At 37.8% G+C, this 72,089-nt stretch overlaps 3 protein-coding genes and 1 long non-coding RNA gene across 7 annotated transcripts in view; 1 reads left to right on the top strand and 3 right to left on the bottom strand.

The window, feature by feature from the left end:
* Positions 1-21,005: 21,005 nt before the first annotated feature.
* Positions 21,006-33,235, bottom strand: CRELD2 (cysteine rich with EGF like domains 2). Of its 2 annotated transcripts, XM_035333770.1 has the most exons (10): positions 32,913-33,233; positions 31,528-31,610; positions 30,618-30,728; positions 28,507-28,598; positions 27,328-27,504; positions 26,045-26,143; positions 24,650-24,727; positions 24,301-24,396; positions 23,290-23,430; positions 21,006-22,584 (listed from the first exon to the last, which is right to left on the bottom strand). In XM_035333770.1, exons 1-10 carry the CDS (start codon positions 33,057-33,059, stop codon positions 22,526-22,528), a joined length of 1,083 nt encoding a protein of 360 aa, XP_035189661.1. In that variant the 5' UTR covers positions 33,060-33,233; the 3' UTR covers positions 21,006-22,525. The 2 variants fall into 2 exon arrangements, with proteins under 2 accessions (XP_035189661.1, XP_035189671.1); XM_035333780.1 differs by lacking the exons at positions 24,650-24,727; positions 26,045-26,143 and having other exon boundaries at positions 32,913-33,235.
* A 925-nt stretch (positions 33,236-34,160) lies between these two features.
* Positions 34,161-50,012, top strand: ALG12 (ALG12 alpha-1,6-mannosyltransferase). 2 transcript variants are annotated; one of them, XR_004753013.1, is made up of 11 exons: positions 34,161-34,179; positions 37,701-37,890; positions 38,024-38,156; positions 38,682-38,855; positions 40,392-40,586; positions 41,866-41,969; positions 42,467-42,690; positions 43,422-43,591; positions 43,776-43,851; positions 47,744-48,077; positions 49,140-50,010. XR_004753013.1 is itself a non-coding variant. In XM_035333756.1 (10 exons), the coding sequence occupies exons 2-10, from the start codon at positions 37,726-37,728 to the stop codon at positions 47,973-47,975; spliced, it is 1,473 nt and encodes a 490-aa protein (XP_035189647.1). In that variant the 5' UTR covers positions 34,161-34,179; positions 37,701-37,725; the 3' UTR covers positions 47,976-50,012. The 2 variants fall into 2 exon arrangements, 1 of the variants encoding a protein (XP_035189647.1); XM_035333756.1 differs by having other exon boundaries at positions 47,744-50,012.
* LOC118171045 lies at positions 35,715-36,021 on the bottom strand. The gene is made up of 2 exons (XR_004753020.1): positions 35,885-36,021; positions 35,715-35,842 (listed from the first exon to the last, which is right to left on the bottom strand). It is a non-coding gene; the product is annotated as an uncharacterized LOC118171045 (long non-coding RNA).
* A 5,255-nt stretch (positions 50,013-55,267) lies between the features above and the next one.
* The window catches only part of ZBED4 (zinc finger BED-type containing 4), a 24,375-nt gene continuing 7,553 nt past the window's right edge, over positions 55,268-72,089 (bottom strand). For both annotated transcript variants that reach the window (XM_035333735.1, XM_035333743.1), the window contains one exon: positions 55,268-60,028. In XM_035333735.1, the coding sequence (XP_035189626.1) occupies positions 56,105-59,623 (3,519 nt within the window). In that variant the 5' untranslated portion in view covers positions 59,624-60,028 and the 3' untranslated portion in view covers positions 55,268-56,104. The remainder of the gene's footprint in view (positions 60,029-72,089) is intronic.

Here is a 72,089-nt window from a genome sequence, read left to right as displayed (position 1 = left end):
AAAATAACAAGTTTTAGAAGGTGGATGTCACCCATCAAGGAGAAAAATGTGTCAGTGTTTCCCATTTCTGTTTGCTTGCACTTAAACAAGTTTCATGCCTTGTTGTGTACAACCTAGGAAGTTGCTGCATTTCACATTATTTGTGAGTTATATACTTTTAATATCACCAAATGAAATATGTTCTGCAGAATTCCTCTCTGACTCTGTAATGGGATCCATTGCTCACATCTATTGCATTATACAACAGAAATAAGGCTCACAGCTACAACCCATACTCTGAGTATATCACACAAAAGAGGCACAATAGAGAAGACAGACAGAAAAAGAAATCATGGGTAATGTCTTAGGATATTAAGTAGAAATGCTTCCATCTAGTCATGGAAAAGTGTGTTTTAGAAGAGCACATTAGGGGTGATTTGCAATGTCAAAATGAACTCCTATAAAGGATTATTCTGATTCAGACATCTGTAAAAGCATCAGCATTGTCTTTCCTTACATGATTTAATCCTTTTTTTAGTAAGATCCATATCTCATGTAGTGCTTTCAGGTCAAATGGGTGAGAAAAAGTGTTTTGTTTTGTTTTGTTTATTCCAAAATGGTTGTAATATTTCAAAGAAAAAATTATCTTTCTGGACTGAATTGAACCCTAAAATTTTATTAAGGCTATTTCTTTTTTTCATAGTGGTTCGTTTGTTTTTTTGGTTTTAAATATATAACTTAACCAGTTAATTTCACAGAAAAGAGAGAGAGGCCTCCACGATCTTAGAAAGGAATGGGACATTTTGCCATTTTTTTCCATTAAAAGTATCAAGTGTGGATGAACAGTGAGGGTCAGAAGTGTGGTCATACAGTGAACAGCATGTTTTTATTAGTCACTATTTCTCACCCATTTTTCAAGACTCCTTCTCCTTTCAGACTGTCCTGTCTTTTCTTTTCCCCACCCCTGCCCCTCAAGCTTGCTGTTATTCTCCTCCCCATGCCAGGCCTGCTTCCCAAGCCCCGGACCACTCATGTAGCCTGGGTACCATCTCACCTGCCTCCTGTCACTTCTCCCTACCCTGAGGTCTTGATCACAGGAGTTCAGACTTCTAATTTCTCCTTCAAACTCCACAGCCAGTGCAATACCCTTGCCCTGGGCATCTCAGTTCCTTGTCCTGGCCTAGCCAGTCTCAGATCTCCATCTCCCACCACAGAATCATAGAATGGCGGAGGCCATCTTGTCCAGCACTGCTGCTCGGGCAGGACCAGCAACAGCGGTCTGCCAGGGATCGCGTCCAGATGGCGTTTGAATATCTGCAACGAGGGAGATAGCACCAAGCTCCTTGTTCTCCCTCTGTCCAACCTTATCTCACAGGTTCCTTTTCTCCAGTTTCTTTGCTTCCTTTGCAATCTATCAGTCTTTACGCCATGAACTGCTTCCTTTCTCCCTTTACAGTCCCAATTTCCTTATCTAACAAGTCTCAGGAAATGTGGTCAAGACATTCAGTTATCATAGGGAACTTTATCCAAGCTTTTAAAGTCCCCCCCAAAAAAGTTATGGAAGGAATGCCAAAGAAAAGGTTCCCAGAGATCCATCAGGGCCCTTAGTTTGTCCCTTTAACTTTTTAGGAGTGAGCTGGATATGTCTCAGAGGAGCATGCCAAAGAAACCCCCAGGAACAGGAATCCCTCTCTGTGCTGTCCTGGAGTAGAGTTGTGGAAGAATGAGTCATTTTGCAGATCAAAAGGTCTGGGAATTGTTCTTGTTTACAGGAGATGTGGATTCAAGATCTAAGCTGAAAACACACTGATTACACAGGAGATCAAAGTAAGAACATCAAATACATCTGACCCAGATGTAACATGGACACAAGGGCCTTTATGGTTTTGTCATGTTATGCCAAGCCATATTTCCATTTAAAAACAAACGGCACCTTATCTGAATAGGATGGAACATCACAGCCAAATACAAGTTTCACCGTATTGCTTTGTCAAAATAATATATGTAGTTTCAGGTTTTCATTTCTTTATCCAGGTGCTTGAATGCATAGCATCTGTTGCTTTCATCCCTAATTCCCAAATGATCCACTGCCAAGCCATTAAGGATGGAAGTTTTACAGATGCCATGTGCTCCTAGTTCAAGCATATGTCATTTCACTATTTTTCCTGAACCACTGTTCCCCCTGGCAAACCTGAACAGGACTGTGAAGAGACACTGAACAAACATGCTTTGCATAGCTGCACTGGCTCCCAGAACTGACAAGTCACCTATGTATCACTGGAGGGCTGAAGGGAAACTGGCTCTGAGGAACCGAATCACAAAGACATCCCATCATCCAGCACAACAAGCTCCTACTTCTTCACTCCAGGCCAGTGCTGCGACAATGAGGCAGGCTGGATAACTGTGGTTTTTCAAGCAGATATTAAAACCAGACTTTGTAACATTAATGCTTATTTAACTATGCATGCTGCAGAGTGAGTGTTGACAACATAAACGTCAATCACAGGAATGTCGTAATTGCAGCTAACAAGAAGTGCAAATGTGTAATATACTTAATGATATCTGAATTACTAACAGTGCTTTTTGATGATCAATTAGCAGCTATTGTACAGCAAACCATTATATATAATGTGTATAGCATACAGCCATCTCAGAGGCAATTTCTCAAGAGTCTGAATGCCTCACCCCATAAAGGGATGTAATTTTGCAGTTTTGACATCTAAGGAAATTTTTCCTTTTTTTTTTTTCTTTTTTTTTTTTTTTTTCTTTTTCCCCTTTGTTTTGTTTATTCATTTTGCTTATTTAATTAAATTAATTAAAATAACAGAAATAAAAGATTAAGGGCCTAAGCAATGAGGTCCTGATATTTGGAGACAGTGGCTTCAAATATTAGTGCAACAATTAGTTGCAGTTAGGAGCACACTAGTACAAAGTACACAAAGCAAAGGCTGTATGTGATGGGAAACAAGGACACGTGGCATTTCTGAGAACAAGTGTTTGGACTGTCCTGATAAAGGCAGTAGTGTTAGTGCGAGCTACCTATTCCATACCCTAAAAATGCTTTTATGGGGTTTTGAACAATGCAAGGATGGTAAAGTTCCAAAACATTTCCTCAGTATTGGCCAGCAACAGAAGAGACCACACAGAAGGAATGCATCATCTGCTGGCCACGGTTACAAATTACATAGTGAGCATACAGATGAAGTCAACACAAACTGGCAGGGCACTCACAGGGTAAAGCACCACTTAACATCAGTATTAGATTTGTACCTAAGCAGGAGACCATAAGAAATTGAAGCTATTGTTATGGTAGCTTTCACAACCTCCAGCTGGAGTGAGAATAAAATGTATTTTGTGCACTGCAGTGAGAACATGTGATGTTTTTCATCATCAGATTCCAAACTAAACACAACAATTAATATAAAGCCTGGAAAGAACCCTACATCTTACTCAAAGACAACAGCACAGACAATATGAGGCTAAATTTCTAGTAGGTGAGGTTTATGGTCAAGTAAACTGAAACTATATGAAAGACACTGAATACAAATGCTTGGATTTAAAGTGGAAAAGAAGGGGACATGCCACTTCCCTGGTAAGTAAGTTCTGTGCAGGTCTTCTACCATGATTCCTCTTCAGGACATTCACCACTCTGTGCTTTATATGTTGTGGTACTCTTTTCTAGGGAGGAAGTGGAAACAGGTGGTTTCAATTATTTTTGTGTGGCCCATGTTTGAAGATTTATAAATTGTTATATTCTGCAAGAATCTTTTTTTTTTTTTTTTTTTTTAAGAACACCTGGCAAACAGTGGGCTGTAAGAATATGGACAGCACTTTCCCAGCATAGTTTAACTCCTCTAAAGTCTAAGAGAACTAAGAATCTATTTTTCTCCTTCCAGATTTCACCAAATTCTTGTCTCACTGAGAGGGCACGTTATATAACTCTATGGCTGAGGTTAGCAGGGCCCTCTGGAGGCCAGCTGCTCCAACCCCTGCCCACACAGGGCCACCCAGAGCAGGCTGCCCAGGACCACATCCAGGTGGCTTCTGAAGGTCTACAAGGAGGAAACCCCACAGCCTCCCTGGGCAGCCTGTGACAGTGCTCAGTCACCCACTCAGCACAGAAGTGCTCCTGGTGTTTAGATGATAGTTTTGCTTAGTTGTAAATTGAAATATATCCTAAGAAGAAAGTAATTTCCTGTTCTGATTGGGTATAAGCAGTGAGTGTCTAGTATTTCACAGGTGGTTTACATTACTTAACCTATTCCTAACACTAACCTCTAAAACAGCTCTGTAAAACAGAGATCTATTTCTGAGTGAAGGTGCTCATGCAGGTTGTGCATAGTGGTCATTTATGAAGTTTGGCTTACACATTTAGCATCAGGGGCCTCGTGATGAGAATTCCATCTTGCCACAAATTAAGGAAGGGGCAGCCTTCCCATGCTGGGGAGTACATGGGAAATAGGGATGTGTTTTTCTTTTTGATAACATTCAGCCCACTGAGAGGCCAAAGTTGTTCCTACGGGGGTTTACGAAGGTTACTTCAAAGTTAGCAGGCTACATCTGCTACTGAGATCTATGTTTCTAATTAGGACATAAATTTGTCCTGCTGTTTTGTTGTTTTAAATCCATTCTGGAAACCTCTGTGCAAATGGAATCCTTGTCTGGCCAGCTGGGCAAATCACCACACATTATGCAACATTGGAGTGCACAAGAGCCTGTAGCTGCATGCACAAAACTCCCTGGATACAATCTGTGAATCTGGAAGTTTTGTTCTACTCTTGGACATCTGGATGAGGATTTCTCAAACCCAGCTGCTGCCCACAGACAAAGCTGACTTAGGTCTCCATGCTCCTTCTCTGAAGCAAGCCCACAGCCAGGGGTTCAGTGCTGGACAGAAACATGAATGCAGGGCCAACACATCTACACCAAGGAGCCCCTGAGCACTTTATGATCAGCATCTCTTGACTTTTAAACGGTCCTGGCAGAATGGTTAGCTCCATATGGGCAGCCTATGGCACAGTGTACACTAAGTATTATAGAATAAACTATATATGATGTGCATAGTTCAGGAAAAGAAAAGAAAAGAAAAGAAAAGAAAAGAAAAAAAGAAAAGAAAAAAGAAAAGAAAATAAAGAAAAGAAAAGAAAGAAAAGAAAAGAAAAGAAAAGAAAAGAAAAGAAAAGAAAAGAAAAGAAAAGAAAAGAAAGAAAAGAAGTGTGACAGAGAAGCAAAGAATTCCTAAGTAGCTTTAAAATCTGCCACTATTGGATACCATGAATTTTATATCCACAAAGCTGGACACATAGAAAATTTGTGTTTGTGTTATCATAAATACCAAATAATTTAATTGCAACATACACATCTGGTCCTAAATGGAACCTAAGGCATCTAATGACTTACCACACACTGCCATATGTGATTAATTTTTTTGCCAGTTCTGGAGAAATTGTGAAATTGGTACAGAAAACAGATTTTCACAGGCAGTTATTACCAATTGAAAGACACAACTGGATAGCAAATTATTTCATGAATGATAATGGATAATTAGGTGGAGAAATATACTTTACTGAATTTGTAAGCATACTCAAGCAGCATAACAGTAGTGTTACATTGCAAATATACTCCTTGCATGAGAAGCCTCACCCTCAGAGAAACAGCTTGCTATTTAACAGTAATATATAGTAGCACTTAAGCTACTAGACAACTAATGGGATTTAGGATTAATTATCATTGCTCTCTCCCATGACACTTCTGCAGCCATAAATTGTTACCAGTTTGAAAAAATACACTCTATAAAATACATTTATCTGTTGACTGAGGGGTGTTCAATCTGCCAAAATAAATATTTCCAATAAAAAAGGACATATCCTTCTGTTCTTTTCCTTGGTGAAAATGCAATGCGGATCTACCTTGAAAAATAATGCTGATGCTGAAGTCTTAGTGCTTTTGCATCCAAGTCTCATTTGTACCTTTGGTGTGCGATAGCGTGCATTCAAAGTGGCTTAGTACTCCACAGCCAGGCTGGATTTCCATCACTGTATACCCATTACAATGACATCTCTGCTAATTCAAACCAAATTAAGCCTCCCTGCAAGACAAAAGACTATAAATTTCTAAAAAGGGAGGGACTGATTTTGTCTGCTGAGCACTACTTACTCTGTTTTTTCAGCTTCATTGGGATATAATAGTCGGGTTTCATATTAAGCCACAGACACATCCAAAATAAGCAATTAATCATCAAGATAGACACATTTTATTCACTGATGGGTAATACTCTTTGTGTTCAAAAAGATTATCTATGTTTTACTTGGAGAACCGTTTCATAAATATTTTTATTTGCAATTTTATTCTGCAGACTATTGGGCTTTTGGTTAAGGCATACAGACCTGCTGCCAACCCTCTTCACTACTGCTTAACCCATTTGGAGAAAACCTGCAGTCATAACAAACAACTCACCGTATCTCCATGCAGCACCATTCCAGGAGATCTCCAACCACCCCAGCCCTGCCCTTCTAGAGAAGAATATTTTTTAGAGGCATTTGGCACCTGCAGGCCCCAAGATGCAGCTACCAGTATCATCCAAATTCCTGGCATTGATCACATTTCATCCTTATTTGCAAGAACTTCCCATGTGAAGGTTTATTATGCAAAGCTATTGTGCTTTTTCTTACACGTGGGCAAGGGAAACTTTTTGTTATTCAATAGTTGATATCCATTCCTTTGTTTCTGGCATTTCTTTGGAACTTGAGATTTTTCTTTGTGAGAGCATCAGACTAAATAAAGCATTCCCGATTATTCTGTAACACTCCAAGCAGAGTATTCAGATAAAATCTATTATTATATATTTTTTTACTCTCCTTTCTTTTTTTTTTTTTTTTTTTGTCCATTTCTGAAAGCTCATTCACTCCAATACAGAGGGGTCTCCAATGACAGGGGTATTCTCCTTGTGACCTCTTTAAAATACTGGCAGAAAAATTGCTGTGTTTTCTCATTCATTTTCACTGCTCTATGGTCTCAGACATGGTCCTGTTCAAAGCTCTGGGCAAAACTCCCACTGATCACCACCACTGTTAGACCTTACTTGCAGCTATATCTTAAATTGACAGGGTTGGCTGCACAATTCAGGCTAGTAATGTGCTGATTAGCCCCTTCCCTTCTGCATTGTTGGATCCCTAGGAAATATCAAGGGTTTTACTGGGGAGGGAAAGCAGCTGATGTGCCTCTTTAGATGCCGACAGAAGTGAGGTAAACTGAGAACAAGAATGGAAAAAATGTAAGCAGCAAGCAGAGGACAGCTGTGGTCTGAGAAGAAGGAGGGAGGCTGAGATAAAAGCAAGGAGGGAGTGTGGAGGAATGCAGCAGGTGGGGAAGGGAGGGGTTAGCCAGAACGAATGATCTCCAGCACTGCTTAATCACTATCACCAGTCATTTTGAAAATCAGTTTGGTGTTGGAAAGCATTCTTCAGCTTCTTTCCTGCCTGTATGAAAGTTCAGCTTTGCTAATTAGTTAAATGCTTGGGCATAACTTTGAAGCTGGAGAAGGCCATCCAAGTAAGATAACTTAAGCTGCATTTGCAGCTGGAAAATAATAAAAATTCCTTTTGTCCAGCTTCAATAGTTTTCACTACAATAGAGACTCTGAAAATCACTTTCTACTTTAAACCTGAATCACTGTATCTAAGAACTCTTTTTTTTTCCATCCCCTCCCCCCCACCCTGGGTATGTCCACACTCCTGTTAGCAGAAACAAGCATTCAACAAAACCATTCATCATTTGTCACCAGGACATCCATCACTTGCTATAAAAGTATGAGAGGTTAAAGAAGTTTCATGAAGTTTAATATTTCTTGACATTTCTCCTCGTAAGGGAGAGCTAAGAAGAAAGAACAATTTGTCCTGCTGCTAATGCCATCTTCTAACAAGCTTTATTTTTATTAGAACTGGTACTTTTTTTTTTTCTTTTTTTTTTCCCAGAAGTTTTCATTTCAGGGATTCAGAAGTTTTCTTTTCTAAAAGAGAAGATATTCAGTCACCACATTACATTTTGTCATTCTCTCTGTACATTTATTTAATTTTTGCTGTGGGAACACAGCAAAGCGGAGATTCCCTGAACAAGACGTTGTGTATATTCCAGTTATGAACACACAACCAAACCTTGTATAATCAAAAGCAACTTTTTCTCCATGCTTGTATTTTGCTTGAGTTCTTGCCAAAAATTGCAGCCGCCTGTCCTTACAAAATCTCCATTAATCCTCAGTTTTGTTTGAACTGCTATGAGATACACTCCACAGTCCAAAATCTTGTCGTTATTTCATCATTTTAGCCACTTCTTATTGGAGTATCTGAGTGCATATCACAGTTTGATGGTAATACAGATTTCACAGAACCACTAGGAAGCACACACATTTTTTGATCCCTGTGTTCACTAGGGGTGTTCAGTTTGCACCAGATGCCACTGTGTTCATCTAAGGCCCAGGGTGCCACAGGCCTGTCAGGTTCTCCAGAGCAGCCTTGAGGATGTTTGCAGTAACACTGGCTATGGGCCACTCTGCCAACTGAGTTTTGTCGTTGTGCCAGCTTAAGGCCAGAGATTTCCATTTCTGAGTCTGGCTTCCAAATTCAATGGAAGGTATTGCATATTCCCTGTGTATTAAGAGAGATGATATATTAAGATCCTACCTCACACTAGGATAACACTTCCCAAATTAGCCAGGCTACTGAGTCTATTAAGAACAGGCCTGCCCAATGAATAAAGTACACAGCAGTGAAGCAAAGGATCCCAAAATCACACAGATAATTTACAGCAAAACTGGACCTACAACTCAGAAATCTCCTCCCTGATAGCACACCGTGAGACTGTCCTTTCCCATGGATATGTCTATGGGCATGCTATCTAAACATCCTGTGCTTTCAGTAAGGTACCTCAAAGGTGTCTGGAAAAACTCACAGCAATTGTTGCTGTTATCTTGCACGATGCAGCTAATTGACCCTGTGGTGTGCTACCATTACAACATCTTAGTTCATTAGTCATGTGTCCTTGCTGTTGTCATACCAGTGCAAGACAAACAGCTTTGGAGATATGTTCCACAGCTCCTCCTTCAGAAGACCAAAAGCAAAATGTTGCTGTGACATTGAAACCATTTCTGTGGCAAGGATCTGCTCATCCCACTTGACTGACATTGTCTTCATTGTCTTCATTGTAAAATCAGGATTATTCTAGTTTTCATAAGATTCTATGTTGTGCTCTACATGTCATCATATCTGTTTTTTCCTACAGTCCCATTGGTCTAAAAATAATAATATTGGAGTGTTACTTACCTATAGTTTGGATGTTTTGGTAAAAAACTTATGTCTTTAGAGGACAATAGCATTAGACTTGCAAGTCTCAATATTGACAGGTTCCCACAACTGCTTATTTTTACGAATCTCCATTATCTCCTTCTACCTGCTACTAGGAATTGTAAGGTTTTTAAGGTTTTCCTGGGATCTTAAATACAACTGCCAAGCTTAGTTTGCAGAACTATGATTTTTTTTTTTTCTCTTTCTTTGTAAACAAAAGGACTCAAGATAAAATATATATATATATATATATATAACATTTCCATTCCTTCACTGGAAAACTCAGAGTGCTACGATCCCATGATAAAATCCATCTTCTACCCCAGAGAATAGTGAAACTTTGTCAAAGCATGAATATTTCCTGGAACCATTTTTAAGTTCAGAAATAAACAAATTTCCCATGGAAGTTTATTCAACTGCTATTCAAGGAACATTAACTCATATAGTTGCTCCTTCACAGTACTGTGCTTGTAACTCATGTAAACATTGTGTTCTTACTTCATATTATGGGAAGCCCAAATATTATTACAATAAAGAATGCAAGCCAATAGGGAGCTTGTACTACAACTGGTGATGACTTCCCTGGTAAATATCATTCTATTCTCAGACATATAACTCTTCAGAAGTACTATATTTTCTTGTTTATAGAATACTATGAAAACTGGCAGGTTTTTAAATCACTGTTAACAGACACATAAGTTCACAGGATTTGAAACACATGCTTTGATATAGCTAAATTCAACAACCATGGATGTTTTCCATGGAAGTGTGAGATGTAGAACAGGGGTCAGCATCTTTTCAAGTGCAGTGTGCCAGACTACTTTTTTTCCCAAACAAGAAGCTAAGTGCACTGGAAGGAGCTCAGTGGGAGTTAGGAAATATGGCTTCTGAAAAGAATGATGCAGCCAATTGTTTCACCTCCACATGAATCTGGTACTTCTGAGCTCGGAAAGAAGTCAGAGGAGCCACCAAATGTCTTGCCAGGACTCAGTAGCTCCTACCCTTTATACCTGAGTAACACTCAGGTGAGCTCTCACCCTTCTTTGGCACTTATGCCAGATGTTGCTCATCCCTGTTATAGACTGAAGCAATTCAAGCACCACGTAGATCTCTGTCTTCAATATTGCAATGTACTTGAACTCTTCAAGCCAATGACAAATCCTCTTAAACATGTATTAAATTTTAATTGCATTAGTCACACTGAAGACAGTGAGATTATTCAGAACCTTTATAATGATGCATGTTATTGTTCGTACAGCATTGAGCACACATCCATGCTGATGTGCTTTATACAGCATATTGGTTAAACCTATGCTTAAATACCACAGGTTTTATGGGAAGAGGGCTATATATAAGTTTGTCACTGAGTATTTTCTACTTAAACACTACATATTCCTGAATAAGGATGGATGCATTTAGTTCTATGGATTTACATTCTTCTGAATAGTACCTATACCAGGTGAGATAAAAAGACATATGCATGTATAGATATATAAAATACACATACAAGGATTTTATGCTTGAAGCAATGCATATCCCTCATGCCAACCTGAAATTACATTTATAATTGTGATGTTTGGCATTTCTATACCATTCGAATGGTCTTCATGGTAGCAACAAAGAAGAGTTAAATAATTAATATTGCAAATTTAAAGTGATAATGGTTGAAAAAAATAAAATAGCTCTAAGGTGCAAAAGACTGACCTCACCTTCATCTTTCTTCAGGAAGAAGAATGTTAACTGTCTGGGCTATACATATTCCACTACCTAATTCCCTCCTTGCCTTTTTATTTTTTTTTTCCCTAACAATCAAATCATAAAAAAAGAAATACAAGGGGTAATACACCAGACTATGACCTTCACACAGCCATACTTTTACTGCCCTAGTATGTTTCCACAAAGTTTTTGGAAGAAAGAGGTAGAATTTAGTTGACTGTAATGTCAAGTCAAGAATCTTCAAAACAGTGCTATTCTGCTCCTAATAAGTAACCAGCTCTCGTTAAAGCACATCTGGTTCAGGGGGTGCCAGGCTGCAAACTGATCATAAAAGTGGTCCCATTACTCCTTATGCTCTGATGAATCTGGGAGCTCCAGATGTGGTGGCAAAAAAATCCTGAAGAGGTTCCAGGTGTTTCTGGCTACCTCATTGCTCTGTTTCTAATCTGCAGAAAACATTCAGCTGTAGGCAATAAGAACAACTGGTGATATAACTGACTAGCAGAAGAAAAGACTAAAAAGCAGTGAGGGAGCAAGTTATACTCTTATCTGAATAAACTATATTTGTACAGGTGAGTAATGACATGAATATATGTTTTATAGAGAAAGATCATGAGCCTTTAAAAATGAAAACTGTACTTATTATGCAGTCTATCTCATCTTGTCAGGTGTAGTGAACTGTGTGTTTGTGCCTTGTATTTTGACTATCACATCACATGTGAAATACATAAGACTATTTTTCTTATTTTTTTTAAGAAAATATAAGATTATGTTATTTGCTTATTTGATGAATAGGTTAGAAGTCCATAACCTAATTTTGCATCTTTATTTGTAGTAACTTTGTGTATAAATCTGTAATCACATTCCTGCACTTGATAATGAAGAGCTCCTTGCAACAATTTTCAGGCTGGGGAGCAGCTCCATGGAAAAGGCCCTGGGGGTCCTGGTGGGCAGCAAGACAACCATAAGCCAGTAGTGTCTTGGCAGCAGAGACAGCCACCAGCCTCCTGGGTTGTACCAACAGGAGCAGAGCCAGCAGATCAAGTGCAGGGATTCACAACAGAGCAGGGCAAGAGACAATCAGCATAAGCTAGAATAAGACAGGCTGAGACTGAATACATAGAAAAACAGTTTGATTGTGAAAACAGTTGTTAAAAGAGATTGTGCAGCCTCCATCCTTAGAGTTTCAAGAGCAGATGAGGCTTCTCTTGATGGTCACACCTCGTGGCTGCCCCCACTTCAACAGACAGTTGAACAAGAGACATCCTGAAGTCTCTTCCAAGCTGAAGTTTCCTGTTTTTAAAATAATGTTTTAATATGACTGAGAATATATTGTTTGTGCTCATGGAAATAACACGGTGTAAAAAATTTACTAAGTATGCGAACTATTCATCTGTTTTACTTAAATGCAATTATGTCCATATATTGTCATTAAAGAGAGGGAGAACATTTGTCTTCTCCCCTCAGTACTATAACTCATTTTGACATACTGGCCTCCTGAAGCAGCATAATATTGTGGAAGCTAAAGAGTACCCTCTGCTGGCTTAACATGGAAATTGTGAAAATCTGTAGCACAATCTAATGAAATAGCATGCAAGGATATACTTCTTTCCTGGTGCAGCACAGCTGTGCATCTCTGCATGGGGCAAACAGCTGCGCAGTAACATTTATCATCTACAAAGCGAATGCCTAAAGCAACATTGAACTGTGCCTGCTGTAGAATTCTCTTTCCCAAGCAACAGGAATTCCGGAGCTGTCATCCCATTAGGATGCCTGTCTTGTCAAATAGCCTGTCAAACGCCATCTGTGTGAAGAGCTTGAACATAAAATAAGACTTATTCTGGGGACACTATTTGTTTTGAACATGAACAGTGTGTAATGAATTGAAAGGAGAAAAATGTCCTGAAAGACAGAACAGCTTGTGCCCTAATGACTCATCTTTCTCCCTTAGAATCACAGAATGGTTGGAAGGGACTTTAAAGATCATCTAGTTCCAGCTCCCCCGCCATAGGCATGGACATCTCCCACCAGACCAGGTTGCTCCAAGTCCCATTCAACCTGATTAGGCACACTTCCAGGAATGAGGAATCAATCACAACTTCTCTGGGCAACCTGGTCCAGTGCCTCACTGCCCTCCGAGTAAAAAATGTCTTCCTAATATCTAATCTAAATCTACCCTCTTTTAGTTTAAAGCCATTATCCCTTGTCTGATCACTACACTCTTCAACAGAGAGTCCATGCTCAGCTTTCCAGTAGACCCCCTTTAGGTATTGGAGGCTCTTATGAGCTAACAGGAAGTTCTACCTTCTGCAGCTCGCACTGCAATTAAATTTCTTGTTGCATCTTTGACATCAGATAAGAAGAATTTCTGGTAATCTCACTGGACAAAAAATAGAGATCTACATACATCATAACATTTAATGATAACAAAAGATAATTATGAAGTACTGTAATTGAAAGGTGCTTATTAGTCTGTAATATGGCTCAATTTGTGCATGTATCTGTATATACCTGTGTATGAAAGTACTTCTTTAAATATATAAGCAATTAGACTTATAGACTCAAAGATAAATCTAAAAATGGAGTTGAGACATAATTCTGTGTTTCTTAACCAATTACTAAGGAGAAGCTGTTGCTTTAGTCCAGACTTCTGGACTACAGAATTAGAGTTCCAAGATATTGCTATTGATGGCGGATACCTCACCATTCCATTTTTGAGGCTGTTACACCTGATAACTTCTGACTTCCCCTCTTCTGTATTCTCAGTGATGTGGGACCTGTTTGCCAAAGCTAAACTTCCTATCACGTGATAAAAATGAAATAATATTAAAATATGCTATGAAGACACTAGGGGATGCACTTGCACAGCAATTCTGAATGAATTTCCCAAGAGCAAGCTGAAATGGGCCTCTGAACCGAAACTGTACATTTCATTGCTGCCAAGGCTTATGGTTAGCCCTTTCCTTTAGGAAACAATGTTTTTATATGAAAATTCCAGCTGTTATGCTTTTCTAAATGGTAGTTTCTAGCCTTCTTTACTTCAGTGCTTGAAAATGTGGTAATGTGACGTTGTCCAGTCCAGAAACTAAAAAACAAACAAAAAACTAAAGAATTTCAAATTATTTACGTTAGATGTCAAAGATGAGCCTCAGTCCTCTGAAACGCTTGCTCTTCCACTTTTGCAAGGCAAATATCTTACTATCTTCCCTGTAAAATCACTACCTTAGACAAATGAGGCAGGGATCGCAGCTGCATGAGGGGGAGGGGGGGGGTGCTCTTTTGCTACTCATTAAAAACTACTATCAAATAAGTACTTGACAATATGTTCTGATAGATCAAATTATAGGGAATGATGGAAAAGACATTGCCTCAGCAATTCTGGAATTATATATTGTATTTCCAAGTGTTGCAAAAAGAACAAACCCACTTGGCTCTATCTTAGGAATGAATAAGATGACCCACAAGATCTCTTCTAATAGAAGTCCAAACTGTTTATTCACACATCCTTTCTTTGGGCAGCCTGGTTTTCTTACTCTAGAAGAATACGTGTAGACCTTGTTATTTTTTGGTTTTAAGGTATGTGTTCCTCCTCCTCGCAATCATTAACTTTAATTTATTATTATTATTATTTAACTTAGAAATACTAAAGGAAAGCAATGTAAATAATTTTGGAACTAGAAATTACTTATTTCTTACTGGCATAAACAACAGGCAAGAGTAACAGGACCCATGTTGGATTCCTAGAAAACACAGTAAAGTCAATGTGAAGCAATTTAAGGTTTCTTTTCTTCTCTCCTTAAGCACGATAAATATGCTTAGCTTCGGGTATGATCTCTCAAAGCACAAGTATTGAAAGTTTACCAAAATGATAAGATTATACTGCACCAACATCACTGATTTTCAGAACATAAAGTTATCACCACCAAATGGTTTTTTAAATATGCTTAGTAATACTTAGAAATAGAAGCCCCAAGGTGAATTTAAAGACAAATGTCCCAACACTAAGAAACTTAGCTTGAATATTTGTCTTACAGATAGTATGAAATCCATTCCTGCCGTAGACATTCTTCCCTGTGAGTACAGATTAATTTAGCAATAGAAGAATGTTTCTCCTAGATGCACAGCTTCAATAAATTTCTGCAGTAGTGGATGTAGATCCCACAAATGTAATGCTATGATGCAAAATGAGGGAATAAATCACAATTCTATTTAACAAAATCAGACCAAAAAATGTGACCCTTGGTCCCAAAGAGACTATAGTCTCCCTACTGAGCAAAGCTAAGCTGGGAGGGTCAAATACAATAAGAGCACCATTAAGAAGAAAGATCATGTTTGTACTCAAACAGACCAAGTTCAGTAAATAGCATTTTGCAGCAAGGAAAATAGCCAGACTGTACCATTGGACTTCAGGAAAGTAGACATTGGCCTTCTCCAGGATCTGCTTGGAAGGGATAGCTGAGGCAGACAGTCCTAGACAGATAGGTCCAGGAGAGTTGGTGGATTTTCAGCAATTGCCTTCTCCAATTCTGATGTACAGGAAATCAAGCAAAGCAGGAGGAAGCCTACATGAACAAATACAGAGCTCCTGACTAAACTCAAAACATAAATAGGAACGCACAAGTTGTGGAAACAGGGATGGGTGACCCAGAGGAATACAGATGCACTGTCTTTGCATGAGGGGATGTGGTCAAGAAAGCCAAAGCCCACTTGGGAGTAGAACCTGGCAAAGGATTTGAAGAGCAACAAGGGCTGCTACAGGCATGTCTACAGCAAGTGGAAGATGACAGAAAATAGCCCCTGCTGGGCAGGGGACTGGGTGACAAATGACACAGAAAAGGCCAAGGTATTCGATGCCTTCCTTGCTTTGGTCTTTACTGGTAAGATTTGCTTTCAGGATTCCCAGGTCCATGTCAAAGTCTGGTATAAGGAAGACCTACCTAAAGAAGGATTAGACTGGGAAATGGTGAGACACTAGTCCATGGGGTATAATGAGATGCACCCATGAGCTGTGTAGGCTATTTAGTGTTATCACAAAGCCCTTCTTGATCATCTTTGAAAAGTTATGATTGAAAAAGATTCCAAAGGATTTGCAGAAGGCAAATGTCACTCCTGTTTTGAGAAGAAGGATCTGAGGAACTAGTGGACAGCTGTCCTCACCTTAGCCCCTAAGAAAGTGATGGAGAAAATATTCCAGGAAGCTTCTTCCACACATATAAACAACATGAAGTTGTTTGAGCTTGGGTCAACACAGGTTTACAGCACGCTTGAGAAAGCTGACAGACTTCTACAATAAAATGACAAGCTTGATGTATGTGGGCAGAATACACTTGACTTTAGCAAGGCCTTTGACGCTGTCTTTCATAACATCTTCATTGATAATTTCATCAAGTATAGGCTACATAGACAGTGATATGGACTGAAAACTGGCCAAGCTGCCTGGCTCAAAGGGCTGTGATCAAAGGTATGACACACAGCTACGGACCCACGATGGTGGTATTCTCCAGGGGTCAATCCTGAGAGCAATATTGTTTAGTATCTTCATTAATGACCTGGAAGATAGGACAGGATGCACTCTCAGCAAAACTGCATGATACAAAAACAGGAGTAGTAGCTGATAAACCAGTTGGCTGTGCTGCCATTCAGAGGGACATTCAGAGAGCTGAAGAAATGGGCCAACAGGAACCCCCTGCAGTTCAGCAAAAGGATACATCAAATCCTGGAGACAAATAACTCAGGACAGGCTGTGAGAGTAGAGAGCAGTTTTGCCAAGAATCTGGGAATCCTGCCAGACATCAAGCTGACCATGAGATAGCAATGTTCCCTTGAGGCAAGGAACGCCAAAAGCCTCTTGGGCTGCATTAGAAGTGTTGCCAGCTGACTAAGAGAGGTGATCCTTCCTAGCTACTCAGCACCAGTGAGGCACATCAGGAGGGCTGTACTCCCCAGAATGAGAGGCTGAACTCCCCGGGAGAAGAGACATGCAAGTCCAGCTGTGGTCCACAAAGATGAGTAGGAGGATTGGAGTACCTATTACACAAGAAACTAAGAGACAGAATTGTTCAGCCTGGAGAAGGCTTGGGGTAGATTTTAGCAGTGTGCTTAAAAAACAGGGTAAAGAAGGTAGAGCCAGGTCCTTCTCAATGGTACCCAGTGACAGAACAAAAACCAATAGGCACAAACAGGATGAAATGGACTTTCTTGTATTTATAAGAAAAATCTTTTCACTGTGAGGGCAGTTAAACAATTGGCATAGACATGTTGTAAAGTCTTCATCCTTGGACTTATTCAACACCTACATAAACAAGGCCCTGATAAACCTGCTTTACCTGACCCTGTTCTGAGCAGGGCTGTTGGACTAGATAACACCTAAAGGCACATTCTAACCTCAACCATTCCGTGATTTTGCATCTCAGAAATCCTTTTGGCTTCTATTCTTGGCAGTGGCAAAGCTCAGCTCTGTTCAAGTGGCAGAATGAGTTCTGGCTGCAGCAAGGGTAAGTGTAGAAGAAAAAATCAAGACAAAACAAACAGACTAGGGGAAAAAAAATCTAATAAAACAAATACAACTTTCAAAGCTACTTACTTACTTTCAAGTAAGAAAGAAAATCTAGTATGCCGGTTTACACTACAAAAGACTACTATGGTAGCATCTATTAAAATCTAATAGAAATCATAGAAAAGTATCTTTGAAGAGTATCTTCGCAGACATGTTTGAGATCTATCCAGAGATCATACTTGGAATAACATTAGAACTGAAGCCAGAAAGGTAGTTGTGGTGTGAAGTAGCTGAAAGAGATGGATAGAATTTCATTGTGATCCAAAGAAGGAAAAAAAAAAAAAAAAAAAAAAAAAAACACGACAGGCAGCTGCTCTGAGTAACTCTAGAAGCTTTACTTCAGAAGACATACAGTGTAATCTCAGAAAACAACCCATGACAGACTGATAGAAGGAGGAAAGAAACAGCAAGGGTGTTAACGGGCCAGCTGGGACCATTACAGAGTACTGTCATTCATGTTATTGCTATATAGTGTTTTTAAATATTTCCTTTGACACATTCTTTTCAATTAGCCACTTGTTAATATGACACAAAATTAGGTGTACACATCTTTAAAGCTTGCATTAAGAATGGTCTGAAAGTAACTTCAAGGGAAGGGTGCATCGAGTTTGTCAGGGCTAATTGTCTTATACGTATATACATGCTGACCACTTAACAGCCAAAGTGTGAGTTGGAGGTTTTCACAACTTTTGGTGCTTTTTCAACTCACAGGTGCCAGTTGAAAGGCTGGAAGGACAACTGCCTGAAGAGAACCTCTCCCCAGCTCATTGGGATGATATATAATCAATCATTGTCAACAATATATTGTACAAATCCAGTACTATTTTTTCCATTTATCCTACATATTTTACAATGACCTGTATCCTGATCTTATCTATAACCTAGGGCTTTGGCATCTCTCCTGAGAAATAAGATAGTGATTTGAATTCATTCATTTGAATTCACTGCCTTACTGAATGAACTAAGTTATCAATTTTTTTCAGCAAAACAGGCTTCTTTTATTGTATTTATGAATGGATGATATGTTTTGCAGAGAATTCAGTGGCTACAATATTTATGGTAGGAACTCCCGTCAAAGAAAAAATTCAGTAGTGAGATTATGTTCTAATACTCAGATGAAAACATTACTGCACATGCTTAGATGCCTAAGTTTAGCTGCTGCAAAAGTACTGTGGTATATACATGGTGCACAGTTACGATGACTTTCTTGGCCTTGTTCAGAGCTTTAATTAAAGTAGACTGGTTTGTACTTTTTCATTTTGTTTTTGTGTGTTTTTGTTTGTTTTGTTGCTATTGTTCCTGGAAAACGCCCCTATCTGAGTACAAGTTGGACTTCAGTGGTGTTCAACTATAACCTAACAGAGGTCTTTTCCTGTACTGACAAGATGGTACTGAGTGGCTTATCTCCCATTGCAAAAAGTGCTTACTCTTCAGCCAAGAAATCCCAGAGAACTAGCGAGACAAACTAACAAAAGGGATATAGTTTTTAGTTTGACAGCACAAAGCATCAACTTTTTAAGATAATAGGCAAGAATCTGAAGTTCAAGTTTCACCAATAACTTTAGCCTGCAGCATTTATGATAAAGGTACCTAACCAACACTTATGGGACATCTTGTCTGTTGGGCATCTCAGATCACTTCTGAAGTATTTATCTACATGTTCATATAGTTTGATATGAAGTTAGTTTGAGACCTGTAACTCCAGTCGACTGTAAGAACAAAGCCTTGTACTATATAACCAGATCTTCCTGCAACATAAGGACAACAGTAAGCTGTTCCTCTTACATTTTAACTGTTTGGTGCTAAAAACATTTAATAGGAAGCATTCATACCCTGGAATGGCTTGGTTAACACAAAGCACTTCACCTTAATTGCCAGTGCTTTCCCACCCAATTCAATGCTCATTTTGATGAGGAAGTGAAAAAAATGTGTCCTATTATTAGGAGATCTTTCTTCTCAGAAAGAGTAGTCAGGCATTGGAATGGGTTTCCCAGGGAGGTGGTGGGGTCACTGTCCCTGGGGGTGTTCAAGGAAAGGTTGGACCTGATGCTTAGGGACATGGTTTGGTGGGTGATACTGGTAGTAAGGTGATGGTTGGACCAGATGATCTTGAAGGTCTCTCACAACCTCAATGATTCTATGATTCTATTCCCATTCTAGCCAGGTCAGAGAGCCAAAAAGGAATGAATTCAGTCAGAACAATTTTTAGTTCTTGACCTTTAAAACAGAGCACAGTTACAGTCACAGCCTGAAGTAGTAAAATGAGGATACAGAACAAAACAAGAGGACCAACTCTATAACGTTAGCAGTCAAAGGACTTGAGGCAGTAGCATACTTATTGTTAAATATGTATCAAATACATACCTCAGTAAAGTTCCCTTAGAGAAAGCTCTAAATACTTAAATTCACTTTTACAGACCCTAAACAGTTCAAGTTTATCCACAATAATTTAACAAAGCAACAGGAGCTAATCATCTGGAGTAGGGGTAGAGGGACTGACAGGATTATGCAGAAAGATAATAGCGACTCATAATATGCAGGTACAGTGTTCTTATGCCTCCTAGGGCACAAGTGATAGTTTTACTGTGGTAATGAGGAGCTGAAAACATGCTTCAGAAACCAAACAACAATTTGAATATATCAGACTACTCTCATTATTCAAAGTTTGATGCATTTTGCAGTTCATCATAGGAAGAGTTTCTCTTCTCTATCACCAGAAAAAAAAAACTTGAAGTTTTTTTCTTTTTATTTTTTCATCTCATAGGTGAGCTTAACTAGGATCAATTCAGCTCAAAAAAAAAAAAAAAAAAAAAAAAAAAAGCAAAACAAATGCTTCCACATTGAGGTGTGCTGTAGTTAAGCACCTTGTCAGATATCCCCCTAAAATGCCAAGTCAATTTGAAGGGAACTTAGAATAACAAATTCCTCTTTGTATGAGGGAGCACTAATTCTAACACGAAACATAAATGAGAGTTTATAATGGAGAGAGAATTCTATTGAGTAAGAGTTTACAGTAGTTCCTAAACAGAATTGACGTTTCATTTCACTGTTAACAAGGAGCATTTAAACCATCATCTAGAACCCATGGGAGTTAAGTGACAATGACTGAGCAGCAAAAACAAGCTATACTCCTTTATGATCCTTAAGGTTTGATATTATTACCATGATTGGCTACACCAACACTAAAAAACCTTTAAGTGCCCGAGTTGTATTTCCTGTGTTCCCAGAACTGTCTACTTTTTACTCTCTCTAATTTAGCACTTATTAAATAAAACACCTACACAAGAACTCTAAAGATATGCAGTATACAGGTCTACCTTTGACCTTTAGAGTAGATTAAGTACTAAACTAAAAGATTTATTTCTCAGACTGTCAAATTAAGAAACATCTAGGTATGCTAGCTGAAGAAAAATAACTTGTCTTAAAGAAAATTGTCACATTTTAATACCATTGGGTATTTAAACTACATCTCACAAAATCAGCTTAGACAGGTTTTAATGTAAGAATCAAACAGAATCCTCTTGTTTGTGCAAGTATCTATTGCACATACAAATCCTACATGCACACGAACTAAACTGTGATGAAGACATGATGAACACAGAAGTTTTCAGAGGTATACAGAAAGTGTTTGGACTTCCTTGCTCAACAAGTCTGTCCCTTCCATTTCCCCTTACCTCAGGGTACTGTTGATGGCTTCCAGACTATAGCTTCTTCATAGTCAAGCCTGAACTATGTTCTTTTCACCTGTATTCTATACTACCTCTTTATGCTCCCTGTATCCATCACCTCAATTTGTCAGACTTCACTTACTTCCGTAAGAGCTTTAAATACTGCAGCAGGATGGTCCTTGCCTTATTTACAGCTGTGATGGTCCTGCAGAATATATCCATTTTACCTCTTACACTTGCCTTTAAGCCTACAGACAACATGTAGGAAGCGGTGTCTATGCTACGCTTATTTGCTTTACCTCCAAAACAGCACAAGAGACGACAAAATTGATTGTAGTATGCTCGCTTTGAAAAAGACAAGAAACTATTACATGCAGCAGTAGATTCTAGTGAAAAGTAAGTATTCATCAATTCCAGAGGCCACTCGTAACATCTTTGAGTGACTGAGTGCAGGTATTAATTCACTTGCATTAAGTGTGTAAACTAGTTTATACAGTGATGGGAAGTATCTTGAAGAAAGATTTGTCTGCCAGACTTTGGAAATCTGTTTAAGTTTAACATAAATCCTCCTTTAGAGGAAAGTGATATTTCCCTTCTCACACTCTACATTCCAGCACAACTTAAGAAGTGCTCAGTGCTGAACTGAAATACAGTGCTTATAGGTGTCTGGATTTTTTTTTCCCCACTGTCCAAATGAAAAATAGACATGACAACACAGCAAGGTATTAACAAATTTAAAAATTTTAAGGCACATTCCAACAAAATAAACTTTTATTGAATGCAGTATTAGGCATTCTGTTTTGTTTAAGGGAACAGTTTCTACTCCCCCCCCCCCAAAGATATTCCCTTTGACAATTTCTAAAAGCTGTATTTCAGTTACAGAAATATTTCTCATGTCAAGAAACACCAAGCTTCAGTTTAGATTTTTTCTTGAATTATGAAGTGCAACTAAGTCCTTCCTAAAAAGGATGACAATTACCAGTAGGCACTAGAATGAGAGATCTTCAATTTGTTTACAGTTGTTGGGTACAATGTTATGTTAATTCAAATTTTATACTTACCCATCTAGACCATTGTTCTTAAAGAACTATAAAAAAGTGGTATTCAAGAATAAAGAAATGCAGCTTAAAGAGCAGTTTATCACCATTTAAAAAATCTTAATGGCAACCTGCATATTTAATACCATTCCCACAGTAAGTCAGCTAGCAGAGACTTAGTCCAATAATTTAAAACTTGAGATAGGAATGTCTTTTGGTTCTGGATACACATCATAAGTCCTCATGTCCAGTGTGTGAAGGCTCAGTTGTTTCAGTCTCCACTTCCTCTCCTGTGAAATTAAGCATCATTATTATTAGATGCAAAAGTGAAGATGTCAAAAATTAAATGATATAATTAATAATACATTGGGAATTTTTAATAGACAAACCCGAATCAACATATTTTGCAAGACCACACAGAGAATAAAGTCATATAGCGGAGCCACTTGCATCAGTGTCAGGGTCCAAGCTTATGAAATTTTTATCAGATGGAAAAAAAAACATTCAAATAAACTGGTTTGATATTGGTAATGGAAGATAAAAGCAGTACAGCTGTTTCTATTCTAAGTTTTTTTTTACAGGTATTCACACTGAACTTTCTCTTTTCCACATCACCTGTCAGAAGACACTCATTATAAATAATAACGAAAAAAGTGAGAAGGAAGATGACCTCCTTTTTATGATAGCAGTAGTCTGCTAGTTCACTTTAATTATGTTACGAAACCAAACACCTAGTGGCTTACACAACCTTAAGCAAAAAAAAGTAATCAACACAAAGACACTTAAAAAACAAATACTCATCTTTGAACAAGAAAACACACATGCCAGAATACATGGCCAACCACAAAAACTTTGGAAAGACTAGAATTTTAGGAAGACGAGAAATTATACAGATTAATTCACAAGTGACTAGACCCTTAGACAGAAATACACTTCCAAGTTGTAGATTTTATATATATATATATATATATATACGCAATTAAAAAGCTACTTACCTGTTTTTACAGTTTGAACACACATTCCATCCTTATCTTCAAACCCTTCTGAACATACACACTTGTAACTACCTGAAGTATTAACACAGTCTTCATTCTCTTTAATGCATACCTTTTCAGGAAGGTTACATTCATCTATATCTAGAGACAGGAAAAGAAAGAGTCCACTGATATTATTTTGTTATATAACTAACTTATGCTCAAACGAGAATCTACCTCAAGCCACTTCCGACACAGGAATTAATTACTTAGTAAAAGCACTGAAGTGCAGAATGCTGCTGTAACAGATTTATTTGACTTCTGTCAAAATAAACTGTTACAATTCTTCATCTTTCAGATTGTGTATCAAACTTGCTCAGATATAAGGTTATTTTTATGTTTTGCAGGTTCAATGTGAGGAAATGAATTAAGCTACATCATTTTTCTTAACCTACTGAAGATTTCCCATGGACATTTTCTGTGGATGCCACCAAGGTAAAACAAAAGGGAAGGGAGCCTATAAATACTACATTGTCACAATTAAGAGATATTTAAGATTGTATACCTTCTCCTCTCCCACACAGAGAAACTCTGATTTCACTCTTTTACTGTTGTTTTATATGTTAGAATTCACTACAAATTTGTATCATTAGAATTTGGAGATTAATGGATGAACAGAAAGACTCTGTATTGCATATCTTCCTTTCTGATGCAAAATGAATATAGATGCACACTTCTAATGAAATGATAGGTAACCAACATAACTTACATATTTGTTTCATGAATCAACTATAAGATACTTTGATTCTTTTGTTGGAATGTTTCTCCTTTAAGCTTTGTCATGCATATTAACATAATAAAATAAATAAAATATTATGAAGTCTTTGCTGCTAATGCCACAACAACAGGGATTATTTTGATAGGCTTGAAAACTGAACCAGACTAAAGTGAAAGCACTTTAAGAGCTGCTCAGTGTGGCTATCTTAGAGTGAGCTAACTGGCGCTCTGCCATATACAGTTAAATCCACCAACCTGTACACTTTTCATCTTCCTTCATGTATCCAGATGCGCAGGTCTTACATTTGTCGGAACCTTCCCCTGTGCAACCTACACAGCTAGCATGACATGCTAAAGAAAACATTTTAAATATAAGAATAAAAACACCTTAGGTTTAAAATACCACCCCTTAAAGTCAGCCAGCTTACCCCCACAAAAATAGCCAGAAATCTCTCACCTTCCTCATATGATATGTCTTAAGCCTCATCCTCCCCCAGCCCAGTCAGGATCAGACCACATTGTACTAAATGCCTTCTTCAGTGTTATCTCTAGCATTAGATTAGGATTCTAGATGATACAGAATACAAGAAGATTAAAAAGAAACCTTTGCATGAGAAAGATCCTTCTGTGTTCAAACAATACTGCTCATCTTTGCAAGGAGAAGAAGCACACTCATCTAAATCTGAAATATAAAAAGTGACAAGTTACCTAAAATAGTAGTCATGATTAAATAGACAGATTAATATTTAAATGCTACTCTTAGACAACCTATAAGAACTGGCCCACAAAAACTATAAACAAACTGCCTTGAGAGTAACCATTACAATGAGTTTATGCTCAGATATGCAATGTTGCAAATACAAGTAACATGGTAACTTATTTACTGTTTGTTCAGCATTAGGTTATATTAACAAATCAAAACTGTGATCCACAGAAGCTGTTCTGTGATGGTAACAGACACATCAGAAGTGATGGAGTTAAATAAAGCTTCCAGAATACCTGCCATTCTTGTCATTTCCAAATCAATATTATGCTATTTGCATAAAAAGCATAAATGCATGCAAAACATACAGACAGACTACTCTTCTGGGATACTGTTGATTTTCTATCCTATGGAACTATGGAACTTTTTAAAGTATAATACAAACAAACAAAAAATCCACACAAATGCACACACATAAACTGCATAGTTTTCTACAAAAAGCATACTGAAAAAAAAGCCAAGTTATGGTTAGAACCAGCCAAGTTGAAAAACAGTTTTACCTAGGAAGTTAAAATAACTCTAGTCTTGTGAATTCAAGGAAAGGGCACAACAGTATTCATACTGAAACATTTGGACAAAGAAAGGCTATTTCAGTCATTGTTGTTGCTGTTATAACTCCTACCAACTCAAGTAACTTATACTTGATCAGTTGCAATGATTATTTGGAAAAAACAGCTGTACAGAAGACAATACTAGACAATCTAAAAACACTCTTACTGTGTTTTACAGTTGTCTAAGCAGGTGTTGCAGTAGCTGTAATTTAAATCTTCGTTTTCATTAACACTCTTCTCAAGAAGCCGCGTTCACATAACTTTCAAGATATTGTTTCCAGACACTATATTAAGGGTCTTTTGCTGGTTTGATTTGACCAGTACAATATGGGATATTGCATCTACTCATCGCTGTTACAGAATTTGAGTGGAATGTGCTACTCTCAGATTAGTACAGTTCTGCATTGAGAGTATATCCTTTATTAGGCTTTTTCCTTAAGTGTCCATATGTTTCTCCTCATAAACCAACAGAAATGTGAAGCTAGGAATAGGTCATCAGTGGGAAAGAAATACTGTTTTCCTACAATGTGAAACAAGTCTGGAAAAGAAACTACAAACTGTAAAAATCTCAGCAGATTTCTTTCATAGAACACTTTCATTAAAATACTATAAAACTTGATGTAATCTAATCTTATTATCCAATGTTGCTGCAAAACCTGTTTGAAGTGTACTAAATATTACTCACCCACACAAGCTGCTTCTTCATTTTTGATCCAGCCTTCTTTGCAGTCTTGGCAGTCCTTATTACTTGAACCAGTACAAGTTTTACAAGCGGCATGGCAGACTGAAATGAGAGAAAACTACACTGTGAGCTACGCTGACAGATTCCAAGACAAGTTAATGCTCACTAATTCTCAAAGAAAATCTTATTTAGGATTCACTAGAAACCATCATATTTTAGCATTTTGAGCCTTGCATTCACAGGATTAAATATTTACAGAGACATAATTTACAAAAATGCAGTTCTGTCCTACCAAAAGTACAGGAAGCCAAACCTGACAATTAATAGACTTCTGCACCACTTAAAACTGAGTGACAAGGTATTTCTACTGCCTAAAAGTGGCAGGTCCAGTTTCTGAAATATTTGAGAATAAGAGATCAAGAAGGTAAACTGCTCAGCTACTCAGGGTTGGTACAACAGCTTAAACACTGTAGGAATTCAGTACTCCTTCCTACCAAATGTGTGAAGCGATACCAGTCTTCAGAATACAAGAAAACATACTAGTAATCCAGCTGACTGAATGCTTGCTATATTGCAATAAAAAAACTAACCATATGGAAGAATTACTTGACATCCAGGTTAAAAAACAATATAATATTAAAAAAAAATAATAATTAAATCCCAGTCAGGACTTAGTTGCTACAGAATCTTATTCGAAATGTACAAGCAGATGAAAAATTTGGACAGCTGAAAAAAGATAAAATTTATTTCCAGAGCCTGATGTACTTTGTTTCATAACTGAGCTTAGATATATTTAACTGGAATCTGTAACATACATTTAACGAGAAGCTGTGTAGTTTACAGTACAGATCTGCTGTTTCCACACCTGTTTATTCCAGTTAATGTATCTGAAACATGTAGTAAAATTACCTTTAAAATAGTCCACTATATGGAAATCTTGAACTGAAGTGACTGTACAGTACCTTATTAAAAAAAAAAAAAAAAGCACAAAGCTTGCTCTTCCTTCTCATCTCCCTCACAACATAGAATTCTGCTCTTAATTTAAAGAAAGGAACTGGAAGGAATTAGGGAAAAAAATTAAGGGCAGTCTGGGAAGGTGACTTATCAAATTCTTAGAGTTCCACCAAAATGACTGGCATGTCCTTTATGGACAAAACTGAGCAATCAGACTATTTTCCTGTAACTACTCTCTGTTATTAACTTGTCTGTTTTAATTGTTTCTACTTTTGTTTACAAAAGTGAAATTAGAAGACAAAGATCTTTGAATATATCAAATATTTTGTTACCTGTACAAACAGAATGTGTATCATTTCTCAAGGTACTATAGTAACCACTAGCACAGTCCAAACAAAATTCTCCTGTATACTCCTTGTTGCAGCTACATGAGCCATCTCCACCACGGGTTCCGTCCCCATCACAGTGGCCATTTCCATGACAAGGTCTTTCTGATCCACCACGACAAGCTTGAAAGGACGAAAAACACCTTTTTAAAATCAGATGTTACAAGAAATAACTTCCTATTCTCAGACACAATCACCCTAACTGCCTCCCTCTGCACAGACAGCGTGATGTAAAAGTATATACCCATAACAGTATCCAATTTCCAAAATCTTTTTCTCTTGAGAGCAAACACAAGGCATGGAACAAGAAATGCTAATATATCCAAGTACAGGGAATCTCAACTGAGGGAAGTTCAATTATAAAACTCATTATGGCTAAAGACTGTGATTTCTAATTTTATCTGTTTTTGCTGGCTAAAGTTGGTGTCTTTATTCCAGATATCTAAGAATGGTCATACTGCTGTTGAAAGAACCTACCAGCAAGCAATCACTTAGATCAATGTCAGTAATTAGCACCTCATTTTCAGTAACTGTCAATATAAGAGGACAAAACTGACCTCCAACAAGGTGCAAGATTTTACAGGTTTATAAATTATACAAACTTCAGTGGCTAAAACTCTTTTGAAAAAAAAAAAAAAAATCACATTTGCATCATAGACCTTCCTTTTATACAACTGTCCCCCACCTATTTCTCCTACACTCTTTTTAACTCATTCTCAGTTGTGAATTTCTTCCTTTAATCCCCAAGAGCATTTTGTGTGATTTAGTCTTGAAATCGGTCAAGGACTGCTGCCTGCATACCTTCTGAAAGATCACCTAAACAACAGACTTCATCATAGAGAAACTTGAAGCAGAGATCAGGAGTAGATGTAAACGTTAATCAGATGGATTCTGCATGAGTACCCATGACATCTTTATACATTACTTCATGCCTTAGAAACCTTTCTTCAGGCAGGAAGCTCACAAGGCAGCTAAGTACCTCGCAGCAGGCAGGTACATACTACACAGCAGCTGCTCTCTCAAGCAAAATATCATACTTCATATGTGCTTGTTATGAAAGACTGAGACAAACAAATGAGTGAAGAAGAACACATCTGTGACTGTATTTTTTAAAAGAAAAATTACCAAGGCAATCTGGTCCATAAGTTCCAGCTGGGCAACAAACTTCTATCGTTTCTATGCAAAACCACTTAAACAAATCAGGATACTTCTTCTTTCTGTATATGGAAGACATTAATTTACGAATTAAAAGAATTAAAATTTTTAACAGTCAACTAAAAAAAAGGAACCTGCACACTGTCATCCAAAAAATCTGTTGTGTATGATATGAGATTAGAAACCTATGTTTTCTCTTCTGAAATGACAACTACCTTATTTCAGGAACCAACTGCTAGGAGTCCTCCTAGTAATTGGAGTACTTTTTAACATGAGGTCTTTTATTTTATTTTATTTTATTTTATTAATTGTTACCAGACTCTACCCAAATCCCATTTTTTTTATTTATGGAAAAGTGAAATATGACAAACAAAATGACTTCAATGCCACCTTGACTCCCCTCCCCCCCTTTTTTTTTGAAGCACCTTACTTTAAGGGAAAGTTTATATATAGTTTAGACAGTCATATTTATATATTCCTCTTAAAGATAATGGTTGTGTGTTTACCTCAAGTACATAGAAGAGAGCCCAGGACAGATAGTAACATTTGCTCAACTTATAGCCAACCTGACTTCACGGTAAGGTGCACATTAAAATTCCTCTTTCTATTTTTATTTTCTTTTAGCATAAATCAAGTAATATTTCAGAAGGATTTTTTTATATTAAGAACTTATAGTTATGTGATACTCTAGCACTAGAATATGCACCTAATTAATAATAAAATCACTAAGTATTATTTTGCAAGCAAGCACAATGACTGCTACAGTTTCAAATGACAAACGAAAGATCTCGATATCACACAGACACTGAAATTCCAGAAACTTTAACAAAGAAAAGCCATAAGGAAGGTTTAGAAATTTTGAAGTCTGAAAGAAGTTGTGTCTTCAGCAACTCCTGTGGCATGTACAGCTTCTCCTTCTAAACTATTACATCTGATTGTATTCACTCCAAGGCCCAGACCCTGAAACGTAAACCTACAGAGACCTTGTTAAAAAAGATCTAAGGTATCCGTAGCCAAAGAAACCGTCTTTGGAAACTAACACAGAATCTGAATGACATTTTTAGATGAAAGGACAGAAGGCAAAGTTGATCAACTACACTCAACATCTTTTAAATAAGGAAGCTTTCCAAAAACAATGTATTTTTATGAATGTCTTTTGTTTAAATTTTAGGAAGTCTACTTGGTCAAATTCTCTAGTTTAGGATCAGTTTTTTTCAGTCCTGCAAATTTTAGCACATTCTCTGAAGTAGTCTTGTTTGATCTGGCTTACGGAGCTCCCCCTTCCTTCAGTTCGAGTGTTAAATGTATACTTAATACTGCACAGCAAGGTAGAAGTATGAAGCAATAAAGAAAATATTTGAAAAGTGGATTATCAAAAATCCTTATCCAGTGATGAAGTGGTATAATGATAGTTCACCCTACTTAATAACACCTTACCGGATGCAGTCCACATCTGCAGGGGACATGGAAGCAGTTGAAGAGCTCCTCTCTACATGAATTTCCAGCTCCTTCATCCACATTGTATCATCCCCAACACAAACCACTCAATATCACTACCTGACAGTCATATGTTCCCATACCAAAAGCATTCTTATACGATGAAAACAACCCGGGGACTAGAAAAATCTTGGTCTAGCACCTTATCAACTCAAGGTAATAAAAAAACACCCACTTAATGATTTTGTTATCTCTGAATAGGAGAATGAGTATTACCCACTTTGAGTAAACAAAATATCCTATCAAGCTTCCTTTTTCATCCAAAACGTGTTTAAATGTTCTCTTCACTTTCTGCTGTCCTGTAGCTGAACACTACTTTCATTCAGAAGTGGCTGCAATTAGTAGCACTGAATTAAATTTGGAATGTACAGCTCAGAGTAGCCTCATAATGACTCTTGGAACCTCCACAGCTACCTGTACTCCGCAATCGACAGGATAATAAATTGGACTTTTAATTATACACTTTCTGTCTCTGCGCTACAACTAATATATTCCTATTGATCAGGCACCAAATATACCATTAATATTTCATCCTCTTTGATGTTTATCAGCACAGAGATCTACACAGAAAAAATGATACTTACAGTTTGAACCACCATTTCTCTATGTGTTCCTCATGCTCTTCTACCATGTTGTTACATTCAAAGTTACTACTGTCGCACAGATTCTCTATGATCTCTACAAGACGAATTTCACTAGAAGCAGAGAAGGAAAGTCATGATTTTAATTTAAGAATATTATTTGGCACCACACAAGACATGTTACAGAAGCTAGACTTCAGCCTAGGATACTTTATCAGTTTAGAGTGTGTTCTGAACTAGTTCCAAGACAAAGCAAATATAGTAAAGTTCATTAGTTCTTTACTCTGGTAACTAAGAAGATTAGGACAACCACAAGAAAAGCTTCAGCTTGCTTGCACTTATGTTTGCAGACCATATGTTGGTAAGATTTTTCTAACAAGCTCAACAGTAAATTTCAGGTATTGCTAATATCTGATACAAGCCCATGAAGCTGGACAGCAACTAAGGTTCAGAAATCCCAGTGCCTCCTCTAGTTTCCTATTCAGAGTTAAAATAGTGAACAGGGAGCAGTTACTGCTTTAATTCTGAACCAAGTACTGCAGTACACCAAGATGAAGTCCACACCTTTTATGACAATCAACTATGGACCATTATTTAAAATTGTCACTTTAGAACTCCAATGAGTAAATAAAGAAAAAATACCATGTCCAGTAATAGTATTCACTTCTGTTGTTTTCAAAAGCAATACAAGTAGAAGTGTTAACAAGGAATGTCAGTCTATTGTAAACTGTAGATACAATGTAATCTGCTATATTTTAGTCAAAAAGAATTCAGGATTTGGATATATGAAACTTCAGTTATGAAACTTCAGTTGTTACACTCAAAATTTAAGTACCAGATTAACACCAGTTCTGCAAAGTTACACACTGAGGCCATGAAACACTACTGAACCTAACAGGCTGAGACAGCTTACCTGGACTCATACTTTGACAACGTCTTCTCTTCCCAGGCAGTATTTCCACCACCAAAGTTCTTCTTTGCTGTATCTGCTAATCCCTGGCAAACAAAAAGGAACAAGAGAATCTAAGTAATATACTTACTTAATCTAAGTAATTTTGTGCTTCTAACAAAAATGAATGGCAGCAGTAAATTATTAGATGATATTGCAGGAACTTCAGTAAAACTCTGAAGCCGATGATCATGTTGTTCAATAAAAAAAATTGAATCATGTTGCGCTATAACACATAAATAAGGCAATGGGAGAGTCTTCATTTACATCAGAAAACACACAAGTGTGAAAGCTTATCCCTTTCTCCTTTAAGTTCTCAGGAACTTTATTAACAAATTGAATGGGCCGGCTGCTTCATTCCGTTTTGGTAGTATTTAGCCCAATCTTCACCATGTTGTAACTTTAATATGTAACAAGGCAACATGATAATTTGGTGTGACCAGCACACCTTCCCTGAGTTACAGCCAGCACTCATCGAAATATACCTTGTAAAAAAAAAATATATCCAGAAATTCAAGTGTACAACAGTGAATACAAGCACAAAAAGTATTAGTATCTGTCCCAAGCCACAGAGATCCCTTGCTGCCTTTGCCACAATGCAAGACTGTTGCAGGTGACAACACACAGAGGACTGTAGAATCATTAGGGTTGGAAAAGACCTCCAAGACCATCTGGTCCAATTATTACCCTACCACCAATATCACCGAACAAACCATGTTCCTAACCATCAGGTCCAACATCTCCTTGAACGGCCCCAGGGACGGTGATTCCACCACCTCCCTGGGCAACCTGTTCCAGTGCCTGACTGCTCTTTCTGAGAATAAATGTCTCTTCCTTTCCAACCTGAACCTTCCCTGGCACAACTTGAGGCCATTCCCTCTCGTCCTATCACCAGTTACCTGTGAGAAGAGGCCGACCCCCAGCTCCCCACAGCTTCCTTTCAGGCAGTTGTAGAGAGCAATGAGGTCTCCCCTGAGCCTCCTTTTCTCCAAACTAAACAACCTCAGTTCCCTCAGCCGCTCCTCACAGGACTTGTGTTCCAGGCCCTTCACCAGCTCCGTAGCCCTGCTCTGGACACGCTCCAGCGCCTTGATGTCCTTCTGGTAGCGAGGGGCCCGACTTTTAAGGGACGGTGCCCTCCATCAACGCGTACCCCACACACCGCAGGCAGCACAACAAGCCCCTCTTTCCCCATTAAAACCCCCAAACAACCCCGCCGCTGGAGCTCAAACTCGGTACCATCCCCACCCCCGTGCCCCCACCCCAGCACCGGGTCAGGCCGGGGGCAGCGGCCGGGCACTGTGGCTACCCCCAGCGGGCTTGGATGCGGCCCCATCCCCGCCGCGCACCTGGTTGAACCTGTCCGCGATGCCCCGGCAGGTGGAGCACGCCAGGCGGCGCCGCTCACCGGCGGCGGGGAGCGGCGGCAGGACCACCACCAGCACCAGCAGCAGCAGCGGCGGCCGGGCCGGGCGCAGCGCGGGGCCGGGCCCCATGGCGGGGCCGGGGGGAGCCCGCAGTCGCCTCAGCGTCTCAGCGACCGCCGAGCGCGAAGCGCCTCAGCCCGGCCCGCCCGGCGCGGCTTGGCCCCGCCCCGGCCACCGTAGCAACCGAGGAGGCAGCGGCCCGCGAGCCCATTCGGATTTCCGCGTCAGCCGCCAGCACGCTCGGCCCGCCGGCGCTCATTGGCGGAGAAAGGGCGAGAGGAGGGACGTGGTCCAACCGGCGCCCGCCACGCTGCGGACCAATCGGAGCCCCCCGCGTGCGCCGAGAGCCTGGTGTAAGGGGGTGGTGCCAAGCGGCTTAGCGCCACGCCGCCATGATAAGTGTGGGCAGCCGTGTGAGCTTCGGGGCTGGTCGCCATTTCTATTTAGCGGCCGCCTCCGGATAGAGGCGGGAGGGGTGCGCTGTGCCCTCACCTGACATGGCCGTCGTGAGGGTGGGTCACGTGGGCGCGGCGTCCCTCATCGCCGTTCCGACGGCGCCCGTTGCGAGGCGGCAGCGGCGGTGAGCGAGGGTCGGGGCCAGGACACGGGGACGGAACGCGAGGCGGCACGGGGGGACGGGAGGCTCCGGGGAGGCTCCCCGGGAGCAGAGGCAGCGGCCGCCCCCGCCCTGGGCGGAGAGTGGGTTCCTGCAAACGGGTCCCTGAGGTGGGCCGGGGTGGGGGAGCGGCCCCCGAGGCGTTCCCCGGCTGTGCGGGGCGCGGCAGGCGGCGGGGCGGAGGTGAAGCTCTGGAGAAGGGAGCTGGGTGCTCGGAGAGGCCTGGGGGCGCAGGGGATGCGGTCTCTCGCCTGCGTGATTAACACATGAGGCGCATCAACCTGCAGTTGTCCCCCGTGTGGCTGCTAACGACCGCTTAGCAAGGCAGAGGGCCTCCGGGACAGAAAGCAGGTGTAAGCTACTAATTAAGGCTGTCGTAGTTTATATGTGACGCGCAGCGTCCGTAACTTGGCGTTTCGTAGGTTTACAGCTCAGCAGCCGCGACGTTTCTGCACCTCGGTCACTAACGTTTCAAGGAGGGGGAAAAGACCCGGAGGGCCCGGCGGGACCCGGGCGGCCGCAGGTGGCTCGGCTCAGCGCGCCGCTCCTGCCCGGCTGACACGGCCGGCAGAGGTAGGTGGCCGTTGTCCCTCGCGGCCGCTAGAGGGGGGTCGCGTGCTTTGTGCAGCGGTTTGGTGGTCACCTAACGGTGGGTGGCTGCTCGGCCCGGTTCGGGTGGGGTGGGTTGTTTTTTGTGGGTTGTTTTTGGAATCGGGAGCATTCTGTGTGTCAATTCCTCTGTCCCAAGAGTTACATTTTCTACATAACTGTGTAGTGCCTTCGTAGTTGGTACTATCACAGTCTTCATTTCTTCACTTAAATTTCTCTTTTCCGTTGTTTTATTTTCCTTTTACCAAGTCCCTAGACTCATGAGAAAACATAAAATAGCAACTGTCATCTTTCTTCTTAAAAAAGAAGAAAAAGCAATCCCAGCAACTACAAGGCTTAAAGCTGACCTCTTCTTGAGGTCAGCTTTAAAGCACAGTCAGAACAGCTATTAAAGCATAGCAATAACATGAAAATGGAAGATAATACAGTAGATTTTACACAAGCTAGATCAAGCCAAAAGGGAAGGATCTCGTGCTGGGATGCTCTTAGTGGTTCCGCTTGGATGCTTCCAGAGAGAGCATGTGAGGAAGTGAAATGCAGTCTCTGCAGATGGATTCAGCTTTCAGATTGGCTGCCAAGCTCTTAACATAATTATCCCAAAGAGTGTCCGAAGAACATAAGTGAGCCAAATATAATAAATTTTTCATGAGAAGATTAAAAAGTCTATTCTTGGAACTAATGACACTTCCACAGAAAAAAGTATTTTAAAAGTCTGTTTGGGGAAAAAAGTTTTAGGCTTTTTTATGAGGGGAAGAAAATATTTACACCCAACTTAACTTCAGGAAGGAGTGAATTCCCTGTGTGGAAAATCTCTGCCTTTCAAGATTCAATCTTGAGGCAGACCTTTCAGATGCATGGGGGAGGAGGGTATAAGTACTGCTGTGCTGTGGAACTTTGATTAAGATTCTTCAAAAGTTGTCAGAATGTTAATGATGTGGAAATATTTGTATTTGCTTACTATATTTCTCTAACCTTCATTATTTAAAGCTTTTATTAGGTGAAATCCAGTTTTTTTGGTTTTTTTTTGGCATTTTAAAAATAAAAGTTGTAAGCTGCCTGCATTTTGTGTTTATGTAGCAAATTTATTCTAAACATCAAATTCAGCATCTATTTGTCTGATAAATTCCACTTCAATTTTAAGCTTTGTCAACATCAATTTTTGACAGCCGGTTATCTTGAGACTTGACAAGATCACTAAATTTGTTAGACTTTATCTCAGAAACCTAGGTGTTGTTTCCTTGCTTTTTTTTTTTTTTTTATCTTCTAGTGTGTTTCCCTTCAGGGAATTTCAGTATATATAATGCATACAATTATCTTGAAAATCTCTGAGTATGTTGGCAAGCTTGCTTCCTTCAGGGATATGCTAGGAAAAGATCCGGGGGGGACATTGTAATAAACTGTGTATGGGATATGCAGCTTCACTGCCATTTAGAAATAAGGGGTTGATTATGTGGTGATCAGTTAAAGATAGCAGTAGCAGTCTATACTGGTATTTTTTTTTAAGCAGATGATATAATTAAGAATGAAAAGACAAAGCTGCTTGACACTTAGGGCCCCCAAAATCCTTGTAAAAGGACCCAAGATATCTGAAATGTTAAGCTGAGAATCCTCACTGAGGAAAACCCAACTTTGTAATTGAGGAAACTGACTCATTGTCATTGAGGAAAACCCAGCTGCTATATCTGATTCACATGAAAGGCAAGTTGTTGAAATGCCTGTGTTGCTGTATGGCCTGATTTAGGCTTATCCTTAAATGTCCATTTTTCTCTTGGGTGGATTGGGCCAGAAATGTGAGATGTCTCTGTAATTAATGGAAGAATTCAACAAGAGAGCTTTCCAGAGGCAAGAACGTGTACAAGATTCACTGTACAGAGGCTTAATTTCTACGAAGCACTTCTCTAAGTGCTGCTGGTGGTAGTCCACAGCAGCAGTAAAAGAAGCATTGGAAAAAGTATTCTGTCTTAGCAAAACTCAATTTTATCCATCCCTATTTTTTTTTTCCTGTTGTTTTTTGTTTTAAAATACTAGGCACAGGTTAAAAAGACTTTCTACTTCCTGGGATGTTGTGTTTATTTAGGCTCCTAACATCACAAATCAATCCAAAAATGATACAGACCTACCACAGAACTCTGCCTTTGAGCCTGGGATTAGAGCTTCCTAGCAGTAAGAGTTACAAGAAATAGGAAATTACTACATGATACATGTAGGAATATATGTCTCCGTGCATATATATAGTATAATATGTAGATATATACAATTTACAGGGATTACACAAGTTTCTGGATTAACTGGTGTTAGCTGGGGACAGAAGAAGAAACATCTAAGTTGCTTTATCTCATTATTTTTACTAATGAGCAGGATGTATCAGTTGAGGAAAAGGTAACTCTAGGAAGCAGTTGCTAAGTGATCCTAATAAATCTGCCAGCTATCTTACATCTGTTTGGGCTACCAAAATACAGAAGAAAACAACTCTAACCAAAATCCCAGTTGTACCTTAAAGGTGTTATGTTAAAAGTTTATTCTTGTTCTGTTCCTAGAGAAACAAGTAACAAACAAAATCTTGTCTCTTATTAAGCGGTAAACTCGGAAAAGTGGGAAGCTTAAATTAATAGGAAGTAGACTGCTGTTTTTTTTGTTTGAAATGGACATGCAACAGAACTTTTTACTGTTTTATAAACTGAAACTAAGTAAAGATGAGCTGCATAATCATTAAAATACCTGTGCTTTATGTGCCCTTGACGTTGCCTAAAATACACCAAAGATAATACCGTAAGTATGGATCACCATAGTGTCATGAAACAAAGCACAGGGGACAGATGGCCTTTATTTCCAAGTAGGAGTGTGAAGGACTGGGTTCGGACAATGCTGACACAGTCATGGTGTGTGGTGTGGGTGCCAAGGGGGATTCATTCTTTTCTTGCCAATTCCAGATCTAGCCACTGGCAAGCTAGCAAACTCAGAAGTTCAAAGTGCTCTGTTCAGAACAATTAATCATCCTCAAGCTTCTTCTCCCACAAACTTCAGAGTCCGAGACAAGAGAGATAGTATGTTCTAAAGATCGTGTGTAATTCCAGTGTGAGATTAAAGTGAGGGTAAATTACAAAGCTGTCTCTCCCACAAAACACAGACATAATTGAGATGGTGCTCTTGGCAGTGGTGGCAGTATGGGGGCACAAAGGGAAATATCTCCTTAAGTAGGGTCTGTGTTCTCTGATGTCTTGTAGATTGAAAATTAAAAGTCTTTGCACTTGCAGAAGATGGCACGAATCCTGAAACGCAGCCTGAATATTTTTTCGACTATTTATTTTATTCATTGAATGCATACAGAAATTGTGATACATGATTCAAATGATTCTTTGTTTAGACTTGTACAGTACTGTAGTACTTTTTCTTCCTGTATGAACCAAGCTTATTGATCTTGTTTGTTTGTATGCTTCATAATGGTTTATTAATGTATGTTTTTTTTTAATCTTCAATGATAATAGAATATATGCAAGTTTTAATCCCAGGATGGCTCAGAAGAGGAGCTCGAGTGGGCGGTCATTCCCTCTACTGCTGCTGATGATTGTTGTGGCCTTTGTTCATTTAACTGTCTGTCCATTTACAAAAGTGGAGGAAAGCTTTAACCTACAGGCCATCCATGATGTCGTGTACCACCAGATGGACTTGGATAAGGTGAGTTGAAAAGGTGTTCTCTTGTGGATGCTGTTAAAGAGTATGAGTAGGATAAATGCAACACAAATATGATTTATCCTGGTTTTCCTTTCTTTCTGGTTTGTCTGTCTTACTTATGTTTTCCCTTTTGCAGTATGACCATCATGAATTTCCTGGAGTTGTCCCAAGAACGTTTCTTGGACCAATTTTTATCGCTGCTCTTTCCAGCCCTGCTATATACGTACTTTCTGTGTTAAAAATGTCCAAGTTTTACTCACAGCTGATAGGTATGAGAACTTCAGTCCAGTGGTAAACGTACATATATTCAAACTTGTTTTAATGTTTAACATTGTAACAGTCAGTGTTTGGATCAGTGGTTAAAACTCTTTTCTGTAATGAGGGATTTTGCAAACTGTAGTTACTTAGAGCCAGCACACCGATTCCACGTCTATTTTTTGGACTAATTAATAGCACAGAGAAAGTTTTTGCTAACAGATGTCTAACAGTGTAGAAGAAGCAAATGTCTTCAGAGAATAGATTCTCATGTATACTTGCATAAATACTTCAGAAAATATTGTTTAACTTGGGCATAGAAGTGTTGACCTCCGTGGAAAAGTATCAAGCAAGTTAAAGGTGGGTTAAACTAAATAAATTAATGTGGGTAATTATTGTGTTTATTTTTCTCTTCTTTAGAGTGGCTTATATTGTAAGATCTTTCGTATTATTCTTAATTCTTCCCATTAGTTACATGATTGTCCATCAGGGATCAATCTGATATTACTCATATTTTTCCACTTTTATTCTTCTAATAGTCCGAGGAAGCTTGGGGCTCAGTGTGATTTACACGTTATGGAAGTTGCAAAAAGAAGTTAGAAAGCAGTTTGGAGCAACTACATCAACAGTCTTCTGTCTCATAACTGTTACTCAGTTTCATTTGATGTTTTACTGTACACGAACCCTTCCTAATGTGTTTGCACTTCCTTTTGGTAAGTATTTGCATAGAAAGATTTTTTTTAATTTAAAATATAAATAAATCTCAAATGTCTGGATAGTCAAAATATAGAAAAAAGTATGGTTAGACCATATTTATATATATACACTTGGTTAAATGGTGTGATAATGAGGTGAGAAAACTTAAGCAGTTGTGGCTTTTTTCTTTTTTACTGTACATGCTTACAATGACTCGAATCTGGTTGTATTGAATTTGGGTATACATGGAGTGTGTCAGTTTTGAGTACACATCTCTGCATGAAACAGAGGCATTGAAAAAGGCAGTAGGTACACCTGCTATTCAAAACAAACTACCAAAAAAACATAATCTGTGAACTTAATCTACACAGGAAACAACTTTCTCATGAAACTCTGTAACAGACTCACACAGCAAACTCTCCACCTTCCTATTCTGGAGTTATATGTAGCAGTTTGTACACTTAAAGAGCCAAAAAAAAAAATCAAGATCAAAACTCTACCCTTACACATACAGGTTTTTCCCCAGAGATGACGAGAGGAAAAACTAACCACATATGACAGATATTAGCTTTGTCACTTAATGCTTCAGTGGAAATTGTTCAGCTAATAAAGTCCTGAGGTTGGTATAAGAACCTGTGTAGAGCAGAACTGAAAACAGTACAAAGAATGATTGAATTGTCAAATAAACATTGTGGCAAACTTTCCCGATCATTTTTGTAGATATTAGAAAATACAAGTTCATTTATGTGTTTATACTGTTAGTATTTCACAAGTAATCAACTAGTAATATTCTCTTGTATTTGGCTTAGGGTTCATGACTGCTTTACAGTGTAGTCAGTGTTAACATGTGATTTGAACTGCAAAAACTTAGAGGTAACTTCATCTGTGGAAATAGGGTGCATCTCCAGCTGACTATGCAAATGAACTTAGTTTCTTCTCACTCAGTGATCGTCTGTAGTCTCTCTTTCGTATTTGAAATGGGTTTCAGTTCTCATTAATAGAGGATATGCTCTTCCAAGAAAAGAATCATAGAATAGCCGAGTTGGAAGGGGGACCCACAAGGATCATAGAATCCAATTCCTGGATCCCCCGAAGGACCACCCAAAAAATCAGACCATGTGTCTGAGAGCATTGTCCAAATGTTTCTTGAACTCCAGCAGGCTCGGTGCCATGACCACTTCCCTGGAGAGAGAAACGTAACTCTTCAGCAGATATTGAGCCATAATAATTGAGTCTTAGTTTGAAAGGCTTTTAGTACTCCCTTAAATTTGAAGGAGGTGGGGATCAAAAGCTATTAAATGTACTATTTAGAAGGAGTTGTCACATGTTCCTTCACTGGTTATGCTTTTCCTAATTACTTAAGCATCAGCTATAATATGTTGCTTGTTTTTCTAATTCACATTTCTCTGATGGGGGAGAATGTCTGGACCAGAAATCATGGGAAGACCGGGGTGGCAACGGGTGGGGAGTTTGAGTAACAAGGTGCCTGTGTTAATAAAAGCATAACCTTGTAGAAAACAAATAATTCTGACAATTTTCTTTTATTTTTACAGTGCTGTTGGCATTGACATATTGGATACAGCAAAAGCAGAGGCCATTTGTTTGGTTTTCAGCTTTGGCAATTATAATCTTCAGATCAGAGCTTGCCATATTCTTAGGCCTCATGCTTCTGGTGACGTTATTAACTAAAAGAGTCTCAATTTTAAAGGTGCTTTCCCATGCTGTTCCTGCTGGAATTTTTTGTTTGGGTAAGTACTTGCTTAAGGGAAAAAAAAGGCACATACTAAATTTAGGAGAAGCATGGAGATTTTCCTGTCTTCTCTGGTGACCTTCCCCTAGTGGCTTTTTTTGTGTGATTCTGTTTGCTAGTAACGCCACAAGCATATTTATTTCTTAGAATGTTTGTGAGTGAGGAAGTAAGTGTGCATAGAGCAGTAGAGGAAGACGCTATGACCTCTGTCTTTAGATGCTTACAGTATCTAAAGCCCTGGCCTGGAAAAGGCTTGGATGTGTGTGTTTAGTTTAGTATAATTACTGTCTGTAGTTCCAGGTGAACAATCAGCTGTAATATCTATTGCTGTGATGACAAGCTGAAACCTGGACAAAATAGAAGTGTAACAGACAGGGATACTGAGCTAGAGGGTTGTGGGGAGAGTCACAGTTGAGCTTTGTGGATGCTTGAGGTTTAAGAAAATTCTCCTTGGTTTCCCTGTTTCTTTATTACATTGACTTGAACAGCTTAGGTGATTATCCACGATAGTTTGAGAAATTGTGTTTCTACACATCCCCAGAAAGCTTGTGCACATAAGTAAGCTTTTCTGCCAGCCTACCTAATAAAAAAAAAATGCTGTCATCAGATGGCTGATGATGAACTCTGGTAGCATGCTGTGCTTTCCACAGTGTGGACAGTAGAAACAATGAATTATCATTACATGTGCATTAGGAGGCACCTCATGGTGTAAGAAGCCCAATAGGAATTTCACTGGTACTCCCAATCACACCTTGGCAAAGTTTGCAAATACCAGAGCAGTTCTCACAGAGCTGAGTGGAGAAGATGGGCCTGATAGATTTGCTGCTTTTTCTGTTTGCTTGCCTTCAATCCCTTACGATCATTTTTCTCTCCCACCTAATAAATACTAAGACTTCTTAACTTATCAGCTTTACAATAAAAATCCACTTAGTATTGTTTTAAGTTAAAACACATTTCTTACTGTTCATTATACTTAATGCTCTAACATTCTTTTTAAAACAAACTTTAATTAAACCATTGTATTTCACTCCTGGGGTTGGAGTGGGGAAAAACTCAAATCAGATTCCTATCTGACATGCTTCTATTAAGACTTCCATTAAGAAGTGCCTCCCTCTCCTGCGTTTTCATTGCAAGACAGACAGATTCAAACTACTCTGTGGCTTTGCGTGAGGCTTACAGTGCATGTTCCAGTTTGTGTTGCTCTTGTCAGTAAACATGCTTGTTTGTTTGTTTTTCTGTTTTTTAAATTCACCTAGATTTTTATGTAATTCTTTCAGGGCTAACGGTGGCTGTGGATTCTCTATTCTGGAGACAACTTGTGTGGCCTGAAGGGAAAGTGCTCTGGTATAATACAGTTTTAAACAAAAGTTCCAACTGGGGAGTATCCTTTGAAACATTGAGGGGAAAAAGATCTTTAACACTGTCAGCTAAAGTAAAAGCCTATTTCTAAGACGGAATTTTGGTGTTGACGAAATACTTAATGAAAAGTTGAATTTATTTGAAGTGTATGAGGCAATGTCCATTTCTTAGACCTTTCCTTAAATTTAAACTTTATTCTATTTACTTTTTCTTTTTGCTTCTTTGTGTTCTACCAGTATAAATCCAGGTTTCTTCCCCATAATTTTTCTGTTTCTTATCATTACTGCTGTTTGATGTACCTCCACTGGACGTTAGGCAAGTAGCTAGGGAACTGCTTTTATTCCTTAAAGAGTAAGGGAGTAAACCATATCCCAAGTGATTTGTGTTGCACAAAAAAAGGTATTTGTAAGACACAAAAAAAAAAAAATCTACTGCATATTTTGCAAAATTTATATATGCTACTGTAAAGAATAGGTACTTTGTTATTGAAAGCACCCTTAACCCTTTTTCACCGTGAAGACCTCCCCCTTCTTGTGGTATTTCTATTCAGCCCTGCCTCGTGCTTTGGGATGCAGCATTATATTTGTACCTTTAGGTGCAGCAGAAAAGAGAACACGGATATTACTTTTGCCAGCACTGGGCTTTATTTTCTTGTATTCATTTCTCCCACACAAAGAGTTGCGTTTTATCATGTATACTTTCCCTGTCTTCAACATAGTGGCTGCTAAAGTATGCTCACGAATGTAAGTTTGAAATTTTTTTTCTTTCCGAAAATGTAAAAAGAAGTAAAACCGTTATATAAAAATAGTAGTTTTTTATGCACTTCTTTCTATCTTGGAGTCTGGGTTATCTTAAGATCTAGAGATGCTCTAGAAAAGAGGTCTGCATCATTGTACCCATGCTACCAGTGAGGGAAATGAAGAAAGAAAAGTGATAGGATTTGGAAGGATAATTTGGCAAGTCTGTGGCAGAGTCAAGAGCAGAGTTCTGATTTTTTTCTGTCTTGCTCTTGCAATTCAGTTTATTTTATCCACCAGAGAAAAAGACATTCCAGGGTATTTGTGTGGTGTTAACATAACTTTCCTCAGAAGATAGTTTAATATACAAGTGGAGCTTATGAAACATGGAGTTTGTATTAAACAGTTAAACTTGGGTATACTGAGTAAACAAATTTAAGTTGAACTCTTAATTTCTTTGGAGAATACATTTATAGATAAAAGTTAAAAGACACAGTAATACTTAGTTTTACTGATAAGCTTTCAATAACTTTATTAATGAGAATATTCAAATTTAAGTATTTGTCACTAGAAGCTAGTCTTATAGCAATTAATAATAAATGCATTCCTTAGACATGATTGTAATAAAGTTTGTACTGATCTTTATTACCTAGCAGTGGAGTTTTCATAGAATTTTTATCGCAATAATCATTATGAAACAAAAGTAACAGTCTAATTTTTTTTTCCCCTCGCAACAGCCTGAATAACTATCGGAAGTCCTGGCTGTACAAACTTGGATCTTTTTTTGTTATAATGCATCTTGTAGTTAATGCTGCCTATTCAGGAACATCATTATATGTTTCACATTTCAATTATCCTGGAGGAGTAGCAATTCAGAAGCTGCATGAGTTGGTACCTTCAACAGCAGGTATGTAAAGCTGTTTTGAGGTATGTTCACCTAGTTTCAAATGTAACTTTAGTGATAGTGTATCTTTATATGTATTGGACACTGTTTCTTTGTACTGTTTTTGTGCATCTTTTCTGTTACTATTCTGTCTATTTAATAATCTGTGTTCTTACAGTAATTTTAAAATGTTTTTCTCTTTATGTAGAAGTCTCCGTTCATATTGATGTGGCTGCAGCACAAACGGGAGTCTCTCGGTTTCTAGAAATCAATTCAGATTGGAGGTATGTTATGAACACGGTATCTTGAACTGAAGATAAGCATCTGTTTTTTTTTCTTTTTATTTTTTTTTAATATGCACGGGGCAAGCATCACGGATTAGTTTTTTGGTACAGTTTTTTTTTATTCAGCCAGGTCAAGAACAATGTGAATCTTTAGAGATCTTTAGAGAATTTGGATATATACAGTGCTGCCACTTCAGGAGTTGATCACTGTAATGTTTTTGAATTGTATTGGTTATTTTTTGCCTGAATAACATAGAATCTTTAAAGATATCAGAACACTGTAAAAAAAAGTACCTTACTATACCCCCAGTATCTTTTAATACAGCTATGTTTGGTATTTCACTAGACTTCATGAAAAACAGAAGTAGAACAACATATTTCTTGGTAGAACAGTATATATAATTGTAGGGAGATCTCATTTTATTTGTTTTTAAGTGACGTGTTGCAATGTGAGGTCTATCAATGTATTAATATGTCTATCAATGTATTAATGTCTATCAATGTCTATCAATGTATTCAATATTCAAACTATTTTTATGTGGAACATCCTTCAAAGAGATGGTATTGAAGTTGCTGTCATGTGGACTATTGGTCACATTAATTAGCTCTGAGGGAGAGCCGTTGATTGCTTTGTTACCATGAGCAGCAGTGATGTACAAGCCATACTAAGAATATTTAAACAAATAGTAGGGGACGTTTGTGGGATGGTGTTGTTTGCTTTTCAGGATGTATACCAAAAAAGACATCTTTTTTGGTATATCTTTTTTAGGCATCTCAGCCTACCTTGTCAGCTGAAGTCAGGGTTTCTAATTTAAAATGTAATCTTAATGAGAAGACTCACTTTATAGTTGCACAAAACAAAAGCAGTACAAACAGATTTTTTTTTTTTTGGTTAAGATGTACTCTGAACATGGAGTTTTCTTCCCAGTTAAGGTGTTCAGGATAAAATGAAGAAACAATGTATTGGCATGTTTTGAGATAAAAAGTATTTTGGAGTAAAGAGAAAGAAGGAAAACTATACTTCTGGGACAACTAGAAATCATCTAACTTGCTATGCCTTATTTTATTTCTGTGCTTTCTTGTAATGTTGTGATGGTACTGACAGTTAAAAGCTGAATTTGTCATATTTACCTATCTAATGTTTATTTCTTTTTTTGCATGTAGAGAAGGTCTTAATACATGAACAGTCAAGGGGAGACATTAAATTATTAGAGTACAAAGGATAGAGCGTGTATGATCATTAAAATGTTACATTCTGGTTTTGAATGCATTTAAATATATACTTACACTATTCTGAATGTGTCTATAAATGCAACTTTGCTCTTAAAGCAATGCTTAATTTCAATGGGCTTTTTCAGGTGGTGAGGGTTTGTTTGGATTTCTTGTTGTTTTTGTCTTTTTTCTTCACTTTTTGCTTGCAAGGCTGTAGTGCAGTGGGATTGGAAAGTGAATGAATAATATCCCTGTCACTGATGGATGGTTCATAGTTTTGCAGCTATAGGGTACTTTGTCTCTATCAGTTCTATCTTTCCCCATCATAAAAAAGGGAGGCTGATTCATCATAAAGATTCACTAAAAAAAGGTCAGGCAAAACCTTCAACAGAGTGTCATACATGAGACTACCACGTTGTGTGACAGCACAATAGTGCAGGGGTTACTGGTACCAGCTGTCCATTTTCTCTTTATCTAAGGATGTGACAGTCTTTCAGATGGGTGAAAACTAACCTACCATCTTCATAGACAGATTTATGGATGGAGTAGCTATGAAGACTGATGATTCATCAGGATAAATAGAATCCACAAATAGAAGTGTCTTAAAAGTTAAAAGCTTTCAGTGGTGTGGTTAGATTAGATCTATATGCCTCAAGAAAAATTCAAGGGATCCATTATTTTCCTTCAAAGAGTTATTGAAAGAAGCTTGGTGCAGATTCTTACACAGAACAGGTGTTAAAATCTTGTCTTCAATTAGTGCAGTCTCTTTGAACCAGGAATAAATATGCGATGTAAGCTTAAATTATTTTAAAAATAATAAAATTCAGAAATGCTTGAAGCCAGATGAAAGGCTTCTTATTTGCTGATGGAAAAAAATGCAAAATTAGTAGTTGGTTAAGCTGTTATGAAGTATATCATTCTTTCTGCCAGCTTGAGTACATGTACCATCCTAACTGGCATCATGATCTTCTTGGAAATAGCAGATGAAATTAGTTTGTAAGATTTCTAGAAGAAAGCACTTACTCAGTGTGCAAGGTCTAGTTCTGCCTTTAGTTAATAATCCACGCAAATCTTCCGGTTCACTGTAGAGTGCCTGTTTTAAATACCTTAAATGTTAGTGACTTTGCTATCTCAGGGAATGCTGTAAAATTACAAAGTGAAGTTATTGTTCCAGTTTTTCGTAGAGAATTCAGGCAGGTGGGAAGCCAAGTCAAAAAAAAAAAGTTACACATGGCAGAAGATGCAACCAGGATTTACTCTTAGGTGCATCTAAGAGTGGTTAGGGTTGGGATTGCACCACTTCAGTACCGGTGTCCACTTCTGTAACAAAAGCCACAGATTTGAATAAGCTACTTGTGAAATGTGTGGGAGGAGACAGGTGCCTAAGAATAGGAGCTACAAAAGCTGGTGGAGAGTAGTTTGCAGAAAAGGGCAACAGAAGGGGTAAAGAACTACACCACTCTTCACTTGGCTTAAAGACTATTAACACTCTGTATAATTAATTAGATACCTGAGACTATCATGTCATAAACTAAAGGTAAGTAACCTGCAACTTATCATCTGTACTGTTTCCCATCATTAGAATAGAATATATTTCTGGAATATAGAGCAAAGATTTGAACACAGGTCTTGATCTTTGAGAAATACAGGAAACTATGGTCTATGGAGTGTCGTGGGTTGGACTTAGCTTATTCTTTCCCCTTCTGAAGTTGTTGGATTCAGGACTCTATTAGGACTGCTGTGTCCAATATGAGCATCCTTACCGTTGGGCTATACATTCCACGTGCCTCTCCTGTCTTCAGTGAAAGAATAAATAACTTGTGGAATAATGCAGTGTCTTCATGGGACAGTAAACTGAAAATCTAGAAAATCATGTTCATGCATCTCTGTGAGAAAGAAACTTCAGTTCTGGGCTTAGATCAGAGTGACTGAACTTACACCTACATTTTTCACATCCCTGCCAAATGCTTAAGTCACTTGGTTTCTCATCACTTGAAGTCTCTCTGCAGCTAGACTGAACATAAACTATTTCAATACATAACTCAGTGGACATGCTAATTTGGAAACTCACTAGTTACCTTTTATATATGTATTATATATGAATTTTATATACGTTTGTGTATATGTTTAATAACATCTATGTTAAGGTACTCAAACAGCTTTATAAAAGCTGACCCAAAGTGACCTGCCTAAACTTAGTAGATCAGGAAATTGAACAAATAACAATGCTGGATTAACACTATAATTGCCAGGCTGTTCTTTCCTGCATTGTTCGGGGAAGCTTTTTATCTGCTCTTTTCTGAGGCTCCTACCTTAATGTTTCTATTCTGGAAGAGAAAGGCTTCTGCTGAAGTGTTTAATAACTCTTTTGAAATTAAAAAAAAAAAAATCTCGTTCAAACCTGAGTTCTTGTAGAACAAAACTTAAAAATAACTCCAGTTTTCTGCAGTCTTAGGTTCTGCAGCTTTTTCCACAGAACTCAGATGACTAGATGAGAAGTTTTCTAGGAGTCCTGATTTAGATCATAGTAAAAGCAGAAGGACTTGCCTGGAACAACTGGTTCCCTAAACTCTTCAAAAATAGTATTTTCTTTCCTAGTACTAATTGATTTATACAAAGGGATATGACTGAGAATACTGCAGTTGTATGAATGTAAATAAGCCTTCTATATTCTTTACAGGTATGACAAAAGAGAAGATGTTAAACCAGGAGACCAACTGATGTTTTCTTACACACACATACTGATGGAAACAAACCCTCTTCAAATATCACATTACAAGACAACCCACAGGCCACTGGCGAATATACCTGGCATCAGTAAAATTGGGTTGAACCTTACTGCACTACCTCCTTTCACTTTAAACTTAAAGCCAAAATTAGTACTGTTGGAAAAACTTCCTCTATCATCCTGACTGTGAATTTTAAGCCTTTTGATGTAACTTTGCTGATGACTGAATAATGTATGACAATAGAAAATTGTCATTCCAGCACTGCAATTCGGCTTCTGTGAAAAGGTACAGGAAAATCTTTGTACTTACTGATATTTAGCTCCGTCCTCTTTCTTACATGAATAGTACAATGCATTCCTAGTCCATATATACTCAGATACCAAATTAGATATTATTAGGTGTGTTTGAGAGAGGCTACCTCTAAGTTTATTGCTATTAAATAAAACTTGTCTACTTGGTTTGGATAGCTGTCTGTTTCATAATGCAGCACAGATATGTCCTAATTGTCCTATACGTTATGGAACAGGATTGTGCTATGGCAATAATTTGATAAGTAATCTACGTGTGCAAAGATGCATTACTTGATATATCTGCTGGGATGTAACCCCCTTAGTTGTCAGATTGCCTGTGTGAAACTTGAATGATGTTATCAGCATAGGAAAGCCATATTAATTGTAGCTTCATCACAATACCTAATTGTGCCCTGTGGGCTACCAAACTAATTAAAATGAAAGGTTCACCTAAAAAGTAGTTGAACCTCTTGGCAAGCACTGTCTTGTAACAGACTTGAGCATTAAAGGATGGTTGTATTTATTCTAATAGTTCATAAATAAGCAGTACAACTTAGATTTCACAGGAAACTTTTTTTAAATAGTATTTTCCCTCTGCTGCAGTATCTTAATTTGCAGTACAAAAGTTTACCTATGAAAATATGTGATCAAATACACTTGAAGATAATAGGTGGTGTTTTGTTTTTTTTTATTAAATAGTCCTGGAATTAAAATGCTGTAACATAGCATGTTCTGTAATCTCTTCTTTATTAGATGTCTTTGTTAAGGATGTCTGCCTAGATTGCAGAATGGAAGAAGTGAAGGGGTAAACTAAGGAAGAAAACATTTCAGTTAGGACCAGTTGTAATATGACAGGGCCTCCACTAGCGTAAAAAATCAGTATTTGTGATATAAGAATGGGCAGAAAGCTATTTGCTGACTGAGACCTCAAGAGTAAAAAGTTCTTATTGAGTAACTTTTTTTTTTTCCCCACTCTTCAAGCATATTTCATTCAGGAACTACATTTACCTGCATTATGCTTCAGTTTTTAGGACCATGTTTTCTTTTTATCCTCTAGATTATGTATCAAGGAACAGATCTGGTGGGGTGGAGCCTGCTCCACTGTGGGTGGCTGTTGTGCAGGCTTCCTCACACTGAGATCTGGCAAAGGCGTCCTGCAGAACTTGTTAGTCCAGTCCCTGGCTCCTCTTGAAATTGAGATCGTTGAAGTATTATCTATTTGACTTGTCTTTGGAAGAAAACTCAGCTTCCTTCAGAGCCAATTTGGACATCAAATAATTCACATGATACAGAAGGAAGTAAATGTGCAAATAGCTGAACTTGGAACACTATGAAGGAAAAGTTTTGAGTAAGGATGTAAGTCCTTATACGTTAAGCCTAATCATTTACTTTATATAACTCCCCCACAGCGTAAGCTGTAACTCGAGAACCTGAAGTGAAATTTATCATGCCCAATGTGCCGACAAATATCTGGCGGTGGTAGCAGTGTGTACTACTGCTTGCAGCCTTGGTGCTGCTGAAGGTAGAAGCTATGAGCTCAAATTGACCTGTTTAGTGTGTATATATAATTTATCAGTTGGGGGGAGAGAAAGGAAAATAAAAGTGCATATGTAAAGGCTGAAAAGAAATACTGAAGTGCAGTTTTGGACAGTCTCTGAAGTTTATTTAGGTCCTGTTACATCTTGAGCTATATATGTGGTTCTTGGAAAGTGCTTAGTTCTTCGATCTGAAACCTGGCTGGGATTGTAGATCATGACCCATGCAGCACCGCAGCACCAGCGGCTATATAACTGATGACAGTGACAGTACATGTAACCCCCTACAACATAGGCTGGGAGTGTTACTGTAGCCCACACCCTGAATAAGAAAGGGGCACCTGCCAACCTGAAGCAAAGATTACTGCAGTTTTTCCCCAAAGGCTACTTTCAATTTAAAAACAAAGTCAAGGGAAAGGATATTTGCATGGAAGAAAGCATGGGTTTAAGCCTCCTCACATGTAAGAGGGCATTGAGGAAGTCTCCCATCCCCTTTACAAACTTGGGTAAAGACCCAGTTTGCTTTTAGGGGCTAGGGTTGGAAGAAGCCTCAAGTTACTACAGGTGTGGTATAGGAAAGAGACATGCTCCAAAAACTTACTTGGAACTTAAGAAAGGACTTCAACGTAATAACTTTCTCATCACCATTCAAAAAACTCCTTTTGTCTTGATTGCCTTGGCTTAGATTATAGCTTTTCTTGATGGAATGAAGCAAGCATATGCGAATAATTGAAGGTTGAAATAACCTAAACAAAGCAAAAAAAAAAAAATAGTATGGTCTACCTGTAAATTATGTTATGACTATGACAGGTAAACACAGACTGGAGTTGTAAATAAAATGCATCGAACATGCATAATGCTGCTGTAAAACAAGATTTTAGCATGTCTTATGAAATTCCCTGAAGGTCATCGAATGTTGTGTAACATCACATTTGAAGCTTGACTTAATTTTTTACAAGCAACATTTGTTCCCGTAAATAGCAAGGCTAACAAATGATTTGGGCACAAATGTCACAATGTTGTGTCACCAGGAGTGGCCCAGAGATGGTGGATAATCACTGTCTTGTAGCATGAGGTTTAGGAGAGCTTGTGTAAAACTAAAGTAGTTGCATATTGTGTGCAAAAAGTTGCAGGACTTGCTGGTAGAAGATATTTGGATGATGAAAGTAAAAGCAAGTTCAAAACAGGATTAAACAGCTCACTCTTCCATTACAAACTAAAAAGGATCAAGGAGTAACTTCCAGTTCATAGAGTCTCTTAAGTATTCAGAGCTGGGGAAAAATACAGACTGCATTTACCTTATACCTGTCCTATGTACCTGCTGTGGGTCTCAAGAGGATGCAGGACGGAGAAGAGCTAGAGAATGGTTGTCCTGTATCAGACATAAAATAGATTTATCTGTTAACACTGAGAATGGTTGGAACCTGACTCAAGTTCTTTCCTTTACAATCCATGTCATTCAAGCCATCAGAATACATCAGTGCAACATAGGTGTGTAATGTGTTTGGAAACAAGTTTGATCATGCTCCTTTTTCTACTCCATCCCTGGTCCTTTCACACATCCCCTTGGTGAGACAGATTACACATTTGGGCGAACAAGGTGGAGAATGTGCTGTAGTTAACTGCTCTAGGACTATACTGCTATTCCTAAGTACTTCGACTTCTTTTTGTAATGCTAAGGAGCCTGAAAGCTGATAATAAAATGTATGGACTCCTTTACTGTATCTCAGTTTCAGTGTGTGTGTTTCCCTTGCATCTAAGCACTTTTCCAGGTATAAGAGAAGCTACACAAAAGTCTAGTGCTGCCTTCCTCACTTTATTATGTTAATTCTTAAATTTGTCCCCCCCAGAGAAGTTTCCTTGTAATTTAGTAATCAAAGAGTCTTTCTTTTACCAATGACTTCACTTTCTATTTGCAGGAAAAGAACAAAACCACAGACTGAGTTTATCATCACTGTCAGCAAGACTGTTTAGCCACAGCTTTCTATGTTAGCTGGTTACATAATTAGTCTCAGCTATGTCTTAAAATGAAATTTGTCACTATCTGCTTAACATACAACACAAGATTACAGTGGTGTTTGCAAAAGTTGCTGGTTCGGTGACAGAGAATACCTCACAGCAAAGGTTTTATTTGATTCAAATGTGATTCCTATGCTTAAGTAAATGAAACATTTTATATGCAACTTAAATCAACTCTTTAGATTACAATGAGCAATTACAACTGCTTTTGGTTGTTTGTTTCAGACCTTAGTTTAAGATAGCAAGGACAGTCAGGTTTCTTCTTCTCCTGAAATTCCTTATCTTACTGTCATGGGCAGTCTTTCAGAAATTCTGCTTTATTTCAGCTGCAACTGCTTTTGGTTCCATAGCAAGGCTTCATTTCTGTCCAGTTAAGTGTAAGGTAGAAATGTTTTCTGAAATGGAATCCCTCTTTTCCTTTAAAACTGTCAATTTAAATCCAAACACTAAAAGAAGGTATTGGTTTATACAGAGGGAAAACAAAAAAAAAGGGGTGGGGGGCAAGGACTGTTTAGGCATAGTTAGCCTTTGGAATCCAAGCTGATACTTATGTTGGGGACATCACTGTGGTTGCCATTTCTGTTTGGTATGTTCATTTTATGAAACAAGGCAGTTTTGGGTCAGTTTTGCCAGGAAGGTAAAGAATTGCTCTTCCTTGTTGCTAAGAATAAAGCAAAGGATGAATGTACTTGTGGAAGGACTAAAATACTTGGTTTTAAGAAAAAATCTAAATCTGTAATTAGAAAGTGATATTCACTAATTACAGGTTTATTTTTCCTGGGTTTAGAAATACCTAAATACAGTTTGTTACTGTCAGCTCTGTATAGTTAGGAAAATAAATACTATTTTAAGGGACAGGTATTTCAACAACTGTACACATCTGCTCTGAGCTTGTCATTTCTATTTACATTTTATTAATCACATCCTTATGCTACAATTAAACTGTTCTAGATTGAGATTTCTGTTCTTTGTAAATTGAGGTTTTCTTGGATGGTGGGGAAAAGCCACAAACATTCCTAGTAAATGGTCACCGACCAAATTCTGCAGTCAAGCAAGTTGACTTTGTTTTTACTTGGGTGGGAAGAGGCCAAATGGGAATGGCAGTATGGGAGGAGCATTATTCACAGGTTACTTGTGCATTATATATCAATAAATATATTATACACCTTTGCAAGACTTGAGGTTTTTTAAAAGGCTATTACACATATCTACTTCTTCCCCTTCCTACATTTAGTACTGCAAAATATTTCTTGCTGTAACTGTGAACTACATGCTGCGTACTCTTAGAAGACACAGAAGCTATTGGATCCTTATAATGACATCTCTAGTACCATCTGCTCCAAATTTATTTCTGGAGTTGCTAATGTACTGAAATTACTTGTTTAAATAAAGTTTGTATCACTGTTGCAGATCCACCAAGTCATTACGCATAAGGGAACTATGCTGCTGCAGGGATTGGTCCAGCATAAAAACTCAACTTGATGAAAGCTCCCACTTAACAGAGTTTGTACTTCCTTACGGTCTGGGAGAATATGATGTAAAAATAAGAGAGTTTTCTAATAAAGTAGTTTCATCACAAATATTAAGTTGGAATATATGGAAGCTTAGCAGTCACTAAGAAATAAGATTAAAAATAATATTTATAAAGTAAAAATCAATACAAAACCAATAAAAACCAATCAATAAAAATCATACAACAACTTACCTCAATACTTTAATGAAAGCTTTCAGCACTGCTTTTGAAGTCATTCATTTCTCAAAGTCAGTTCTTGATGGAAATAGCTTGTATAGAAGAATCAAGACTTACATGCAAAAAAATAGCAGCATTGTGCTTTCAGTGTCTCCTGTTTTTATTTAAGAGATTCCATGTCTGGATTTTTTTTAATCTTTTTTTTTACACCTGTGTATTATCTTTTAAGAAGTTCTAACATAAGCTTAATATTTATTCATAACCAAGCTGATACTGAAACAGTACATTTTTAAGAGCTAATGCCCTTCAAAAAAGTAAATTGCACTTGCAAATGAAGTAGACTAAGTTTTACTTCTTAAAATAGTCACTAGTTTTCATGCTCTCGGAAGTTTTGACAAAACCCATGACTATAAAATTAAGTATCCCGAAGAAGGAGAAGATGCAAATTGAGGGCTATCTCCGAAACCGTCATTAACAGCTTTCCACACAAGACTAAAGCAGACTTTACTGTAGCTCCTGTGTAAAGCATGGGAGCCAAGATCCTCGTTTCCAGAGAACTGGGATTTTCAGGTAAGCTCCTGCTGGTAAGACATGGTTCTACAATGCTTTAAGCCTAAGGCTGTATTCATAGTCATATGAAGCCTTGAGTGAAAATTATCCTTTGTTTAAAAAAAAAAAAAAAAAGTTCCTTTACCCTCTGCCCTCCACCTACCTCTCTCCTCTCTCCTGGTTTGGAGAGATTAAACATCTTACAAAGGTCAAGGCTGTATTCACAGTTAAAATGTAAGGGGGAAAAAAGTGAGATAATAATTAACCAGTAGCCATTTAAACATGTTTCTCAAACATGTTTCTTCAAACTCACCTAGTTCAAACTATACATAAACGAGAACAAGTTGTTTTATTACTGCAGAAAAAAATGTGTACCTGTTCTCATGTAACCCTACAAGAATAGAAAAATGCTGGCTATTGATAGTATTACAAATTACCTTTTGAAATACTGAAGAGAAAATTCTTAGTTCTTCCTAAGTGCACTATATAATTTACTGAAATAGTTCAGGTCTAAATGTAACTGACTGACAATTAAAATACTTGAAACTACTGAATGCTTAGAGGAACATCTTGGAAATCCAAAACTCATCTGGGAAAGAGTTCAATGAATCTGTTGATTACCTTGAGTGAAATTAAGAGAACTTGAATCTATGTGTTTATGTCCAAAGAGATACACGGAAAACCAATCTTTTCACATAGCATGCTCTGATTACATATTTACGATTACAATTAAATTATTCAATGGTTGTCTTTAATCCATCTAAAAAAAAAGGCAGTGTTGACTACCACTAGAAAATTGCAAATAAAATGTTTAATTTCAGAAACTGAGTTCACCATTTATAAATACACTAAAACATAGTAAATGCAAAATTAGATTAGGCATAGGTACAGTATTTTAACAAAGCTACAACTTTTCTAAAAGGTCATAGACAAATGATGATTTGTTTCCCAAAAAGTATTTAATGAAAACTGAAATGAGGAGATTAATCTTCCTAGAGTTAAAAAAAAAAAAACAAAAAAACAAAACAAAACAAAAAAAAAAAACATTGGAGAACATTCCTTTCAAATTAAAATGCTGGCTATTCTTTTTCCCACCTTATTTGAAGTTTTGAGGGCTCTATGTCCCATTTGCCTGATGGACTGTGACAGTTAAGAACCAACCCTACTACATAAAATTCTAAGCAGTGCACCATATCCATAAGGCTATTACTGAAAATCAGAAGATCAGTTATTTCTGTACTAGGAACTTTAAAATGGGCTGTTCTACACAACTGAAATTAGTTTAGGAATAAGGGCTCAGTTTTTACAATTGGGAACCTTATAGTTTTGATGCACTACAGATTAGGAAATGTTTTAGAATGACATTACAGTCTTCATCATAGATTTCTTGCCTTTTTTTTTTTTTTTTTTTTTTGCACACGGCATTAAATAACACGTATTGATTCATAAACTTTGATAAAACTTCCAAAGAGCTTTTATAAATAACCAGAATATTTTTTTTTGTTCATTTAAAATGTAAAACCTGAACAGGAGAAGACAGGATGGGAAGCTTTACTACAGACTACTGGATAACCGATGTCCATATCATCTCAAATTTAAGATTTGTTTTCATATACTAAGTCAATAGACTCCTGTAAAAACACCTTCATCCATAACACTTCTTAACCTTATAAGTACTTTTGGGCTTGCAGTTAAGAACATCACATAATAAAAAGATGGCTCGAACCCCATCTTTCATCTACAGCTTTCTTTCGACAACTACAAAAGCTGCTTTGTTGCAATTAAAGCAATGTTCAACTAAAATACAGTACCTGGTTTATGGTTTTTACATAATAATTGAATAAAAAACTACAGAATAGAACTGTTTACATCTTTTTTTTGTTTGTTTTTTTTTTGCCATTCTATTAAAACAAATGACTGAGCTTTTTTTAAAGTTCATTTACAATTATGGATTAAAACCTACATAACTGTATAATTTGACAAGACAGGCTATCTCTAGTATGAACTTTTAAAAAACATATATACAATATCTGGCCTGAAGTACTATGAATAAGGCACATGTAGACATATTGAAAGCTGAAAAAAAAAAAAGGAACTAAAATTTGGAATTATAGTCACTGATTAGATGTCATACATGGCCCCTGTTGGAGCAATTTAACAATCCAAGTTACAGATAGTTAATATCCAGTGAGCAACAATAGATTTAGTCTAACAGTTTGTTCATTATTTTCAATACTGGAAGTATATTAAAGGAAGATTCACTTTCAAAAAGATAAGTTTTTCAAAGTGTTCAATCATTAACCTTGACTGACTAAAGTTGTTGCTTTCATTGGATGTATTGAACAATCTTTCTGAAGGAACAATGCTCGGTGGGCAACCCAAGAACCTGACAGCCAATTTTGACAGTACTGGCCAAGATGACTTCTTAAAGTTCCAGTAAGTTAGAGGATCACAGTTATGCTCAAGCACCTCTTCCTCCAAGTAAGAAAGCACCATTTCTTCTGGTAATTTTGCTCTCTCTTTCAGGTCTTTCGTTTTCTTCATGTCACCCATGAGTGACCAAAGATTATCTTCCCCATATGAATTTGTAGATGGTGAACCTATATCACATCCATTGGAAACAGGTTTATCATCTTCTGAGGTAGAACTCATTATTTCCAGCTCCCTGATTAAGTCTTGTTTATATTGTTCAGCCTCCTCTTCTGTAAATAAGGATGTTTTATAGCGGGGATCCAGAAGTGTTGCAAAAATGTACCTTGGATCATGAAGTGTGGAGGACAATCTACTCACCATAGCTTCTTTCAAAGATTTCAGCATAGTATCTATGCCCATTGTTTCCTCAAATAGCATTTCTATTTTCCTGTTAAGTATGTGAATCATTGGAATCACCTGGCTTAAAGTAGACATGTGTGTACTCATCTCCCTACTTGCAGCTTCAAAAGGCTTGAGAGCATGACACACAGACTGCATAACTTCCCACTGATCACAGCTTATTAGCTCCCGAAAGCTGCACTCTATTGACATTTCATCAATTGCTCTTTTCTGTTCAATAAGACGTTCAAGCATATGAAATGATGTATTCCACTTGGATGGAACATCTTGTATAAGCTGATGCTGAGGCAACTCATACTCTTTTTGCAGCTCAGCTAACTTCTCTTTTGCTTTTGCTGACCGATGAACACGTTCACAGATCTTTCTTGCAATACTAAGCAAATTCTGAACCATTCTCTGGCTTTTAATAGCCTCATTTACTATGACATTAACAGTGTGACTAAAACATTGTACACTTGAATGATCACCTTCATTTAAAGTTTTTTCTATACTCTGATTATCAGTAACAGTAATCCCAATCTGAAGACCAATGGAAGTAATCCATGTTTCCCACCAATACTCTAACTGCTTTTGAATACTGATTCCATTGTAGTCACAATCAATCTGTGATACATTTAATAGTGCTGAACAATGGTAATCCTCACACTGTGGTCGAAATGAAGACTCAAACGTTACCCAATGAGCTGTAAGGGTTAGATATTCTCGTGTTTGGTTGCTCATCCATATTCCAGACGTAAAATGGATCACTCCACTTTCAGCTTCTTTAAGATGCGAAATAATTATTTGTTTTACATTATCATACATATCAGGAATTGCTGTCCTAGAAAAGTAAGATGGAGAAGGTAAAGAATACTGAGGTTGCAAGTATTCAAGCAGCCTGTTAAAGCCAATGTTGTCTACAAAAGAATATGGCTGAAGGTCAAGTGCAATCATTTCAGCTACAAGACTTGTGATTTTTTTGGCAACTGGGTGAGAGTCACAAAATTTGTCATTGGTTTCATCAAAAGTTGAAGATGCTAATAATTCTGTGCTCAGTGGCATGTGATTATCCGTAGATGAGGATAATACAGTCTCTGAGACATCAGTTTTTAATACATTGTTATGAAACCGCTGCAAATGTCTAAGAAGGCAACTTGTGCCTAGATTTGTTGGCTTTTTCCCCCTACTTATTGTACGTCCACAGTGCATACATATTACTTTTGTTGAATCTGCAGAACAAATTGAAAAATGATTCCACAGTTTTGAGGTCTTCTTGCTAGTAACAGGAAATATAATTTGATTATCGTGTGTAACCATCGTGGGCAAGTCAGTCAACTTTGAGGATGAACATTCTGCAGAAGCCAGAGTGGCATAAGGAGAATTTGCCAAACTAACATCAAGACAGCTCTTTTGGTTTCCAATTATATCAGGATGGCGTCTATATAAATGTCTCATCAAGCAGCTTGTGCCCACATCTCCTTTTTTACCACGACTTATCATACAACTGCAGTATCTACATACTGCTTTTAGACTGTCTGCAGGTGACAGTGAAAAGTGATGCCAGACTTCTGATTTAAGCCTTTTCATTATCCTTTTATTTTGCTGAAATACAGCAGTAGGTTCAAATATTAGCGGACCTAATCCCTCACACTGTTTCTCAGGTGAGGAAACAAAGGAGACTTCACCTATATCATCAGAAGATGATAGCATTGAGTCTTCCACTAGCGCATCTCCAGAAGAGAGATTCGTATGGATCTCCTCAGAGATTCTGTCTGGAGAAGAACAAACAGAAGTTGGTTCTTTCATTAGTTTTCCAGGAGAGGATGACATAGAATTCAGATCACTATCCGAGGGTAGTAAAGAAGGCAACAGAGTTGGAGGTGCAGTGTAGAGAGGTGGTATGCTGGTACCACCTCCATTCTCTTGCAGGACAATGGAACGATGGGCTCTCCACATATGCCTTATCAAACAACTTGTTCCCAGGTCTTTTCCATTTTTTCCTCTACTGAATTCATTCATGCAGTGGATGCAAACAGCTTTAGAATTATCTAGAGGTGATAAATAAAAGTGTTTCCAGACAGCAGATCTCCTCCTAGAACCTGATGTGCTCTTTGGAATTACAACAGTTTTTTCTGCTACGTTCTCCACAGTTTCATCATACTGGTTGTTGGGTAGCTGTGGAGATGACCCAACCATGACTTCTTCTTTGTTGCATTTTTCAGAAACTGAGAGATCTGCTATTTCTTCAGAAGAAACAATAGAAACAGATTCCTCAAGTATTTGATCTGGAGATGGTATTTTAGAAGCCATTTTCTTGACCAGCTTTATAGGGGATAACATAGAGCTCAGATCTCCAACATCTGTGGACTGAGGAGGCAGTAACAACGTAGGTGAAGGAAAGGAGGATATACCTGGCATACTTCCATTTTCTTGAATTAGTACAGTAGGATGGGCTCTCCTCACATGCCTCATGAGACAACTTGTACTTAGGTCCTTTTCATTTTTACCCCGACTAAATTCTTTCATACAGTACATACATATTGCTTTAGTGCTATCTCTAGGAGATATAAAAAAATGGTTCCAAGCAGGTGACTTTTTTCTGGAGCTTATGTTTCTGCTAGAAAGAAGGCTTTGTGTCACAGCTTCCATTGCTACATCATACAGCGTACTACTATACTGAGAAAAAAGAGATCCATAATCATCTTCATTTTCTGTGGATAAATATTTGCTAGGGTTGTTGCTAATAAAGTTCTTTTCTTTGTCTTCTTGTTCATCACTGCTGTCTGCATGTTTGAAATCATCTTGTTCTGTCTTTATATCCATTCGTTCTAGAGTACAGTTAATGGTGTCTTCCTCTTGCTCTACTTTTAAGTTATTGATTTTACCCAAGACAAAATTACCATCCATTTGGGGGCAACCTGATTTACTGTTTTCCATGGCTGACAAATTCTTCTTGCCAAGTCTTCATTTATTAATAAATATAGATAATTTAAAAGATTATTTAAAACTTGATTAAAGTGATATATCTTGTATACTGAGTGCACAGACACAAATGTGCGTGTTAAAATAATCTCTGGTATATGAATTCTGTATCCGTGTTGTACACAAGCAAATATGATTAGTCATAAGATTGCATTAAGAAATTATAGGCTTAATTAATGGAATCTGTTTTTTTTCCCCAGGATCAGGACATTTCAGGTCATAGATGAATGTTCTCAAAGACAGCTACTGTTAAATGCTTCATGTTGTAGACATAATCCTAAAGAATGAATGTTCTATTTTCTTGGTCAAGGAAGCCATTCTGTTCATCTTGGTTGGACAACTGTGATTCCTTTGCACCATCTAGAAATAAAACAATCAGAAGACAAAGTTGACTAGCACATTCTAAATAACTATTGTAAACATCAACTGAAAACATGCACTAGATGTTCTGTGTTTTTTTCCCCACATTTTCTTTAAGATAAAAATAATTCAGTTAAATGATATTCACCTTCCCCTCTCCCCTAAAACAAAACACACACAGCACTGGGCCAACTTTATAAAAATCTAGAGTCCAAGCATCACTTTTTCCTTTGCTTGTACATACATACACCACACCCTACATCCTAATTCAACTGCTGTGTAACACATACGTACACATGCATATATTCATACACCTAACTATACCCATAGATATATATATAAAGACAAGCAGGCACCTAGTCATGTTAGCAACAAAATATGCACTTAAGAACAAATGTAAATATATTCTCTGGTCCGTGTGAACCCTTCACTATTGACAGCTGTGTCTAAGAAAATACAACCTTTTGCAATAAACCTTTGTAAGGGTGTCTAGCATTTAGTTACACTCATCTCTGTTCCTTGGACATGGTCCACATGGTTATATTCATGCCATAATGCTTCCAAACAACACCATAGCATAGAAACAAGCTACTTTTTGACTTTCAGGATTAAAAACTGAAATGCTTAATTTAGGATAATTGGGCTATGCAAACGCTATATATATACACTGAGGTCACCCAATAGCAACAACATCACTCAGAAGCAAAGATATATAGAGGTGCATATGTTGCTGTCCAGTGCAGCACTGTCAACTCAAGCTCCTTATGTATCTAATAGGAGAAATCACATTTACACCAAGACAGCTAACTTTCCTCGTGGGCAAGGATTTCCCCCACCAACAATTCCAGTACAAAGAGCTGGTCTTGAAGATGCATATTATATATATATATATATATATATATATATAAAATCAATCACTGAGACTCAAAAAACAAACAGTCCCCACCAGCCCCACACAAGCCTGAAGATGTCTGCAGTTGTCAGATCCTTCTTTTCTGGATTTTTTATTTTTTTTTTTACTACAGTTTTACCAGGATTCTAAGTTTTGCCAAACCCATACTTAGTCTCTTGCATCATTAACTTAGTTACTGGTATCTTCATTAATGATGGCAAATATTTTTTTCACCACACAGATGATGCTACACTATCCAGTCCAATTTGTACAAAATGGATTTTATGGGAGTTTCACCTAAACTGAAGATCAAACAAATTTAAATTGGATATCTTAAATTCTTGCACAATTTTCATGTGTTACTCAAACACAGGGTGGATTTCAACAGACAAAAGGTGAGATCAGTCACAGCTACAAGACATGATATGTATGTCGAGGTCGTACTCGCATGACCAATGTCATATCAGCTTTGTAATTCTCTATGGTCTGTTTGCATGAGAGGTCAAAAAGAACAGCTAGAAGCTCTTTTTCTGCAGATTTCAGACTTATTTAAAACCTATTGTAGTAATAATGTTCTCTCTTTTCCAGTGCAGCAGAAGGGGCTGGGGGAAAAAAAAAAAAAAAAAAAAAAAAAAAAAAAAAAAAAAAAAAAAAGGAACAATCAGCTTATTACAGCTATCTTAAGAAAAGGGAAATGGAGCCATCAAAACTTTTGCAAAGAGGAAAGCAGCTACTCTGCCTTTTCTTTCTGTGAAAGTTTTTGTGTTTCTGCTCTGCCTTTCTCAAGGGGAGGAAAGAAAAGGCACAAATATATATTCAGATACCAAAAGGGAACTCTAATTCTGGGAAAGGTAAAGGAAGAGACCTAAAGAACTGTCTTACATTTCAAAGAAAATCTATCTCACTATCACACTACCTGGTACTCTCCACAGGTTTGTAAAATTACATTTGAGAACAGTCCCAGCAGCAGAGATTAAATTGGCATCACTCAGTATAATAAAGAATGAAACTGAAGCTAGCAATCACACATGTTGATGATGTGGAAGCAGGTGCACCTGGGATGAGGGAGACAGTGTAAGATAGTCAACATTTTTAATAGAAATCAAACAGGATTTTTATTTTTTTTTTATTTGAATTTAGATCTATTTTTTGAATCTGGAACTTGTACTGCAAACATGCAAAATCATGAATATACAGGAAATTGTTGTGACATGGGATCACAGAACAGAAAGGCTCACAAACCATTCACTCTGTGCAGAGCTTGCAGAACATAAATTATGCATCAAGCACCAAGCTACAGCAAGCACATTACAAATCTTCAGCTAGATTCACAGAAAACACATCCACCAGAAGCTGATACTGATGAAGTAGAGCACAATTTCTTTGCCTCAAAGCTGGTACTGGTATCTCTAGCTTGTATTTTTTTTTTGCATGAGGAAAAGAAAAAAAAAAAAAGAACAGTTCTAGGCTTTTAACAGATAAATCCATGTAGATACTTCACTTGTCCTTGTCCTGATAACCACTTACTGCTTAACACAGTTAAACATAAGGTAGCTTATGTGAAGATTTGGAAGACTGATAAAGGAGACCAACTGCAAGGTTCATAACAATACCTTGCTAGATTGACATTCATTAACAATAATCATTGGCAATGTTTGGTTCTTAATCAGTACCAATCATTATCATTACATATTCAAACAGTTAGGTCCTAACCATCTTATCCTACATTAGCATTGAGTACACAATACCACTGAGCTGATGCCAGGCAGTTAAATGGCTATGGTACCTGATCGTTTGCTGAAGCTGAGGTGGACAGGCGAGGCAGCTATTTAGACTCAACAAGCAGGAATCATAATCACGGTGGTGGACATCTTTCTTCTCAAATGTTCCTTCCTGTTGCTTGTGGTTTCTAATGCTTGTCATCTCCTCTACCAAAAAAAGGGTGTGGGAAGCAATCCCATCTGCTCCTGGCATGACTTACCGAATTTTCTTTAGTACCAGAAACTGTTCTGGTTCCACCAGAAATCCTTACTCCTTATTCAGTACCCTTTGGTTTTATCTGCAGATTTTACTTCTTGAATTGTTGATTTACATGTTCTTCTGTCCCGTTTGTGCAATTAAACATGGCTCTCCGTTTGCAGCTATGTATTATTTCTATACTTACCCTTGTCTGTGATGTAAAATGCTTTCATGATGTTAGGAGAGCTAGGCTATCAGCAGTGTTATGAAGTATCTATGTATTTGGCTGGTTACGATACTGTAGTGTAGTTATATCTACATTTAAGGCAAGAAGAAATTAGTTATATCCAATCTACTTCACGTACGTGCTATGGGTCTCTGCATACAGTACATAGTTTTCTGGACACTATTGCTGCCTTCTAGGTCTGCAGAACAGCTGAGATTATTACATGAGATGAGTTAGGGCTGCTATATCCCTTCCCAGGAAATCCTCAAAGTTGGATGCCCCTTGGAAAAAAATATGTGCAAAGTCTCCTCACTCTTCTTTCAAACACCTAAGCCTGATCTCTGTTACTTTGAGTGTTACTACATCAGACTGTAAAATTAAGCCAAACTCCCTCCTCTCAAACACCCCTAGGGGTATTTCAAACCAGATTTTCTTTAGAAAAAGTCCTCAAGATGTGCAGGGGTAGAAAGAATCTGCCTTCCATGCTAATTCCTTGCAAGAATCGATCTGTTTTAAAAACAAATGCAAAACTCCATCCTATTTTAAAATGTTATAGTTCTATAGTATAGAACAAAGTATGAATTTGCTTATGACCACCTTAAGTAGCTTAATTATCATTGGACACAAACTACTCAAAGTTAAGAACTGCTGTTAAACAAACAGGATATTCAAGGAGAAGGAAAAAAATGTCAAAGGTACAGAAGGCTACAGGCAATCAGCTCAAAATTAGAATGGATTTGTGTCTTTGAAATCTCCTCAATTAGATACAGGCAAGCAATGAAAAAAAAAAAGAATTAAGAGTCCCCTTGCAACAAAAATCTTCAAAGAAAACAAATGGAAAGAAAATAAACTACAGAACAATTATCTACTCAAATCTGCTCTCAGACTATTAGCTTCTAAAAGGCAGTAGACAGTCAGTGGCTTGCTGTGGTCAGAAGCCTGCAGAAATATTTCATAGCATTTTCCATTCAAAATTGGATTACTGAGAGTGTACAGTGGTTGACAAGAAATGTCAGGAGAATGTCACTGATCCAAAAGAGTGCCATATCAGACTGCCATGACCTGAAGAAATCACTACTGAAGGAAGGGGTGGGGGGCAAAAAAAGAAAAAAAATGGTGTCTTGGGATTGTGTTAATATGTCTACATGTTACTGTACAGAGGAGTATGAAAAGAGTACAAGAACACTGAACTACGAGCAGATTATTTGTAAAGCAGACCATGCCCTGCAAGTTTAAAACAATTTTAGACTGAGTAGTCAGGTGCTAAATCATGGTCTTGATTACGTTACAGAAGGCAATTAACGAGTAGTTGTCTAGAGAAAATAGTTTAAAACTACAAACTTAAAATTATTACGTAAGTGCGTAATGTAAACATAGACACACATGCACCTGTAAAATGCAAGGGTAGAGGTTTCAAGAAAGATGCAAAAAGTTGAGACAAAGTGAAAGCAAAACTATTTACTAGTTTCAAAGATCAAAAGCAGCAATAGATTTTTGGAAGTCAAAAATAGATAAAAATGTATTAAAAACAAGTTGAAGAAATGGATGTCAGTTTTTGGAATAAATGGTACTGATCTTATTTTTGGAAATCTACGGGCATCATCATTAAGAGTGTCTAGTTAAAAGGAAATCCTTAGAAGTACAAGAGCAATGAGGAGGAGCTTACACTTCAATGCCAAGTATTATGTTAATTAAAGAATTTTTGATTAAAAAACAACAAACCAAAAACCTGTAAAAAATAAGCAAATATATTTTTAAATGTATAGCCTAGAGAAACCTTACAGGCCTTCCATGTTACAAACCCCTTGAAGTAGGAAGACAAGAACAGCAAGAGATTTTTTCTACAATAGCTTACTCTGACAGTCACAGCTCACCAGTTTGCAAGATACTGAGTGATTAAAATGTGGTATTAGAAGAGACTGCAAAATTAACATGTTAGTTATATTCTGCCAGGGGGTGGGTCCTATGCTCAGGTCTCACTGAAGTTCACAGGCACCTGCACAGACATACAAGCATGAACTAGTAGTGCATGCAACTGAATAACTGGGATCAAAGTAGAGAAAGTTAGACTTAATGAAAGAAACAAGTTGTTCTGGACCTAATGATTTGTAGAGGATTGTTGGAAGAGAAAAAAAAGAGGAAGTAAAGCTAGCTTTACTATTCCATTACCTTTCTAGACACCTGAAAGTCAGAGCTGCAGCTACTTCCTTTAATCCAGGATGTTTATGAGCTGCACTCCAAATTACATTAACCCATAACTTCCATGGTCTTATGAAGGTATTCTCTCTAGCTTGCAAAATACCCTCTCATGTCTGCAACCCCAAATGCTCCATCTGGACACAAAAGAGTAAAGTGTGGAAACAGCACCATCGGGAAACAGCACCATCGATGCTGCATATTGTTCCTTGTTGACAGGAAAATTCTTCACCCTAACCTAATATTGAAACAGAATATAATAATTAGGACAAATAATATTATATATTTTTATTAACTTCTTATCAAAGATTTGAAGTTTACTTCAAATTCGTGTACTTCACGGCAACTGTGTAAAAAAAAAAATCCAGTGTATGTTAATGGAATGGGAAACAATCACCAAATTCGTATCTAAGTTAATTAAAAAAAAGTATAAACAGAAAAAAAACAGTGGAATCTATGACTCTTAAAAGCACACTCTTACTGGAGGAAAAGACAACCACCCTGTGGACAAAACTGAAAGTATTTCTATTGAAAGTTTTAGCAACATATACTTTTTTTCTCTACATTTATGATTGATACATGGAAGTAGTGAAAATATAACCTTTTTGAGTATTCATAGAATCACTTTGTTTGGAAAAGACCTCTAAGATCTAATCTGACCTTTAACCTAGCACTGACAAGTCCACCATTAAGCTGTCACTAAGCTCTATGTCTACACATATTTTGAGTACCTCCAGGGATGGTGACTCAGCTACTCTCCTTGGGCAGCCTGTTCCAATGCCTCACAACCCTTTCAGTGAAGAAATTTCTCCTAATTTCCAACCTGAACCTCCCCCTTCCCCCCCCACCCCCGCCAGCACAACTTGAGGCCATTCCCTCTCATCCTATCGGTAGTTCCCTGTGAGAAGAGGCTGAACCCCAGCTCCCCACAGCTTCCTTTCAGGAGAGCAATAAGGTCCCCCCTGAGCCTCCTCTTCTCCGGACTAAACAACCCCAATTCCCTCAGCCACTCCTCACAGGACTTGTGTTCCAGACCCTTCACCAGCTTCGTAGCCCTTCTCTGGGCATGCTCCAGGGCCTCAATGTCCTTCTAGTAGTGAGGGGCCCAAAGCTGAACACAGCACTCAAGGTGCGGCCTCACCAGAGCAGAGTACAGGGTCACCCCCCTGGTCCTGCTGGCTACACTATTCCTCATAGAAGTCAGGATGCCATTGGCCTTCTTGGCCACCTGGGCACACTGCCAGCTCATGTTCAGCCAGCTATTGACCAATATCCCCAGGTCCCTTTCCACTGGGCAGCCTTCCAGCCCTGCTGAGAAATGATAGTATCTAGGTATAGTTCGTTTAATCACAAGCTACTTGGTCTTGCAAAAGTCTGATTTTTTACCTACATGACCCTAATCTACTTAGGATGCCTGTAATACTTTGTCTTTCATTTCTTTTCTGTCTATTTCACCGCGAATTTCAAATTTTACAAAGTCATTACGTGGCTCATCCATCAAAGTGTTGTTCTCACTAAGGGTCTCTAAGTACCCAATACAATGATTTAAAAAAGAAAAAATGATTTTGTAAATATTTTTGAAATTCTATTTTGGATTGAGACAAACATTTTGGTATAGAAAAATCCTAGAGGACATTCACAAACAGTTTTATATGTTTGTGTAAATAAGAAAAGACTGTTTCAGCTCTCAGACTGGGGCTGGTGTTGAGGGAAAAAAATGGAGTTAACTCCCAATTACTTCCCAGCACTGAGGATTTTCTGGGTGGGTGGCCAAGCAGGATGCCACAGGTAGGAGCTGTACCAGGCTGGAAGGCAGGAATCAGGCAGCTCCTGCTAGACAGAACAGGACAGCATCCTGGCAAAGCAGCTGATGCCCTTAACTCCCACATCCCTGAAGAGAAGAGAAACCAGGACAATTCACAAAGTAACATATACAGAATAGTGCACATGGAGGGAGATGAAAATATGCTCCAGAAAGTCATGGGACAAAGGTACATGCTCAGAGGCTTGGGATACGAGGCAGAAAGAATGAGAGCCCTCAAAGGAAAGTATGTGACCTCCAGTGCTTCTGTGCTACCTGTCCTGACACAAAACAGAGACTTCTGATTTATCAATGCATAAAGATCATTAATGCCTCTTCACATTGATAAAATCCTCAGTGCTTGGTGTAAGCTGAGGCCTAATGCAGTCATTCATGCCTGTCAGAGAAAAAACATGATGCAGAAAGATGAGTATTAGAGGCATAACTCTCATCATTAGAGCTGGGTATGCAACCCTAATTACAAAGCCAAGAATTTACCTAAAGCACAGAGACTGAAAAGTTACAGAGACTAAATGTAAATACGCCCCCTTTACTTGCCTCCCACACCACAAAACATTAAGCAATTTTACTGGGAATATGGATTATTTTATATTTAGCATAATGATAAACCAGCTAGTGTCAAGGCACATTTCTTGGTTTACAAGTTTCTGGACTCCTCTCTTTCTCACCTCTGTTTTCCCTGCCACTACTAAATGCAAAGTAATGCAGGAATAATCAGCAGCACAGCTCAGAATCGACACTTTTTGTCTCAGGCCCTTGCTAAAGGGACAGTGTCAAGTTAAAATCTAACCAGCACACAGAAGGCAGGTAACATTTCATCAACGCACAATGATTTACCCTCCAACTCTTTGAAAATCCAGTTTATTTTTTTTCTTCATTTCTTTAAAATACGTAACTGAATCTGTGTTCTCCTCTTATTACTGTAAACATAAAGAAAGTCCATGAAACTGTTTACCTGTCATTTTCAGATATTGCATGAAACCTCGGGAAAGATTCAAGAAGCAGAACTCTGTTTCTACCATAGCTCCCCCACTCCAGTTTTGTACAATTATCTCTATTGCAAACCCTAAATTATCTGTATCTCAGTGTAAGGAGAAAGACGTGAGCACCAGCTTCCCCTTCAAAGAACTATACCTGCTCTACACTGATGCATAAAAGATGTGAAGGTAATTCATTAAAACAGCAAAGCTAAAGAACAAACACTATGAGTATAGTAACAGTATGGTAACAGATCAATGTTACAACCATTTTTAAAAATACTTCAAAATACACATAAAGCAGAAATGAAGTAAGGTTTCATTCTCAAATATAAAATTTTAAAAAAATTCTTCTTAACAATCTTCTTGTACTAGCATATCCTCAATCACACTACTTTTACAAAAGATAGAGCTATTGTTTTTCTAATAGTATACATTTGCTATTCATTATTTTTGAAGTTTGATATAAATCAGGGTGTTTGTGTTAGTGTACACATTACTCACTTCCAGCTGACACTTAGTTCTTGCATCCCTGTTAAGTGCCCAGCCAGATTTGTTAAATATGCTCAGTACCCAAATATTTCATCTGGCCTCAACAGTACAGGCTGACTGCTCAGCATGTGTCAGGATAAAACAGGTATCAGATATATGCCAAAAATCAAACTGACTTCTGGAAAACATTAGTCTTTATCATGTATTTGTCAATTTATTAAATATTCATCTATTTGAATACTCAGCCTCCATTACCTAGCTTTAAGCAACACAATATTTTAAACACTACGAAGCCCATAGCACAGAAATCCATATTACACGATTTCAAAAAGCATTTACTTCAAAAACAAAATAGAAACACACAGCTAAGACTAACAATAACATCAAATTTTATCTCTACCTAAACAATCCCATTCCAAAGTTATACAAAAAGAGTAAATATCATCACCACGCTGTATGTACCACCATACATAATATTGCACATCACCACACACAGTAACACAACTTATACCTACAACCACCTGATATGCCTGTAATTGTTGCTATTTTTTCCTTAGTGCACTAAAAATACCATCAGATCTCAAATGGAGCTTTCTTTCTTCACGTGTCCTTTGCTAACTTCCCATAGTTGCACACTATAAGAAAAAAATAGGATGTACATATGCTAATCATTTCTGTCACAGCTTTTACTATGAGATTGCTCATTTAAAAAAAAATAAAAAAGAATTGTCATGGTAAGTAAGTTATGTCAATATTTGTCTATGATCCAAACTGTCTCTTAAGAGTTGAAGAACCTTCTTTCTCATTATCTGGTGTGATGCTACTAAAGCAATGCTCTCAGGATCCATTTCTATGCTATTGTTCACAGCTACCAAATGGCAGATCTGCCTGTCACTTGTTAAAATCCTCTAAGCACTGATTTCAACAAATTTTTAACAGAATTTTCATAAGTCCTATGCATCAGTTCAATGTTACTTCAAGTGAAAACAGATTTTGCTTTTCTTTCGATACTATCATTTGCATTTTTAGACAAATAAGTATTACATGCTAATAAAATGGGGTAATTCTTAAACAATGCCAGGAGAAAGTCTTATTAAGAAAAAAGTGTTTTTTTGTTGTTGCTCTTTAAAAAAAGAAAAAAAAAAAAAAGGCTGAAGTATGTGCTGTTTAGCCTATAGTATTTTTTTTAGCGTAGGACATCAAAGCTGCTTTCAGTATCTCATGTTGTACAATTCAGGGCTGAGGGGACGGAAGATGAATGAAGGTTCCAGTAACAAAATATGAGGTTAAAACACAAAAGATAAAATAAGAACAGAAGTAGGGAACATGCATCAGTATTATCGTGGAACAGGAAACAAAGCACAATCAAAAACATAGGAACAAAAGATAAATTCCGAAAGAATTAAAGACAAAAGACAAAACATTTATTCCATGTTGCTAGAGAACAGCAATCTGCTTTCAGAAAAGTGTCAGAAAATTCAAAGCAAAGTTCCTCTGACATTTCTTTCCCCCCAAGTGATCAATTCATCTGTCTAGCCCATACGACACTATTCTTCTTCCTCCTGTGCAGCGTACAGCTGAGAAAACAAGTGAGATAGAATTAGGACAGTATTTTTTCTTTTTTTTTCTTCCTTCTTCCTCCTGATGAATCCATCTTCCTATTTTGCAAGGTACATATGCTTTTGTTACTTTTGTTAATTTAATTTTATTTTTTTTTAAGACGTCTATCTTGAAGCCCAGCAAGAATGAAACCTTAAAAACTCTCAGGACTATTCCGAAGAGTTAAAATGAGACATCTGTAAGGGAGGAAACTGAGGGTTACAAAGCTGAACAAGCAGAATGGCAGAGAATGAGAGAGAAGTTTGGAGATGTATGCCGTGCCTAGAGTAGGGTAAGACTTCCTGGAACTCTTACTGAAAACACCTGTATAAGTATTAAGAGGAAAAAAAAGCCTCACAAAATGTTAATACAATCTTTAACTGAACATATAACTACCCATTAATGCAACTTTCCGTTCCTATTAATGCCAGTTAGCTACACGTCCTCAGATAGTTTCACTTGTGCTATGGAGAGGTTTTCCATTATTTACTTACATCTTATTTGTATACATGTAATAAGACACAGTACTACATTTTTAACATACAGGTGTATCCTAGAACTGTTAGCTTCTGCGTATCAAGGCAGGTTAGTAAGAGAACACAATTCACAGTCCCTGCAAATACAGAAAATATTTTCAAACAGTAGTTTAAATGCTTCATAAGGATTTTTACAGCCATGTTTAATCATTCTTTTGTCACAAAGTTTTATTTCAAATCAAGTTACCCTAAATTGCAAATGCTTCTCTGAAGAAATATTTCTTCTCTGTACAAACTCTTTTCTTCCTCAAATGACGATTTGAAGAAATACATCTAGTTTTTACTTGATGCTAGGAAAAACCCATCTACTTTACTAAGTATAACAGAAAATAACAATCACAATACCATCCAAGATAATTTTACGAGATTAGTTTAGAAGTACTGTTTTGCCAATGAGCACAAGAACAGGAATAAGTCCTGTAACACGTGCGGGCGTAGTCGACCATACCCATAATTGGGGTGAACTTTTTCAAGCTACTTTTAAGTATTTTTCGTCATTCAGTGTTTCTAAGGAAACTGTATGAACACCATTAGGAACTGACATATCCATCTGATATCCTAGTTTAAAAGCCCAATAACTTCAACTCTGACCCTCTTAGAGCAGGCATTCCAATTCATAAAATGGGGGAGAAGGAGAGAGAAGTGTGCACAGAGGTCTCCTGTTTGCTTGTCAACCAGCCTGTGCCTAGCCTCCGCGGCAAAGGGTCTGAGTCTTTTCCCACTCAGCCTCTCTGCAGTTCTCTTTGCCTTCTTCCAGACACGGTGAGACTTTGCTGCAAAGACACAGCTGACACAGGCAAACCATCCACGAAAGCCGGCATTATTTCCACTAGCACCACACTGAGCATTATCAGGAAATCCAAAAAAACACTCCTGTCCCTGGCAAACAAATAGCTTAGTATTCTTCCCCCAAAATAAATGGTTTATAGGAGAGCTATACTGTTGCTGTAGACTCAGATTCTAATTTGAGCAAACAGGATTTTGCTCAGGGAGCTAAAGAGAAATACAATTTTAATTAAAAATAAAGATTTTGTAGAACTTATCATAACAAATGCAAAGCTTTAACTTCTGTAATGCAATCTCTAATTTAAATTAGTTTTTTTCAGAGCACAATCTAAGCCATTTTCAGCACAAGAGCAGGTAAAGAAAAAGATAGCCCCTGCTGTTTCCATTTGCTTAATTTCTATCATTACACAAAAGCCAAAATAATCATTTAAATAAACCCAATATTTTGTAAGATATGCAAAAGGGAAATTAATAAAAACATTTAGAGGAAGGGGAAGGATGGGGAAGCTCCTTGTTCTTTATGAGCATCACTGTGTTTCCTGCCATAAACAGATTACGGTCTCCCCACAGCGCAGG

The sequence above is a fragment of the Oxyura jamaicensis genome, chromosome 1, assembly GCF_011077185.1.
Source record: "Oxyura jamaicensis isolate SHBP4307 breed ruddy duck chromosome 1, BPBGC_Ojam_1.0, whole genome shotgun sequence".
Taxonomy (NCBI): domain Eukaryota; kingdom Metazoa; phylum Chordata; class Aves; order Anseriformes; family Anatidae; genus Oxyura; species Oxyura jamaicensis.
The sequence above is the reverse complement of the archived record's forward strand: the minus strand, read 5'-3'. Positions and strand labels throughout refer to the sequence as shown.

Excerpts from the sequence above, each read along its gene's own strand:
- CRELD2 (XM_035333770.1), bottom strand. The coding sequence starts at position 33,059 with ATGGGGCCCGGCCCCGCGCTGCGCCCGGCCCGGCCGCCGCTGCTGCTG. Across the intron at positions 28,599-30,617 it reads GAGAAATGGTGGTTCAAACT|AAAGAAGAAGTATCCTGATT; the intron begins GTAAGTATCATT and ends TTCCATATACAG. Across the intron at positions 27,505-28,506 it reads TTATGGACCAGATTGCCTTG|CTTGTCGTGGTGGATCAGAA; the intron begins GTAATTTTTCTT and ends CGTCCTTTCAAG.
- ALG12 (XM_035333756.1), top strand. The coding sequence starts at position 37,726 with ATGGCTCAGAAGAGGAGCTCGAGTGGGCGGTCATTCCCTCTACTGCTG. Across the intron at positions 38,157-38,681 it reads GTTTTACTCACAGCTGATAG|TCCGAGGAAGCTTGGGGCTC; the intron begins GTATGAGAACTT and ends TTCTTCTAATAG. Across the intron at positions 38,856-40,391 it reads TGTGTTTGCACTTCCTTTTG|TGCTGTTGGCATTGACATAT; the intron begins GTAAGTATTTGC and ends TTATTTTTACAG.